The sequence below is a fragment of the Amphiura filiformis genome, chromosome 14 (genome assembly GCF_039555335.1).
Source record: "Amphiura filiformis chromosome 14, Afil_fr2py, whole genome shotgun sequence".
In the NCBI taxonomy this organism is placed as follows: Eukaryota; Metazoa; Echinodermata; class Ophiuroidea; order Amphilepidida; family Amphiuridae; genus Amphiura; species Amphiura filiformis.
Window position 1 is genome coordinate 18,968,670 of NC_092641.1, and position 72,089 is coordinate 19,040,758.

Sequence of the window (72,089 nt, forward strand, 5' to 3'; positions counted from 1 at the left end):
ATGTAAATTAAATGGAACAGCCATTTCAGAGGGAGTATGTAAATTAAACGGAACAGCCTATTTTGGGGCCATTTCAGAGGGAGTATGTAAATTGAATGGAACAGCCAATGGGTATGTAATTTAACTGGAACAGCCTTAACGCTTCACACTGGTATTTCCAATTACCATCATATATCTATTATAATACGGATCTGTTTAGTCCTACGTGTGTGTGGTGGTTGGGTGGATGTTAGTAACAATATAATTCTCAGGTGCTATCTGTGTACAAATTCGCCCAATTGGGCAGAAAATGTGTAAAAAGTGAAAGTCCAAGTCACAAGCTTTAATTAAAAGTAGGTTGCACTGTCGTAGCACTTAAAATAAAGAAATTGCAAGAAAGGTCGTCTCTCTTACTCTCCATAGCTGTTGTCAGTATCTCTTACTCACAGTGAGGCTATGCAATATGATTAGGGGAAACTATTCCAGAGGGAGTATGTTAATTAAATGGAACAGCCATTTCAGAGGGAGTATGTAAATTAAACGGAACAGCCTTTTTGGGGCCATTTCAGAGGGAGTATGTAAATTAAATGGAACAGCCAATGGGTAGGTAATTTAAATGGAACAGCCTTAACGCTTCACGCTGGTATTTCCTATTATGATATAATACGATCTGTCTGTTTAGTTCTACGTGTATGGGGTGGATGGCCCAGGGTGGATGGGTGTGTGGGTGTTAGTAACAATATACTTCTTATGGGAAAGCTATTCCAGAGGGAGCATGTAAATTAAATGGAACAACCATTTCAGAGGGAGTATGTAAATTAAATGGAACAGCCTATTTTGTGGCCATTTCAGAGGGAGTATGTAAATTAAATGGAACAGCCAATGGGTATGTAACTTAACGTTAATGTCATCTATATTATAATTACACTATTCTCTGTGGATCTGTTTAGTCCTACGTGTATGGGGTGGGTGTTAGTAACAATATAATTCTCAGGTGCAATCTGTGTACAAACTCTGAGCCCTGAAGCTGCTTTATTTGATGAGAAACAACCGGCCCTTTGTTTTAACATTTGGGACCCTGGTGGGGCCCATAGTATTTGATTTATGAGGCTCATGAACATATATTGAAGTATAATTCTCAGGTGCTCACAGTAGACTCAAGCTGGGCACTGTAGCTGGTTTATTTACTGAGTAATGGCCGGCCCTATATTTTAGCGTTTGGGGCCCTGGGGCCCATATTATGTGACATATGGGGCTCATATGTACATATAACAATATAACTCTGGGCTGCAATCTGTATACAAACTCTGAGCCCTGAAGCTGCTTTATTTGATGAGAAACGGCCGGCCCTTTGTTTTAACATTTGGGCCCTGGGGCCCATAATATTTGACTTATGGGGCTCATGTACATATGTTAAAGTATAATTTTCAAGTGCTATCAGTAAACTCAAGCTGGGCATCGTAGCTGCTTTATTCACTGAGTAACGGCCGGCCCTATGTTTTAGCGTTTGGGGCCCTGGGGCCCATATTATGTGACATATGAAGGTTATATATACATATGACAATATAATAATAAAGACCTATCTGTGTACCAAATCTGAACCCTGTAGCTACTTTATTTGCTGAGAAACGGCCGACAATTTGTTTTAACATTTGGGCCCCTGGGGCCCCTAGCCTTGTAAATCTGGGGCCAAAATGGGCAAAAGGCACATCTACAACTTAGGGCCCATACATATGCCATATATGAGCCCCAGTGATCTTGTACTTTTAGAGCTAGGCTTGTCAATCTGTTGCACCATATTTTAACATTTGGGCCCCTGGGGCCCATAATATATAACATATGGGGCTCTTGTATATTTGTAAATATAGAGTACCCCTAGGGCTATCACTGGACCAACTCAGGGCCCTGAGGCTGCTTCATTTGATGAGAAACGGCGTGCTTTGTATTTTCACATTTGGGCCCCTGGGGCCCGTGACCTTTGACCTCTGGGGCCAAGATGGGCAAAAGGCACTTCCACGGGGTAGGGCCCATAAGTGTACCACATATGGGCCCTGGGGCCCTTGTAGTTTTAGCGCTAGCCTTGACAGAATGATGTGTTTGATAGGAGAAGGAGGAGGAGGAGGAGGAGGAGGAGGAGATGAAACCACAGAATGGCAATATACCCGTTCATGCTTCGCATGCGGGTATAAAAACGGGCGGGTTGGGTGAAAGGTTTTTATTATAAGCCTACATTATGTTTTCAATGATTTTTTTTGTAATCAAGTATGTAAAAACGGAATAAAGTAAAATACAGGCATGAGACTGCACAAAAACTGAAAATGCGCGTGAAATTGAGAAAAAGTTCCAAAAGACAGGCTGAAATTAAATAAAGTTGCGCGCGGAAAGTTTGAAAAGTTTTAAAACTGAAAATTCTCATGCCATCACATCATTATGATGTACAAAAAGAACCTATTGCGGTCGGTAAACATGGTAAAGGTCTCACTCCAGGGGTCTATTTCACTAAACTAAAGTTACGAAGCTTCGTAAATACAGTACAAGTTACGAACTGTTCGTAAATTAAAATCAAACGTAGCTACGAATCGTTGTAAAATCCATTTCACTAAACCCTTCTTAACCACGAAGAGTTGCGGGCCAAAAACATACAATTCCGGCCGAATACAACACCCGGACTGAAAAGAAGAAGGTAAGAATCCCTGGTAAGAATGCTACTGTAGGGATCTAGGTCCCAATACAGGGGGTTTAATCGTCAGAATTTGAGCAAAATAAAGTCAAAGACGTTAAAAAAATCATGACGGTATCGGGTATGCATCATCATGATCATGTGCATTGTCATGGTATATGAATTATGATGTATACACAGCTAACTAACTACCAGTACTACTGGGCCAGTAATGATCCGCTTTATCGCTCGCCCAGTACTTGCACCAGTAGTACTGGGCTAGAAAAAGTCAGCGCTTGCACTGGGCAAGACAAAGTCGGCTAGTACTAGCTCGAGATACTCTAGCTAAAATACAGGTTTACATCAGGAGGGTGAAAGTGCATAGGAACAATGCCGGAAACTACGTCACGCTATTGTTCGACCTAGGCTACATCATTTTTAACCCCTTCCGTTTCCGTTAATACAGCTTTAGTCTCCTCCACCTTCGCAACACGGTACGTGGAATGTCTGGAATCACACTGACGGCGGAGGAGAATACTAGCTGGTCAGACAGTTTAATTTTATCAAGCATATACCTGAACAATCACCGTCATTTGATCGATTTACTACAGAATATAGTTGATTATTCAAAATATAATTTTAATATTGTAAACCTGTTAACTTGCATACTTGTGTACTAAAGTATAAGGACACGTGAATAAAATCATGTCGAAGACAAAATGGCCGCTAATCCGCCTATTGTCTAGACCTAGGATACATATTTCAACAGAGGGCAGCAGTCTAGGATGCCTATCCCTTTGTCTATTATTCCTGTTTACATTTACTATCTTACATTATCTTGCTGTATTTCAGCTAGAGCTCCAAACGACAAGCTTCCGGGTTTTTTTGGAGAACAATACTGTTACGTAAGATGAAGAAGAAACCCGCCTCGGAGCCCGCCCTACTCATTATTTCATTGTACTTATTGCAATTTGCCTCCACACATTACGTAATCAACACAAAGCTTTTGTGAGGATTAGTGAGTGGATAAGAAATTGACAGTGGAGGATACGAAGGACACGCCGATTGCTAGTTGTCAATCATGAATTGCCGCAACGTTTTAATATTTTACTGCATGGCATTCCGCTAGACCGAATAATCAGTCGATTATAGAGGCCTTGCATGTGACGTATCATCCCGTAAATATGGCGGACTACTCAAATGCATTCAACAAAAGCATGATTGCAATCTACCGTGACAGTTCACTCACACACATAACCCTGCACTACCATGACTACGATCAAATAGGTTGATGACAACATTTGATTGAATGGACTGCACTCCGCCATAACTACGGTGAAGGACACCGGCTCAAATCCTTTGTTTGGAGCCAATCGATAATTTCATGCAGGGCCTCTATACATTCTATAAAATCGACTGAACTGTTCCTCACTGAAAACATAATGTCGTAAGTTCTACTAAGTAAAAGTTAGTAAAAACGATGTCTCGTTCTACTAATCAATGATTTGTACGGCATGACAAGCGATGCTATATATTGGTTAGGCATGCTTAACTAACGTGCCTTACCAACGAAATGATTAGTACGGCATGGGTTTTACGAATTTCAAACCTGCCGTACTAACCTATAGGATCGTAAAACGATGTCTCATCCTACTAATATTGGTTAGTTGGACAGGCTCAACTAACTAATATTGGTTAGTTGGACAGGCTCAACAAAGATTAGAACTCGTTTGACTGGCGGAACGAATCAGTTGTACAAATGTGATGTACGATGGTTGTGAAGGTGGAAAAGTATGCATACAGGTAATATTTCAAGTTATTTCTCTCAAAATGAGCACTAGATATTGTATTGATGGTGTAAGCTTCTTTTCTGTATGATCAGAAATGCTGTGCACATGTACATTGTGGTCGTAGAGACTAAAAGTCATAACTGCGTCACATCGCATGTAAGCTTATACATGTAGCTTTAAGCTTACATGCGATGTGACACAGCATCGTGACTTTTAGTCTTTACGACCACAATGTACATGTGGCACAGCATTTCTGATCATACAGAAAAGAAGCTTACACCATCAATACAATATCTAGTGCTCATTTTGAAAGAAATACCTTCAAATATTACCTGTTAGCATAGTTTTTCACCTTCAAGTTTGTCGCTGCACAACCGCTACTCGGTCAGTCGTCTGCAAGCGTGGTCGAGTGCAGAACACATGATCGAAACAGCGGGAATGTTTAAAACATCGTAAAACCACCAGAGCTTTGTAAAACCAAATGGTACAACGAGTTCGTAAATGCTGCGATGACAGGGTTTACGAATTATCGATGCTGTACTAAATGTTGCATTGTCGTAGAACTTCCAAATCCAATTGGTAGGACCCACTCAACAACTATTATTCCTTCATTTACGAGTCTTGCATACGTCCGCTTAGTTACATATATCGTAAGACATTGTAAAAATTGGTAGAATGCGCTCAAGCAGTTTATTTTACTAATTTAAATTAGTAGAACACAACGAAAAACAAGTTTTTGTTTTCAGTGCTACCGCGTTTGGGGATGGTGTTATTGATGTCACTTTTGAGTTTAATTTGTCTCACCTGCATATATGAAGCACTCCAAATTGTTGCTTGTATACAATAGAAGGTTTGGGTGTACAATCGACGTAAAAAGTCGTTCTGCATTCGTTAAAAAAGACCAATTTGTAGTCACGTCTTGAGCACAATCTCGTCGTGTCCTGCCTGTTTATTTTGAAATGCAAAATGACTGGCCCTAAAGGTTAATTGATTGTGTTGACCTCATATTGATCATCCATTTCTCAAATAGGGGTGTTTTCTATCACATTGATGGACATGCTGACCATTTCATCTAAACAGTGAATAGCGCCATCTATAAACTCTCCTCAAGAAACAATGGAATAACCCATGTCATTTGCAGATGACACAGGTCATACCGGGTCAACCATGATCAATTTTGACAGAACAACGTGGGGATTGAGCTCTCCAACTGACTTGCAAGAAAGGGCCAAGAAATTTCACTTTTTTCAGTGCACATCGAGAAACCTGAAGTATTGCAATAGAGTGAGAAGTAAGTTGTTTTTTAGGTGTAGGTTCACAAAGTCTATTTTAGACAATCTTTAAAGGGTGAAAATAATGTGTAAAACAGAGGATGTAAATACCGACATCCTTGCCGAATCTAAAACACAGCATAATAGTACGGCACTAGCATTCCGCAAGCACCAAGACAAATTATGCCGTATTTTTCCCAAGATCATCTCATATGAAGTAAGCTGAATGCGATCTGTACTTTTGTAACATTCCGATCGCTTTTGATCACCTATTATCGGCGAATTTGCTTGAAAACACGTGAGTTCATGTTGTGTAAACATAATTAGCATAGACACAAATGAAATTACGATGCAATACAATGCAATTTGAATGCGCAGCAGATCTATAGAAATAACGTTGCCCGGTTTTATGCAGAATTAGACCCTGTCTACTGGGGCTGGGCAACTACTTGCGTGCCACGCATCGGGCTCGCAATTGTGCCGGATCAGTGGCAGTGCTAAATAAAATAATAGTTTCTCGATCATGAGAGTATGAATGTACTGCGTGCACTGCGTAATGTGGCAAGTTTAGTGGAATGACACAATTAATAGCGCAATCGATTGTGCACACACAGGAAATGCAGCGCTACCCAAAGCGTGTGGTAGGCGTTGTACGCTGACGCAATTGTCGTTGCGCATTGCATGCCTATTGAGCTCTCAATCTCTCATGGTCGAGAAAATATTATTTTAGCTATAGCCGAATTTGACTAGCCCAGTAATTATTTCACCAAATCTGGCCAAGCCCAAGTACATGTGGGTGATGCGCTCATACTAGCGAAACAGTTACCAATCAATTTATGTTTTGACACATGCCTTGTGTGTAGCCAAAATGCAATTTATTTGGATCAGCTTAGGCCTAATATTTTAACTGTTTCGATCAGTGTTCTTTTTCAGTGAAAAAGCTCAGTCAAGTGCAAGCATATACCTTCATGTGTTCAAAGGCCAATGGTGCAAGGCAATTTTAGAGCCATTATCCCTATTTGTAAATAAAAAAATCCATTTTAGGCTAGGCCATATATGTTAAAATATGCAAAATTCTTGCTTGCTGCACTTGCAAGATATTATCTAGACCAGTTAAGATTTTCAAATTAGCCCCCGCAGTTAATTAGGTTTCCAACACTTTTAGTAAAAAAGTTGTGTTTTAATTGAAAATGATGTCTTTTTTAATGAAAAGTAGCCCTTTTCTAAAACTAAAGTCTTCATAAAAAAGTTTTTCAAAAATGATGTGGGGTTTTAGACTGATGGGGCGCGGCATCTTTTTTTGATGAAAAGTAGCCTTTTTCTAAAAATTTGTCTTTATAAAAAAGTAACCTTTTTTTCTAAAATGCCATCTTTTTATTCGGACCGACATGGTTTCGGACTTTTGGGGTTCCGCCGAAAAGGAAGTCTCGTTTTTATAAAAAGTAGCCTTTTTCTTAAAAGCCATCTTTCTTAATAAGGGAGCGATCGTTATTTATGACAGAGGGGGGAATGGGAAAATGTAGGAGGGAACACAAAATTTTGTTTGGGTCTTTAGGGGGAACCTGAAATTTTAGTTGAACCAGGAGGGGATTGTTAAATTTTAAATGGAGAAAATTGGGAAAACAAGGGGAACGCGAAAATTTTGAGCGGACGCGAGGGGGGAACACGAAATTATTTGTCAATATTTTTTCAAAACACCCATTCCCCCCTGCCATAAATAATGATCGGTCCCTAAGTACTTTTTTTGTCTTAAAATAAAGTCGCCTTTTTCTAAAATGATGTCTTTATAAAAACTCGCCTTTCTGAAATGTCTTTAAAAAAAGTCGCCTTTTTCTGAAATGATCAATGTCTTTAAAAAAGTTGCCTTTTTCTGAAATGACGGCTTTGTAAAAAATATTTTTTCTGAAATGGCGGCTTTTAAAAAAAAAATAATAAAATGTAGATATTTATATAGCGCTTTATGCCGTAAACAGCTTCAAAGCGCTTTACATTTATTCCGCCGTTATTAGAATATGTCGGAACCACGTTTGCTGCCTACAAATGGCGCAGGGTTCATCAGTACAACGACTGTGACTACCCCTAACAGCTTCCCATTGCACCTGGGTGGGGTGAGGCAAGCGTGACAAAGCGCCTTGCCCAAGGGCGCAACACGATGGCCGGGGACTCGAACCCACGCACGTCAAGCAAGCTCTCAGATTATGAGTCCAAGGCCGTAACCACTGAGCCACCGTGCCCTTTAAAAAAGTTGCCTTTTCCTGAAATGAAGTCTTTAAAAAGTCACATTTTTCTGAAATGGCATCTTTATGAAAAGTCACCTTTCTGAAATGACATCTTTTAAAAAAGGTTGCTTTTTTCTGATATGACGTCAAAAAGTCGCTTTTTTTCTGAAATGACGTCTTTAAAAAGTCGCCTTTTTTGCTGAAATGACATCTTTAAAAAGTCACATTTTTCTAAAAGGGCGTCTTTTTTAAAGTCGCCTTGTTCTGAAATTTCTTTTTAAAAAAATCTCTTTCTGAAATAACTTCTTTTTAAAAAAGTTGCCTTTTTTCTGAAATGACGCCTTTTTAAAAAAAGTCACCTTTTTCTGAAATGATGTCTTTTTAAAAAAGTTTCTTTTTTTCTGAAATAAAAACTTTTTTAAAAAGTTGTCTTTTTTTTCTAAAAAAATAAAAAAAATTCTAATGCGCAAAATAAGCCATCCAAAAAGAAATATGCGTGCAGCGGCAGCGCTAAGGGAAACAAACTTGTTTTTCTTTTTGGCCTTGCATTGAAAAATGTTATGGTACCGGTACTCAAAATAAAGAGATGATTGAAGCAAAAATAAGATGCTTTGATTTTGGACATATGAAATATTTACACATAATATTTGATGATGATGATGATGATGATGATGATGATGATGATGATAATGATGATCCAGACAAATCTCTCTCAATCTCTTTATACAGACTTACTCTGGTCTACAATGGTACTCCAATGGAGAAATGGAGTGATGAAGAAACATGGTCTGAAAGTAGAAGTGGATTGAGGAACCACAGTAATAACACCAACAAGCAGACAGGTGATATATTATTGTTTTTTGTTTGCGCCTGGTTCCATCAGAACCCAAGCGGTAACGGTTCATCCAGTTCATTCATGCTCAGGCTCATTCACATTTCATGATGAACCGATGGTGACAGATGAACCAAAAATGAACTGGGGTGAACCATGAACTGAAGTGTACTGAGATGAACTGAGTCGAACCATTATGAACTGAAAATAAACAGCGATAAACTAAAATGAACTGCATTGAACCAAAATGAACTGGATCAGCTGAATATAGATGAATCGAAAATAAATGGATGGCGTACTGAGAGTGGAAAGAACCTGGATGAACCATGATGAACTGAGATGAACCTTAAATGATCCACAGATCCAGGATGAACCGAAAATGAACGGATGATCCGAAATGAACTGTGATAAACCGGGATATTCTTCTTGGTCTAAGTTTAGAAATGGGATCAATCTTTTCAGGATGTTGAAGGGGAGATTTCACCTACCTCCAGACCCCCCCCCGGGTAGGAGCGGTCACGGAATGCCACTGCATCTAGTTCATTTTGATTCATCCCAGTTCATTTTGGTTCATCCCATCAGTTCATAATGAACTGTAATTAACCGGGATGAACAGAAATGAAAAGGGATGAAGTGAGTTAAGTGGGTTATTGGCTTGATGTTGAGCTATTTCTATCTAATCAAGAAAGCAGCTTGAGGATCAAGCCACCATATCTCAATGTTGAGTCACTTTTTGTTTTGTTTTTGGAATTTAATGTTTCAAACACCTCCTGTTTTACACAATCAATTCTATTCTTGAAACATTGTTTTGTTTTTTATTGTTCATTTCAGGTTCACCTTGTCTACTTTAACATTTAAATGATCATCTTTGAAGTCACCAGTATCATCCTGGACTCCTGGTAGTGCTGGTACATGTATCTTGCAAATATTTAACAACAATTATGAACTTATATAAAACAATGGCACTGACCGTCTGTTAGTAGGAGCAATATGTTTTTATCATCTTCCATGTCGATGTCAACTATTTCACCTACTGACCACTGTGCACTTTGGTCTGAACTTCAAAACTCGCACATTGGTTGATCACATTTTACATATAACTCCAAATTTGTTGGGTTGTCAAAAACAATGAGGTTATTGGACCAGATAACTTTCACTGTATCTATGCATCCAGTTAATTATAGATGTTGGAATTTGTTGACAACACACAACAGAAACCAATGTATGTTATTTTGTGTGATCTATCATTTTTAGGTCGTGTGCATATTGCATTAATCGTGCTGGATGGTTAGTACTAAGCTTAATTTGTTAAAAGGATTTTGCAAAACATGTTAGAGCGGTTCTCGACTTCTTGCACCATAGCTGGATCATGGGGCTTATTGTTTCGGAATGAAAAAAGGGGATGTATATTATCATGGTGCACTTATGGGGGCCTTAAGAGCTAGTCTCCCTTATTATGTACGGATCTGAGATTTTTCTCTAAAAAATTATTTTGGTACATATTATTACCAACAACTCACATGTACAATATGAGCGTGCACAGGGCTCTCATTCAGCTTAAAAATATTCTTGAAATTTCAGCCTCTCTGGAGCCTTATTTACAAATGATAAACTTTGGAGGTGCATTAATTGTGTGCTATCATATCCCAACCTGCATTTTGGTTTTTTTTAAGTACCAAATGGTTACATCAATAAAACAAAGAATACAAATTGGGACCTTGATGGCACAAAAACAGCAAATCCAATGTTTTGATGAAAAGCACCCTCGTGCAAACTTCAAAGCATCATAACGTGATGCACCATTGAGATCCTAAGTCCGAACAAGTTTGAAATTAAAGACCTCCATTGCAAGTTCCATTTTCCAGCAAAAAGTTTTTTGGATTTTGATGGTGCACATAGTTAACAGAAGTCAAAGGTGATATATATTGAAAAAGGTGATATATATTGAATGTAAAATAAAAGCAATATTTAATACCAAATATGGTTGTACTAAAAAAAAATGAGTTTCTCAATAAAGACAAGTTTTAGCATATGATATTTTGTTTATTTTTGTGTTGTCTTGAATGTCAAAAGCATGTACTATTTTGGGATAATTATGATATGATAAGGGGGCTATCATTTTCGGAAGGGGGGTCTAAAATTTCCAGAAGTCGGTGCCAATAAAATTGTGACCCCTATTTCGGCAACAAAATGTTATACCCCCCCACCACCACCACCACCGATTATACCTTACACCCTAAACAGGCTAAAATTGTATTGAAATTAGTCTTTTTGAATAAAATAAACACACTATCTGTGGTCATCGTGTTACTGCCTACATTTTGGTCAACCAAAATTTTATGACTCCCTATTTTTCTTTCCAAAATTTATGACCCCCGTATATTTGGGACCCCTCCCTTCTGAAGAAAATGATAGCTCCCTAAAGAAACAAGAGAATGAATGTTGATACTCTTCGTGACATCAGGAATAAGAGGAATAGTTTATAGTGCCTGACTTCAGTGAAACCATCATACGTTGGAATTGAGAGAAGGAAACTTTTTAATGACTGTGATTGGATGAAAGTTTAGATGTTTGCGAATAGTCAAGAGAGGGTGCTTTGAATGTCTTCTTTTCTCAGGCGGTATTGGACACGCGTCATACATGTGCCTGTCAATGAGCCTAGACTCCATTATTGAGCTTACACCCAATGACCGCTTTTTTTCCAAATCTGCCACCGTACCCAATGACCCCCTTTTTTCATCAGCTTTACACCAAATGTGCAATTTTAAAAAAATTTTGTAGCCATTTAGCTGCAAAATTGCTTTGAAAATTTACTTTTTCACGGTCCATGACACCCAATTTTTAGCGTTTCACATCTGAATTACCCCCCCCCCCCTTGGAACCCCCGCTGAATGACCCCCTGTTTCGACAAAAAATCGCCACCTATACACATCTAGTTTTGTACTCCGGTAGGCACAGGTAGGCTACGTCACTTTCATATTCGCATGCCCCCCCCCGATTAAACCACGCTACTTTATTTGAATGAAACCGAGTGTGCCAGGTAAATTTTGCAATCATTGTAGGCCTATCTGGCTGGATCAGTAATTGTATCTATAGGCCTATGGCCATCCAATTGGAAAATTTGATTTATAGAGTCATTATTATACATGTTATAGGCCTAGCCTATAATATATCAAAGCTACAAAATACTCCATCTTCCCCGACAGATATTTTAAGAACTTTAAACTTTTACCCGTTGTATCCTTTTTAATGCAAGGCAAACAGTTGATCAGATAGGCCTACTGTCCCTATAGACCATTATGATGGTGTGAACCACTGGTATAAACCGATCCCGAACCATAACATTTCAAGGCAATAAAAACTTGAAGTTGAAGGCGTGGATCTATTATATCATGACCTCTTATTTATGTTTATTAAAACACGTAGGCCTGTTACATCGGCCCGTGTAAAGCGGTAGCGTTTTAACATTTTGTTGTCTTAAATATAAAATAAGCGGATTTGTCACGATCACGGAAAACTCTTTCCTTTTCAATTCAATGCACTCTCGTTTATGACACATTTTGATGTAGGCCTACCGGTATGTTATAATTGCGGCCGAAATGGTATGTTTTATATGCCTATTTGGATTTTGAAACATAAATTTGTGAGACAAATCGGGTTTTTTTACTAGATGTAGGCCTATAAATGAAGCAATCCCAAACCATAAAATCTCAAGGCGATAAACACTTGAAGGCGTATGACTTCTTAATATGTTCAACACGTAGGCCCGTTACATCATGCCGGCCCGTGTAAAGCGGTAGCATTTTGTTGTATAATAAAGGGATAATAAAATCAAGCGGATTTGTCATGATCACGGAAAACTCTTTCCTTTTCAATGCACTCGCGTTATGGCACATTTTGATGTACCGGTACGTTATAATTGCGGCCGAAATTCTATGTTTTATATGCCTATTTGGCGCGAAATTATACTTACCGTACTTACCATGCTGAGTTTACGAAGCTTCGTAGGACTTACGTCTAGTATAGGGTCTTCGTAACTTTTCTTAACTTACGAAGGGTATTTAAGAAGAGTCACCTTTCGTAAAAGTTTAGTGAAATGGAAGTTACGAAGCGTCGTAACTTTACGTCGGATTTTGCAAGTTACGAACGATTTCGGGACTTTAGTGAAATGTTTAGTGAAATGGACCCCAGAGCTGCAAACTGAAATGCGCATCATGATGCGCACAAATTTGTCCTTTTATCGTGATGTTTATTGGGGTTGGTACAATCATGTAAAGTAAATCTTGGTTTGAAACAGGCCCAATGGCAAAATGTATTCTTACATAAACACATTTTAGTCAATTTTGTCCCAGGCAGGACCTAACAGGGGAAAACTTACATCAAAGTGAAATTCAAAGCCGGATGATCACTATTCAATATTAGGCCTATGGTTAATCTTTCAGGTCCTATATATAGGGCCTAGTGAGAATAAAATGCGTTTCACATGCTAGCCCCGGAAACTTTGCATTGTGTAGGCCGTTATACCAGCCTGTACAAAGCCACCGTATTGGCTCGTATATTGCGAGCATGGCCTGATTTTGTGGCCATCTGATAAGCCTATGAGGCATTTTAAAGGTCAATTTTGGTACTTAAAGGCCGATATTGGAATGTCATCTTTCCCTGGGTAAGATCTGACACCAGGCCAGCCCATGGCCAGAGGGTAACATGAGTAGGTTTGTTTCACCTTGAAGGCAAGGATAGTCTTGCAAATATGGGCTAACTTTCCCCTAGGCCATCCAATATGCCATATACAGTAGCACTACAACTGGTATCTACTGGTCAGTTTATACTCCTATTTCCACATCTGTTATTTTAATATGCTCCTTTAAGGCCAATTTGGGGTTTCCCAAATTTTGTCCGCCAAAAAGAATAGGCCCTATTGTCCATGATAGTCCCTATAAGGCCTAATTTTACCTCAGTCATCATGTCAGTGGCTAAATTTGTGAATTGATTTCAAATTTAACACGGAATATCATTTGGGCCTGACGCATTAAATGCAGGTGTTCAAATTTTTGAAAATGGTTAGCGATGTGAGCTCATTAAAAAAAATAATAGGCCGATTTCAGACTATTATTATATAGGTGGAACACTACTCTAATTTCTATTCTTCATACTTATATTATCCTCCTCTTTATCTGATTTTCTCATTTCCTGTCATATATTTCTTCCTTCTCATTTCCTTTTCCAGGTTCCCGTTCCGCTTCCAATTATCTTTCCATAACTCGACGGATAAATTGCTCAAGCGCCTGCATGCATGACTAAGCCTACAGGAAGTTTTGGATGAGAAAACGGACATTTTGATGAGAAACGGCCAAAATGAAAAGAATGTAAATTTTCTCAGGTTTTTTTGGAAAAAAATATGTTTGTGGTTAGCTCAATTTACTGGGGATTAGCAAATCTCACTAGTTTCAATGAGAAAATAATGATGGACACACACTGACACTACGATGAGAAAAATAAAATCTCTCTACCAACAGCAATTTTTGTAAATCTTACCATTTTGGCCGTTTCTTCGTTTTAGGCTTAGGCCTACACAAATATGTTTCTGCTTTTATATAATGATTGGTTTTTTAAAAATAAAAATGCATATATGGCTTTTTATTGCTTTTACAGAGCATTAGGTATGTTAAATGGAGAAACAATATTTTTTTTATAATAGCGACAGCGGGCCTATAAATTTTTTGACGTCCAAAAAAACAAAATGGTTAGCGATGTGAGCTCATTAAAAAAAAATAATAGGCCGATTTCAGACTATTATTATATAGGTGGAACACTACTCTAATTTCTATTCTTCATACTTATATTATCCTCCTCTTTATCTGATTTTCTCATTTCCTGTTATATATTTCTTCCTTCTCATTTCCTTTTCCAGGTTCCCGTTCCGCTTCCAATTATCTTTCCATAACTCGACGGATAAATTGCTCAAGCGCCTGCATGCATGACTAAGCCTACAGGAAGTTTTGGATGAGAAAACGGACATTTTGATGAGAAACGGCCAAAATGAAAAGAATGTAAATTTTCTCAGGTTTTTTTGGAAAAAATTATGTTTGTGGTGAGCTCAATTTACTGGGGATTAGCAAATCTCACTAGTTTCAATGAGAAAATAATGATGGACACACACTGACACTACGATGAGAAAAATAAAATCTCTCTACCAACAGCAATTTTTGTAAATCTTACCATTTTGGCCGTTTCTTCGTTTTAGGCTTACACAAATATGTTTCTGCTTTTATATAATGATTGGTTTTTTAAAAATAAAAATGCATATATGGCTTTTTATTGCTTTTACAGAGCATTAGGTATGTTAAATGGAGAAACAATATTTTTTTTATAATAGCGACAGCGGGCCTATAATTTTCTTGACGTCCATAAAAAACGGAACTTTTAGGCAATAATGCAGGCTTATAGCCTTATATACCGCATTGCATGAGCCTAAAACTTCCTCATCGTTGTGACGGGGGGGGGGGGGGAGGAGGGCTAAAATCCAGTAGCATTTTTGATATATAGATTTTAGAAGTACAACTTAAGATGTAATATTCTGTATGGATAGGCCTGGGGGCCTATAAGAGGTACTCCTATTTGTATGCAACTTTCCCTCCCCTATCATGATATTTGCACACTTAATTGCCGTTATTTTAAAGAAAACATGGGTAAAATATAACGTTTAAACGTGTTTATTCAAAAAAAATTTAATTCCCACTGATTCATTCGTGGTAGACCTACCGGTATTACAATTTCTAACTTCTGTGAAACCTATGACCGCCACATCCACGTGATCCGTGGGTGACCATCTTAGCCTGTTATCTGAAAATTGAATGCACGCGCGCACGATGAAGTTTTTACATGCGTTTTTTAGTACAAGTTGAGAGGGCTGTAATTCGGATGACATAAATCTTGCACAAGTAATTTCAACGGAATAAATTATGTCAATCGGTATATATGTATTCTGTAATATTGAAGTTAACTATACATTTCACAATTTATTGAAAATAAATGAGTGTTTTGGCGCAATCGGGGGTATGTGCAGATTTGAGTAAAAATCGTTCTTGTTGTACTTGGCATTTGGAGTAGCCTTTACGCAAAATTATTCAAGCTAAAACGAATGAAAATATATTGTATGATGAATTTGTAATCTCCTTTTAGAGTTACTACCTTTAGTTTGTCTGTAACTGTAAAAAAAACGTGTTTTAAAAGAGTTTTTGTGTTAGTGTACTTAGCGCATCTGAGCGCCGACATTTACGATGCGATCTTTTACCTCTTAAACGACTGCGTAAAAAGACTACGCGCGATAAACTTAATTTCTACTTTCGCGTTGAAACGAACAGCCGTGGTTTGGGTAAAAAACATGCCACATGTTGCTGAAATTACTGTAATAATTAGATTCCAAACGTCACGCTTTTGTCATGACTACCACTTTAAGGGGATTAAGGGACCGATCGTTATTTACGGCAGGGGGGGAATGGGTGTTTTGGCAAAAATATCGACAAAAAATTTCGCGTTCCCCCCTCGCGTCCGCTCAAAATTTTCGCGTTCCCCTTGTTTTCCCAGTTTTCTCCATTTAAAATTTAACAATCCCCCCTCCTGGTTGAACTAAAAATTTCAGGTGCCCCCTCAAGACCACAAAAAAATTTCGTGTTACCCCCTAAATTTACCCATCCCCCCCCATAAATAACGATCGCTCCCGTAAAAATGGCCTGGTTTTCATACTTCTGGAAGAGTAAACCAGGTGCATAACATTTTTAAATATAACATGTGCCTGGTAAGAGAGGGGTGCAGAGGAGGAGAGAGGGTATTGCAAGTGGACAGGAGGTGCATTGACGGTAGCCAGAGGGGAGCTCCCCATGGGACATTTTGTCTTCCTTCTTGACTCTGCATGCCCTGTTGGATGGTGGCCGCCGTGATATTTTACGCTTTTAGGCCTTTTTCTGCCATATTTTGCCCATTTTTGTTAAACTGTTGAGGGGTCAAATTTGAGAGAGCGAGTACAGATAGAGGGGAAAGGAGGGGGAAATATGGAAATGGGAGGGGAAGGGGAGAGAGATTGAGAAGGAGGGGATCAAGCAAAATCAGTCGGAACTCGGAAATATTGATTTTGAGATATAGCCAAACAAAGGAAATATTTCCCTTTGTTTCTTCTTGTTTTGGAAACTCTTTAATTGCTCATATCTTTGGGACTGGTTGTTTTGGAAACTCTTTAATTGCTCATATCTTTGGAACTGGTTGTTCAATTTCAATGGGGGTTTCTGCAAAATCCAGCTTTGTAAATGCATTTTACTATCCTATAAGAAACTGAAAATGGGACTAATAACCACTTGACTAAACAAAAGAGATACCAAGCTCTTACACTTGTCCTTCTTTTGAACACACATTTATACACTTTTAAGCGACAAGACGCTGTTGGTGCAGTAACCAATCATACGTTCGCGTTGGAGTAAATTTGAGCAAGAAATCCAATCGATATTTTTTGAAGTTGCCGTTCCAGTTGAAGTAAAGTTTCAAACTTCATTTCGCAAACTCTCTATTCTATCAAATAAAATCGGCAAGTAAAGTGGCACCAAAAAAGCAAGCATCTTTCGTCAAGAAACCTGCAGAACGTAAACACACAAGACAATATGACGACTTTGTAGAGTGTGCAATACGCCAAAAAATCCACGAGGATTTTTTACTTCAAAAACGAAGCCCCGCAATTCCCCAATACTATATGAGCCCAACAAAGCTAATTTAGAAATGTCTTTGGTCATGTGTTGGATTACCTTATTTTTACAACAACAAAAATACTTACCAAAATCCTCTCATCATCTTCACAGCTACTTTTCCCCAGATGACATGTCTCGCTACACACACAGTACCAAAAGCTCCATTTCCAATTACGTTGCCAATGGTGATGTCCTTGCCACTAATAAGAGTCAAACCAGGTTCAGCTGAAGATGCATATGCCATTTCGTTTGTTCTGGTTTAGATGAGATATAATATATAATTTGTTCGTTTGTTTGTTAGTACCAAACACTTAAGGTTGTACTACACCCCCTGATAATTTTGTGACTATATTTTGCATTTTTCACAAAAAAAAATAACTACACACTGGTAACCAAAGTTATGTATTATTATAGTGGCAAGGAATCCAATTACTTCACTGAAATTTCAGTGATTCAAGACAGGTGGTTCATTATAATGAAATGAGGTACATTCTAGCGGTACCTCTTTTCTTATCATAAATAATGTACCGCTTGTCTTGAGTTACTGAAATTCCATTATAGTACAGCGTGTCCCAAAAGTAACTTAACATTGTGAATTTGCCATATCTCAAATATTTCCTACTTCATACCAAAATGGAGAACATATTCACATAGATTGATCTTTTAGAATTATTCTGATACCAAAAACAGCATTATTGATGACTCCTTGACCTTACTGTGCGACTGTACATATGTGTGTATCAAACCCACAAAAGCAAGCTCATATGATCTTTGTTCAAGCACATGAATGATGTGCTTCCCTGAACAATAAAGTTGGTTCACTCACTGCACACGTTACATTTATGTAAGAACATTCATGAATTACATGGCCTAGCGTAAGCGTGACTGCTGTTTTAGATTATAATTAGGATGTATTGACAATATTAAACTTTACTTTGAAACAGTTGAAGTGAAGATGAATTTCCTATAGATCAAAGGATTCAGATCGTATGGTTCTTTGCCGAGACAAAGTCAGACAAAGTCGGACAAACTCACTCAAGCAAAGTTTAAGGAACATTTTAATGTAAATTATGCACCCAGTCGAAATACAATCCAGCAACTAGTGCAGAAATTCCTATCAGCTTGATCTGTTCATGATCTATCTCGGGCATGACGTGGAAGAACAGGAAGATCGGCTACAAACATCGATGTCATACGAAGAGCGGTGGCGAAAAGCCCAAGACGATACGTCGACTTTCAATGGAGAACGTACCGTGTACAACTGTTCATCAAATCCTCAGAAAAGATCTTTAAAAGCAGTTTCCATATAAAATCCAGATAAAAAGAAAATGAAGATTACGGATTGAAAACAAACAATCAAACAAACAGAGCAAAATTAAACAAAACATATTTTAAAACGATAACACGTTATATCGTGTTATCACGTCTCAAACACTGTCAAATGACGAGACTTATTTTGCGTTTATAAAAGTAGGTTTTACGGTACGGCAGATATCAGTTAATTTTATGCCAAAGGGTCATGACCACATAGGCATGTTTGGTATCATAACATTTCTAAAAGAATTATCTACATACTGTGCAATTTTTGTAATAACACTATTAACCCAATGCAAGTTATGGCAAATTCACAATGTGAAGTTTCTGCCTCTATAATATACATAACTTTGTTACCAGTGTGTTATTTTTTGTTGAGAAAAATGCAAAAATAGTCACAAATTTATCAAGGGGTGTATTACCACCTTAAATCTAATTGTTGGCAAAAACATTAATGATCTAGAATAGCGCTACAAAATCAGAATCAGAATTTTATTGACAACCACCCAAACAAAATATGTATACGTCAAACACGTCAAAAGACATAAATTTATATTAAATGAAATACAAGATATATGCCTAACATGTATAGAGAATTTTTAAAACATATTATTGATATGATAAGTTAACCATCAGTAAACAGGTTTGAAGAACGTTTTTTGAAAGCATAATGAATATATAATTAGCAAGAACACCGATGACGTCGTTATCATTAATGCTCATATTGAATATAACCGTACATAATCATGTGCCCTTGTTTGTATTGTCCAAACAGTGTACCAAGGATAATAGAATCAGGATGTGACAATCACTCATTAGCATGTGTACAATTCTTATGTAAATAGCGTATTGTTAATAAAAATGACGTCGTGACCTTGCTACAGGGCGTTAGTAATATCCACAGACAGAGCTTGACTCTAAATCTAAATTTCGGGTTAAATTCGCAATTAAATAGCTGTTAAATGATTGGCTTTCCATAGTATATCATTTCGCTATAAAATAAAATAATGTAACTGTTCAATTTATGTAAACTTTGAGTTTGTACGTGAATCTTTAGCATATTAAGTGCTGAGATCGGTCGAAATCCGTCGAAATGTAGCTAAATCTTGTAGTGTCAAATTCTGCTGCATCGCCCTGTCCGGATGATAGAATTCTATTAAAAACACTAAATTCTAACAAATAGATGTGCAATAAACACGATTTATTAGCACCTAAAAGAGATGTTAACTCACCAAGATAAACAATCGAGTATACACATGGCAATTAACTATAATGTAAACCAGCCGCCAATCTTAAACTACTGCAAGCTGGCCCACGTACTTTTCAATCCCAGACATGTCACTGCAACCTCAGTGTGTTACGAGTCGTACTTGCCTCAAGGCCAAAATCACCTTTTACCCGAACTCACACGAATGCACAACACAAATACACTGTTTGATTAAGATAACAAAATCTAAGTCTTTAATTGAAAGCACGTTATGATTGGTATAATACATGATGCACTTATGGTCCATGGCAAGCCCGATTCGACCTTTGTGGCATTAAACCCAGTTATCAGGAAATTAATCCAGTAAATCGATTCAGTAAAGCAAATAAGCTCATGCATTCGATCACTAACGGCAACCAGCTTCGGTCGATTACCCCAGCTGCAGCGTGTGTAAACTCTAATTTGCATAGAGGCTCTACGTGAAATTATTGATTGGCTCCAAGCAAAGGATTTGAACCGGTACACGTAATCATGGCGCAGTGCAGTCCATTCAATCAAATGTTGTCATCAACCTATTTGATCGCAGTGCATTGTTATGTGTGTGAGACGAACTGTCGCGGTTGATTGCAATCAAACAAACGATGTCTTATGTATTACTTTGTTCCGTGATGAAAATTGTGATGTTTTATTTAATCACTCTCGAAAAATGTATTTCTTTTGTAGGCCTATTACTTTGTTTTGTGATGAAAATCGTGATGTTTTATTTCATCACGCTTTAAAACAAACGATTTCTCATGTATTACTTTGTTTCGTGATGACAATTTTGATGTTTTATTTCATCACTCACGAAAAATTGATTTCTTATGTATTACCACAGAGAACCTATTCTTGAGAGGGCACTCTATTCACGTGGTTTCTTTTCAACGCTAAAAGATCACGAATTTTGGTGGTTTGCAAATGAAAAGTGTCCACACTATCGATTGATTACGTAACTGTTATGAATAATTTATTAGGTTTTTCAATGCAATCGCCTCGACCCATTAATACATATTATCTGTATTATCAAAGTACTTGGAATAGCAATCCGGTGAGTTCACTGAACTACGCCCTAATACTGATGGAGTTTTAATGGCGTTAATCCTCTCCATACACAGTTGAACAAATACAATAGATGAAGGTCAACACGTATGACCTCCTATGTGACATGTTATATGTGATGTACAAAAACCTGAATATCATAAAGATCAGTATTCGTTTGTGCATATGAACTGCACATTTACGTTGCTAAATATTATTCATTGTATATTATGACAAATATTGGTATTATGACAATACGGTATATACATTGTATATAAAACGACTAATAGATCCTGCTATCATGGCGTCAGGTCAATGTTCATCATATCCCGTATGTTTCTTAAAATTCACTCATATTTGAGACAAATTGCTGTGCCCATTTTATAGGTGCACAGGTAGATCCGTGTTGTTTTTTATTTTCATTTCTTTTTAATGAAAGAATTAAGGTTTTCCACTGCACGGGGGCCACAACTAGTTTTAATGCTATATTTTCAAAACGAATACGTGTTCCCGGTTGGCTCTATAGCGATTTCACAGAAAAGGTATTTCTAGTACAATGCAGCGTCGGACTCTAGCTGAGAGCGTAGCCTAAGTCATTATAGACTCCAATATCGGCTCTCCATACACAAATGAACAAACACAAGGAGGGTAGTCTCCTCCATGGCCAGCTTGATTTCGATGGAGCGAAACCAAATTGGCTGCGGAGGAGACGGTAATTATGCCATGCAAATGAGCTGAGTGTCGTAGCCCTGGTATTACTTTGTTTCGTGATGAAAACCGTGATCTTTTATTTCATCATCACGCTCTAAAACAAACGATTTCTTATGCATTATATTTGTTTTGTGATGAAAATCGTGATGTTTTATTTCATCACGCTCTAAACAATAATTATAGTTACATGCATTTCAAGAAAAAAATCTTATTAAAACGGTAGGCCCTATGTTGTTTAGAAAGTGATGATGATGATGATGTCGATGATGATGATGATGATGATGATGATGATGATGATGATGATGATGATGATGATGATGATGATGATGATGTCTCCAAAAGTGTCCCGGTTTGTTTTTCTTGCCCTAAATCGTGCGTATCTATTAATAAGGCACTTCAATAATCAATAATCAGTCCCGTGACGGCCTCCACTAACTAGCTACTAACTTGGGTTTATGGGCGCTGATATTTATTTATATTTATCAGAAAAGTGCGACCCTTTGTCAATCACCTACAGTACCCAATTTCGGCATACTATATAAGAAACTCATCATAATGATTGCCAGAGAATAGTTTAAATGTAGCTTGTACCGTTTTTTTGTGGCATCCTTCAGAAGTGAGCGGTCCGATACCAATATTTTCGGTCAAATCTCCATTCAATTAACACGGGGAGTTGGCTAGCTATGCCTTGGCCTCACTCATATTTTACAAAAGTGCGACTATTTCTGAACATCTAACCTAGCTGTTATTTTAGGTCATGTTAGAGAAATATATTTGCTAGAAGTTTGGAGAATAAATTAAATATTGGCTGGTTATTTTTCACACAGTGATGTTAACTAGGCAAGTGCCCATTCTTCCAACATACATCATTTGTAGAGGTCACACGTCAATGGTGAGAGCACTGATTAAAGGGAGACACTGCTGCAGTGTCGGGGAGCTGAAAATTACCTTTGCCAACACCTGCAACCCCGGTTGCAAAGAATCAGTGATGTTTCTGGTGTTGGATTTCCCTATGGGTGCTCCCAGGAGGCTACATGTTTAGTGCTGAATATTGTATAAAGAGTATAGGAGGTTTTTCATGGCTTTGATAGGTTAGGGTTAATACTGGTCTCTCAAGAGCACCTTGTGAGTTAGGTGCCGGCTGGACTTGTTCCTTAAACTGCTGGAGAACAGTGCGGTTAGACCATGTGTTGTATTCTGGTAGGTTTAGTCTTAGTTCCAAGGTGTTCTGCCATGTCTCACTTTACTATAGCCTTTATCCATTCAGTGTCCACTCAGTATCCTTCATCTAATCCAGCTATGGTTCAAATAGTTTGGAACCACCTACCTTCAAACCACTTGTAGTATCCACCTACAATGTGCGTACACTACACCAACAAGGAAAAACCCATCAACTATTTACGGGTTGTAGCGATGCAGGCGTCGACATTGTCAGTGTGCAAGAACACCGTCTTATTACATCATCCCCCACTGACGAGTTATGGTCAGACGACAAGAACTGGGTACTTATTTACAGTTCTGCCACAGACCAGAGGCAGGGAGGTGTTGGACTTCTAATGTCAAGGCACATCCATAGGTGTCTTCAGAGCGTGCAGACCATCAATCAAAGAATACTAACAGCTTCATTTAATGGGAACCCCCAGCTCACGGTTACAATTATTTATGCCCCAACTGAATCAGCAACCTCAGGAGAAAAGGACATTTTCTATAATCCACTAGAAGACCATCTTGAAAAGGTGAAGAGGCACAACATCCACCTCGTCATTGGTGATTTCAATGCCAGAATTGGCCAAGATAACCATGTATCTCATCCAGCTGTGGTTGGTCCTCATTGTTTTTACGACACAACAAATGACAATGGAGAGAGACTAGTGAATTTATGCCAGGAATTCAAGCTCCGTCCTTCACAATCAAGATTTCCCCAACCCAAAAGTCGTCTCTGGACATGGATGCACCCAACGGGCTCAAAACATCAACTGGACCACATCCTTGTCAACAGCAAGTGGGTTAATTCCCTGCGCAATTGCAGAGCTTATAACTCTGTAGAGCTGGATTCAGACCATCGAATACTCAGCATACGACTGCACACCAGTCTCCGAACCACCAAAGGTAAACCTTGTAAGAGGCCTAAGTACAACTGGAAGAAGCTGCTTCATGCTCCTACTAAGAACCGTTTCCAGATTGAACTCTCAAACAGATTCCAGGTCCTCCAGTGTGACGACAACGACCAGTCACCAATTTCTGAGAGGTATGAAATGTTTGAGAAAGTAGTCGAAGAAGTCGCGGAAGAGGTTGTTGGAAAATGTAGCCCTTGTGGAATGCCAAGCTGGGTGACAGACAAGACCCTCAAGTTAAGATCAGAAAGAGATGCAGCCAAGAAGACATATCTACTTGTTAGAACTCACCATGCCAGAGAAGTGTGGAGAAAGCTTAACACCCAGCTCAACGAGTCATATAGGGCTGATGAACTTGCCTCTATACACAGGCAGATGGAAGACCTGCAAGTAGCAAATGAAAATGGCAATTACAACACCACATGGAAAATAATCCATGACATCTCGGGGAAGAAGAAGAGATCAAATCCCAAAGTGAAGAAGAGAGATGGGACAATCCCCTCAAGCGACAAAGAACTACTTGCTGAGTGGAAGGACTACTTCTGTGCCTTGATGAACAATGACAATGGACCACCAACATCTGATCTCCCACCACCCGCCGACCAGGACTTGCCTATTTGTGCTGATCCCCCTACCCTGGAAGAGACAAGAAAAGCCATTCAAGCAACGAAAACAAACAAAGCTGTTGGACTGGACTGTGCGATTACCACTGAGGCACTCCAGGGTGGTGGTGAAGCTATGGTAGACATCATCCATAGATTCTGCGTAGAAGTTTTTACAAAGCTTACGCCACCAGAACAGTGGATTACCAATGTTATTGTTCCCCTTCCAAAGAAAGGAGACCTCAGCCTCATGAACAACTATAGAGGAATCACACTGATGTCAGTTGCAGCTAAGGTGTACAATAGGATCCTACTGAATAGAATTAGGGACCATGTTGATCCTGTAATAAGAAGTAACCAGGCCGGATTTAGACCAGGCAGAAGCTGTGCACAGCAAACGCATATCCTCTGTAGAATCATGGAGGCTTTCCATAGTTACCAACTTCCACTAACTATAACATTCATTGACTTCAAGAAAGCCTTTGATTCAATCAACAGGAAGATGATGTTTTCTGTTTTGTGGCACTATGGTATCCCTGAGAGCATCATTAAGGCAATACGTGTACTGTATACTAATTCGCAAAGTGCCGTATTGGTAGATGGCAACATCTCGGATCCCTTCCTAGTGACTACTGGAGTATTGCAGGGGGATGTCCTAGCCCCATTCCTATTCATTGTTCTCATCGACTATTTGATGACGATGGCTACCGAGGGGAATAACAGCGGTGTTGAAACACACCCGCGTCGCTCCAGGCGTTATCCTGCCAAGGTTTTGAACGACTTGGATTTCGCTGATGATATTGCCTTTCTTGAATCTTCCATCCCGCGGGCACAGGCACAGCTGACTAGAACAGCGGCTGCAGCAGAAAGCCTGGGTCTCATCATCAGTGTTCCCAAAACTGAGTACATGACCATCAACTGCAATCCTCAGCCACCACTCCATACGGAGAACCCATCAAGTATGTCACTGATTTTAAATATCTTGGTTCCATGATGGGCTCTAGCACCAGTGACCTCTCCCGACGGAAGGCGCTTGCCTGGTATGCATTTTGGAAACTGGAGCATCTGTGGAGAAGTCCAACAATTACTGTTGCAACAAAAGTCAAGCTGTTTTACACCACTTGTGTTACAGTATTGCTCTATGGCTGTGAGTCCTGGGTGATATCTACTGATATGGAAAATAAGATCAACGCTTTTGGTACATCATGTTACAGGATAATGCTGAACATCAAGCGCACCGACCATGTTAGTAATGAAAGGGTCTATACCATCACCAACACTGTGCCTCTTATCAACTCTGTCAGATCACGACAACTACGATTCCTGGGACATATCCTGAGGATGCAGGAAGATGAACCATGCAGAAGATATGCTCTCTACACCCCATTACATGGTAAAAGAAGACCTGGAAGGCAAAGAACATCCTACTTGTCTTATGTGCAAAAACTGTTGAGGGATGTCGACCACTTTCTACTGCCAGATGCCATTGCCACTTTGGCTTCAGATCGTAGTACATGGAGAAACTTTGTAGTCGCCTGCTTCGCAGCCGAATGAAATGAACTGTGTATTGTGTATAGGAAAACGGACAGTAGCTGCAGTATGATATGACAACAAATGCACATACATAATAATCAAATATAATCGCTCTTTATCTATTTAGGACTTAGCCAGCATTCTTCTTCTTGGTGATCATAAAGTTCTTGCAATGTTCTGGACGACTGATGTAATATATCCTTATTCACTTGTCCTGCGAAAATCAGCGAAGTCTAGTGAACACTTGCGTATATATCCTTGCGTATGAAATCCTCACACGAAAATGATGCTGCTTTCTCCTATTACATATCTTCTTGCGCTGCTTTCTCCTAAATATATCTCCTTGCGCTGCTTTCTCCAAAAATGGTGTTTCTTTCACCAATCACTCTTTTTCCAGGGAACAGGTTTCTTTAACACAGCTCCGCTGTTTTTTTGACAGATGCGTGGCCTTTACAAACCCAGCAAACTCCAGCAATTCGACAGAAGAACTTTAATCCTTTGATGAGGAAGAGCACACTTGCATGCTCGCAATCTCCTTCATTGCTGTATTAAAATAGCTCAATTCTTGGCTATATAAACTGGTTAAAATGTACTTCTTTTTTGAAGCACGAAGACCAACACACACATGTGGAGCCCGGAGGGGGCACTCACATGTAAATGGGGTATGGGTATGTGCGGCGGTCAAGGGTTACTTTTTCAGGCTCCCCGGCAGTTCCTTAAGACCCATATTTGGATCATGCTCCAGTTCTTTGAGCCTCAAACTCTGGCAATTGTAGCTCTTTATTGGATTTTTTTAGCTCCAAAGCCTATAATTTGGCCCAATTTTAGTTCACAAAACACACCAAAAATGTTGAAATTTCAGTTCATCAAGCCCCTATTTTTCCCAAAATCAGTTCTTAGTTCCCTAAGTTCGGCGCTCCGTGCCGCACACCTCTACCAAAATTTCAGTTGAGTGTCCCCCCCGGGATGTGGAGTTCTACAATCTCCCATGATATTCTGCAAAGTCCAAACAAAAGCCTAGAGCTTTTATACCAGTACTCATGCAAAACCCATCATCTATTAATAAACCATTACTTCAATCACATTTTCACAACAGATTGCTGCAATCTTGGGATTTCCCAAGATTAATTATACACATTAACCTTTCACATTACATCACTTCCTGGAGGGTTTTCCTGATGGTGTAATAATGAACTGGGGATTTCCAAGCTCCAAACATAGATCTGACTGTGTTCACAATAATTTGGGGGGAATTCCAAAATGACTTTCCACGTCACTATCTTGCACGTACAAGGGAGTTTCCCATCTCATGACATACCCTCAGATTGTAAACAAAGTTAAATAATCAAATTAAATTACTCAGGGCACATCACAAGTGTGACCTCATGAATGCGAACCACTGACCTCTATACATGGATAGCGGACGGCAACAGAAAAAGTGAAACCATTTGGCCGCACTCGGTATATTGGTGAGGACAAAAAAAATATCACCTCACTGATGAATAAAAAAAAATCCCCACCCAACCCTGTATAAAGGTTTACATTAAAATTACGCGGTACAGAGGAATGCGGTTCCTTTTACCATTTGTCCTCCCATGTTAATCCAGATAACAAAATGTTAATTGAAAGTCTCATTGCAAATGAATTTTATCTGAAATTAAGGATAATCAGAAACATGTTCATCATTGAAAGTCGATCGATACATGTTAAAATCAGCACAATTCAGAGATACACCTTTTTGCTATGAAATTTATTTTCTCGGTCAAATATAAAGCAATATTTTTCTTTCTTCAGTAATGTCAGTTAAAAGCATAGTGCTTGGATATACATTTTTGTTAAATCCTGGTGTTAAAATTCAAGCATCATATTTGTCTTTTAGTGTGATATTTTTGATTTTTATAGGCCTTTAGCTCACCCGCGAGCTTTTTACGGAATTCATTTTTAGCGTCTCAAACTAATATAGTTTGCTAAAGAAAGATATTTCCCACCTCTGTAAGGCACATCGTGTGGGTCTATATATTATAGTTTTGTCAGAATTTCCCTTTTATTTTACCCTTTTTCCCTTCATGCTCCGAAAATGTCAAACTCAGTACTTTATCTCGAGAGTAACCAGCAGAAATAATCGATATTTCAATTGTTGTCAACCAGATCCCTTTTCCATTGAAAACCAGGATTGTCTGACCAGCGATTTGGTAGCCCAAATCCCCAATTGGATGTTCTGGTAAATGGGGTGAATTTTGGAAATTTGCTCCCGTGATAGCCTGCAATTTCAATTTATAGGGGCTATGGATTCCATGATTATGAAAACCATTTTGTCTGTTTGTTTGTTTGTTTGTTTGTTTTGTTTATTTACCTAGGATGAGGTCCATGGGAAAATCCACTGTCCAAACCTAAAAAAATTCGCGTGTTATTATAGGGGATTTTAATTTTCTGTCCCTCCTATCTCCAGGTGAATTTTGAATGACCCCCCCCATCGCGGCTTGGCATTTTCATTACACCCTTCAGACTTGCGTTCGGGTTTGTGTAGGCCTATTTGTCATAATTTAGCGATATAGGACCTACTTTCTAAATGTAATATTATGTAGGCCTATGGGGGTGGGGTGGGTGCAGAGGTGTGTGATGTGGGTAGTGGGGTGTATGTAGGGATGGTAGGGTGGTACTCAACACATTTTAACCATGACTTACAATGCAAGGCTCATTGTTGCCATAAATGATTTTTCCTTTAGGTCATTATAATAGGTTGTTATAAACTTCCATGTTTAACGTTGTTTTGGCTGCTTCATTATGACTTTCGGTGGGTTTAAGCAATTTCAAACAAACACAAACAATAGGCACTATACCCAGTCACCTTCATGACAATTGAAACACTAGGTAATTTCTTTGCTATATTGAAGTTCTGGTAACACTGTAGCCAGGCCGGGCACCCAGAGATATCGATCCACAATGCTAGTATTAGCCTAAGATTTCACGCATGGATTTGAAAAATTTTCAGCTGGTAGTAAAAAATTATGGAATCAAAACGGAAATTCTGACAAAACTATGATATATCGCTCACGGTGATGTGCGTTAGAAAGTTGGGAAAAATCCTTCTTTAGCGAACTATATTACTTTGAAAAGCTAAAAGGTTGATCCAAAAAAGGCTCGCGGGCAGAGTTGAAGCCTATCAAAATCGAAAATCTTACACTAAATGACTGAATTTCACGCCTAAGTTTAACACTAGGATTTGAAGAAAAAAAAATACAGTATCAAGCATTGCAGTTTTTCCTGACATTTACTGAAAAAATTAAAATTATTACTTTTCATTTGGCCGAGAAAATTAAAATTTTGCTCATTTCAACACCAAATTCGATCGTTTGTATTGCCTCATTAAATGACTGAGTGAGCCTTGCATAGCAAAAGAATTGGTTGTCCTGCGTATAGACTGTAGCCTATGGTCTGTACTATAATATCTTCAGTTCTGAGTTTTATTAAGAATAAATACCACCACATTACTAGCTAGGTCAATGATTAAATATGTATAATGGTCCATGTTCTCATAAACAAGAATCACAGCATTGATCACGCTGAGCGAATTGTGTATGTTCTTGACCTCGAGAAATAACTTAATTACTAATCAGTGCCACTACATAGGATTCTGCTGAAGTGTTGGCATTGAAATGATCACTGCATGATATTGTGATACATTTTACTTATATCCTACAGGAGTGTTACTTTTTATCGAGTTTCGAGTATCGAGTTTCGAGTTACAATTTTCGAGTTTCGAGTTTTGAGTTTTGAGTTTTGAGTTTTGAGTTTCGAGTTCGAGTTTCGAGTTCGAGTTTCGAGTTCCGAGTTTCGAGTTCGAGTTCGAGTTTCGAGTTTCGAGTTCGTTTCGAGTTCGAGTTTCGAGTTCGAGTTTCGAGTTTCAAGTTCGAGTTCGAGTTTCAAGTTCGAGTTCGAGTTTCAAGTTCGAGTTTCGAGTTCGAGTTTCGAGTTCGAGTTTCGAGTTTCAAGTTTGAGTTTCGAGTTCGAGTTTCAAGTTCGAGTTCGAGTTTCAACTCGAAACTCAAACTCGAAACTCGAACTCGAACTCGAAACTCGAACTCGAAACTCGAAACTCGAAAATTGTAACTCGAAACTCGATACTCGAAACTCGATAAAAAGTAACACTCTTTGGATACATTAGTACTAGACTACGTGTAGGTGTACGGCAGTCACATGTCAAAAGCAACATGAAACTTTTGAATAATCAGCATGTTGTACATATAGTCTATACGTTTTCAGACGTGTAGATGTCGCGATGTCATGCATATTGACTGGTATACATATCGTACACACTTATCACTTTAGGTTGCTGAACTGCTTTAACATACCACCTGAGGTGGTGTTTTACTCTAAGTTGATCACTCAAGTGGTTACGGTGTACGAAGTAAATTCAGCAACTTGACGCATACATGTCGCTTAGATGTGTAAATGTCGTGCATATTGACGAATAAATGTCGTACGCATTTACCACTTCCGGTTGTTAAACTGATTTAACATACCACCTGAAGTGATGTTTTACTATAAGTAGATCACTCTAAGTTGTGTATGAAGTGAATTTAAGCAACTTGAGAATATATACATGGGATACACATTGATGTTAAATTTAAATGGCCCCAGCTAACACACTACGTATTCACGACGTTCGCTTACGTTGGACTTAGGTTGTCATTTACGTAAATCTGTGAACTCGTATTCGTGTAGTGATAACGTTATTTTCGACGTTGATTTTTGGACGTTGTTTCGACGTTGATGCAATGTTTGACCAGACAACGTTTGAATAATACGTTCAGAAAACGTTACACAAATACGTATCTGAAAAATAGTTTAGATATTGACACCGTGGAATGTAAATTCTTCCATTCCAAGGAGATTGTTGTCCAGCCAAAATGTCTCCATCGTGTCGTTTGACGATCGCCTTTAGGCGTGAAACTCAAAGTAACGACTTCTATTCCTGAAGATCTAAACTTTGAATTTTTATACGCTCTACCTTTTTGGGATTGAGCATCATTGTTGCCGGATCTTAATATAATGTCATAATCACGTTGTCTCGACGTATAAAGCACGTGGTTAAAACGTGGTTTAAAAGTCATGAACTGACCCAGATACAACGTCATCTACGGACGTCGTTAGTACGCAAATTTATGACGTTGTTTCGACGTATAAAGCACGTTATTACAACGCCGTATCAATGTCATGGTCTGACCCCGATACAACGTAATCTACGGACGTCTTAATTACGTTAATTTGTGAACTCGTATTCGTGTTATGGTTTTCGGATAGTGACGTTGTTTCAACGTTCACAACTTGACGTCGAAACAACGTCATAATGATGTTACATTAACGTTCGGGAATAACGTTGTCACAACACGAATACGAGTTCACAGATGTACGTACTTACAACGTCCATATATTACGTTTGTACCACTTTATATAACTTTTAGACAACGTTGTAACAACGAAAAATTGTTAGCTTGGGCATTGGCATTTATTGTTCCTAGTCATATTAACCATAGTATTAACTTACTACCCAAATGTACGATATCGTACGTGTTCTAATGCAGACAGATCGGTACAACAACACACGGTCCCGGACACACAGTATCCCCGGTAAGTGGCGCTGATCATCAGTAATTTGTCGTGGTCGACAACTAGCTCGTTCACGTAGCGATTTCGTTGTATAGGCGCATTCCGGGGCAGCTCCGCAGGTTTTTATGTGCACAACCGATTTATTCGAAACCTCATGCTCACCTCATGCTCACCTCCTGCCTTGCTCCAGTAGTTGTTTCATATATTTTTTTATAAGTCATCCATGGCCTTTAAAGAAAGTAATTCCTCTTAGAAGCAGAAATTTAAGTTATATTAGCTCGGTTATATCTTGCACTGTCACGTACGATCAATTTTGTGAAGTCATTTCCTGGTTTTGAGTTTAGGGTTGGGCGATATCGCAAAAAGATCGTACATGTTTGTTTGTTTTTTTGGGTTTTTTTCTTCGTTTTTTTTAGCTGATTAAATTGAAATAGCAGTGTTATACAAATGTAGTAATGTAAATGAATTATTTCTTGGGATAGGTATTCACATTTTATCATGTATAAATATTTACTGTTTTCTTCTTATTATTATTACTATTATTATTATTATTATCATCATCATCATCATCATATCTTTATTTAGGCCTATACTAAGTATTTACTTTTAATTATGTGAATATTTGTGCATTTTCTTTTCTTCTTATTTTGTTTTCCCATTTTATAAATCTATTTATGAGGAAGCAGTGTTTTTATTACTATGATTTAATAACTGTTATTGATTTATGTTTATGTGTTAATTTATTTTGGATTAAGTAAATTAGACCAAGTAAAATAAAAAACAAATAATTATGAGCCCCCCGGGGTAAAATTTCCAAACGGCCCGCCAAAAATCCCCCCCCCCATCTCGGCCTGCCAAAAATCGCTTGCCTCCCCTCCCCCCCGGGCCTGCCAAAAAATCGTTGCTCCCCCCTCTCGGAACTTGACAAATTTTTTGGATCCCAATTTGCAAACCTTAAATGGTCTAGAATTATGTTGCGAGTGTAGCGAGCAGGAACATTTGCATATTAAAGCGTTTCCGTACTGTTTTCCCCAACTATTTTTCCCCACAACTGTCAGACCTCCCCAGGGCTCATAATTGTTGCACAGCCCCTTATTTTGTTATTTTGACAGTTAGATCCCCTCATCAGGCCCGTAAGCAGGATTTCATTTGGGGGGTGCTGATTTTGAAAAAGTGGATTTTTTTCCAAGGCGGGGGTGGGGCGATTTTGTACAGAGTACATGTACAATAGATGACATTAAACAAATTATGGGTAATGTGCTATCTCCAACTTGAGAGGGGGAACCAGTGGTGTACGATGCCGGGGGCAGGGGGGAATTGCCCCTTGGCAAAAAATTGCCTATTTGGTACCCCTCCCCTATGCAAGGAAAAAGAGAAAAAGGGAGGGAGAGAGAGAGAGAGAGAGAAAGAGAGAGAGAGAGAGAGAGAGAGAGAGAGAGAGAGAGAGGGAGAGGAGGGAAAGAGAGGTGGGAAATCCATATGATATGCAGTACCATACGATATTATCAATAAGCCTGGCAAAAATTGATTTTTCATCAAATTTACCCCAACTTTTCATGCATAATCGAGGACAAAATTTTGCCACAAACAACCACTTTTTTGTGGTTTTCAATGACAAGAATTTCAAACACCCCTTTTCAATGACACTTAATATTGACATAAACTTATCGCATTTTCCCAAGTACCCCTTTTATCCAAATTTCGCGGACAGTGCAAATTATACCCCCTATTTTGATGATATCACGATCAAAACAGTTAATGACTTGAACGTGAAATCCATAAGTGTAAATCAAACCAATTTTTTAAGTTTTCAAATCTCGACAGAGGATTCATGCCAATACAACATTTTAATAATTTGACCTCAGATGACCCCTGGTGACCCCCACATGACCTTACCAAAATATGATTCTAAATGGTGACTGTATCCACCAAGTTTCATGCCCATATGACAGTTTTTACTAATTTGACCTCAGATGACCTCTGTCGACCCCGAAATTACCTTCAAAAAATTTGGCTCTAAATGTTGACTGTACCCACCATGTTTCATGCCCATGACCTCTGGTGATCCCGAAATGACCTTCAAAAAATTTGGCTCTAAATGTTGACTGTACTAACCAAGTCTCATGCCAATATTGTGGGATAGGCTTTTACGACGGGAATTCATAACAATTTACAACTTACAAATTCAGCAGATAGGCGAGATCTGCTTGTTTCTGTAGACAAGGGGCAGTCTTCAGCAAACGGCTCTTTTCAGAGCCACCAAAACCTTTATATTAGCAGATAGGCGAGATCTGCTAGTTCTCTGTAGACAAGGGGCAGTCTTCAGTGAACGGCTCTTTTCAGAGCCACCAAACCCCCCCCCCACTTTTATATTAGCAGATAGGCGAGATCTGCTTGTTCTCTGTTGACAAGGGGGAGTCTTCAGTGAACGACTCTTTTCAGAGTCATCAGTAGACAAGGGGCGGTCTACATGTCTCATTCTTAGGTACTTTGTCCTGAAGAAGTCAGAGCTACTCCTGACGAAAGCTTGACAGTTCTAAACTTGTCCGACGGCGAACCCGCTAAAAACCCACTAATTCTCATGCCCATATGACAGTTTTTACTAATTTGACCTCAGATGACCAAAATTTTTTGGCCAAATAATAATTGTCCTTGTTAAACAAACTGGGACATCCCCATACCCCACCCCCATTTAACATGTGCTTAATATCTGTATCGTCCAAGCATCCTCATCTTCAATGCAACGTTCACTATTTATCACATTGGAATTATATTGCATGTTGAAAAATGTAGGCCTAGGGTTGATTTTCTTGACGGCATAACATGCAGGCCTGGACGAGCGCGGCATGAGAAATGATATCACCTGCGGTGGGAAGTTGTATGAGCATATCCATCTCTGCATATAGCTATATATAAGTAAGCGGTTCTCGAACCACGCGATCCCCCTGGCCGGGCGGTCATTATTCTTGTACCTCAGATGACCCCTGGTGACCCCGAAATGACCTTCCAAAAATTAAGCTTTAAACGTAGACTGTACCTACCAAGTTTCATGCCCACCGGACAGTTTTTAATCATTTGACCTCAGATGACCCCTGGTGACCTCGAAATGACCTTTCAAAAAATTGGCTTTAAATGTTGACTGTACCCACCAAGTCTCATGCACATACAACAGTTTTTACGCATTTGACCTCAGATGACCCTGGTGACCCCGAAATGACCTTCCAAAAACTTGGCTTTAAATGTTGACTGTACCCACCACAAGAGTCGCATTAGTGAACATGTTCACGTAACCGCCTCAACTCATTTGCATAATTTTGGAGGTGGGCTGATCGTATTTTGATTCGTCGAACACCTATAATTTGCATAGTTTTGGAGGTTTCCATATTTGGGTTTACCTAATTAATTATTTATACCTCTATGTTGTTTACATAGTGACGTCATTAGAACTGGTCACTTCATCAAAAATCCGACGAACGAACGTTTACAGTTTTCTTTTTATTACTGTTATATCGTGAAATACCATATAGCTGACGTGTTAGTCCAATATGATAGGAAAATATTTCTGGCGATGACCCCATGTTCACATTGGCTAAATAAGCTGTATTTTCGCTGGAAAGGGACCGGGACTTGTCGGCCATTTTGTTTGCAAAAGGCGTGTTCTTCTCCCGCGTTACCCGGAAGTGGCAGCACCAGAACAAATGACGTCATTTCTGGATTTCAGCCGGAACGGTTACGTTCACTGCCGTGCATCAGTATACGCATCAGCGTATCTAGGTTTTACTAAAGTTAAACATCTTTGGTACCCACCAAGTTTCATGCCCATCCGACAGTTTTTACTAATTTGACCTTAGATGAGATGACCCCTGGTGATCTCGAAATGACCTTCCAAAAATTTGGCTCTAAATGTTGACTGTACCCACCAAGTTTCATGCCTATACAACAGTTTCTACTAATTTGACCTCAGATGACCCCTGGATGACCTCAGTGACCTTGACCCACTAACCAATATAACCCGGTTCTAGTCTCCGAGAAAATAGGCGGAGGGCAAAACCTAAACAAAATGGAACACATACCCCCCCCCCCCCACACACACACCCTTCCATACACATACATACAGAAGGAATACACTATCGCAATATCCCCTCATGGCTAAAGCCAGGGGGATAAAACCAGGTACTCTGGTAAACTGTTCCAATTGTTTATGGTGTTTGGAAAGAAAAGCTGTAATAGTTGGTACTGCCACTTAGTTTCTTGAAGGATTTACTATGGTTGAGCCGGGATGAGCTGCGTGTCTTGACCGGCTGCAAGAATGTTCGCGCCAGAATGGTCACCTGACTGCTGTTGATTTTATGTAGCATGGTGAGCCTACAATCCAGGAAAAAAATAGTTGGCACACTTGCACTAAACAATGGGAATGCGTGCCCTATCAAAATTGGAGAGGCGAGTGAAACATGCATGCAATATATGTAAAGTACAGACTCCCCCCTATATCCCACGTTTCCCCACTCCCCATCTTTCAATGTTTGAGGGTCTCGTGGACCTGTTGACAACATGGCTCGGTCCAACATTGAATTGGGAGAGCGGAAAGAGATATAGAAAAGACAGGCAAAGTGTGCCAACCTTTTTTTCCTGGATTGTCTACTCAATAACTCTGGAACGGAAAGTTGTATTAACTTCATATGTCACACAAAAACATGTAAAAGATTGGGCTTTGCGATAAGTAAAAAAATAGAAAAATGTATTTGTTTATTTAGGGAGTGGTCATTAAAACATCGCTAATGCCTGGTTTTGCGTCATGGCTTGGGTCTGAAATTACGTGAGAACTTTTTGGCAAAAAAGAAAGAATGATTTTTAAATGCAGTATTACACCGAAGTAAAAAGACTTGAATGAGCAGCTCAATGTAATTGCACCCGTATCATAGATAGGGCAATGTTACGTATGTCTAGATAAACGCGGCAATTATGGTGATGTTTGTACAGTGCCGTAAAATAAAGGTAAAAATAGAGAAAAAAGACGCACATTAGCAAAGATTAATAGAATGACAAATATAATATGATGAAGGATATTGTAATATGATAATAATCAAGAAAAGAAAAAGAAATATAAATATATTCATGGGCTCGAACCCGGGCACCTGGGCCTGTGTCAGATGCCCTAACCATTGCGCCACAGACCTCAAGATGCATATATATATGAGTTCGGGACAAAATCGAACGGTATACACGTCTTTGAAGAGTAAAGAATTGTAATATAATATTACTTTCTTTTCTTTTATAGACGTGTATATCGTTCGTTTTTGTCCCGAAGTCATTTATCCCGGCCAAAAACTGAACGAAATGTGGAGCACAATGTCAGCCAACACCTGCTATATGATAAATATACAGTTAATGAAACAAATGCCGTAAAAGTGTGATTTTTGACTGTATATCGTCTGTTGAGCGTATATTTATATACATGCATCTTGAATAGCATTATATCATAGTTTAATATTATTAATATGAATTTTATATATTGATATGAATGTGAGCATTACTCCCTAAAATTTTGGTGGCCATACCTGTTATGGTTTTTATTTTATAAGCCATAATACGAATTTAGATGCATAATTTTGGACGAATTATAATAGCTTTAAACTACGGAAATAATCGGCAATCATATAATATTCTTTTGACTTATCCCTTATTTCACAATATTTTTTATTAATATGAATTTTATATATTGTTATGAATGTGAGGAATATTCCCTGAAAATTTGGTGGCCATACCTTTTATGGTTTACATTTTAAAAGCCAAAATATGAAATTAGGTGGATATTTTTGGAATTGATTCAGGCAATCCAGGACAAAAAATAATTGGCACACTTGCACTAAACAATGGGAATGCGTACCCTATCAAAATTGGAGAGGCGAGTGAAACATGCATGCAATATATGTAAAGTACAGACTCCCCCCTATATCTCACGTTTCCCCACTCCCCATCTTTTAATGTAGGAGGGTCTGATGGACCTGTTTATACTCTGTTCTGTTTCGTTGCTGCAAATAATCAGTCTAATTGATATCGATATCGATTTATCACATGACCGTAATCCTGTACTTAAAACCTTAATGTGTCAGTCAAAGGAAGGATATCATCATATGCTTTGCACTGATTTGAACAAATCGGAATATGGATCGATTGGCGCGAGGTCCGTATTGGTGCGTGTACACAAAATATGTATCTTGTAATATAGTATTTGTATTCGATTCAAACATCGCTTATCAGTATAGTAAACACTACCCCGTAGTCCACTTGCCCATTGTGCATACTCTGGATATTGTATTTAAGCTTAAAACTCTGATTTAATTAATGTGTGCACAATTGATAGATTTTCACATCTGTTCTTTTCAGTCACCCTACTCCCTCTGTTTGTTAGCTTCCCAAGTTTTTAAAATGGAATTTCGCGATTAATAAACTGGCAGATTCTAAAATCAGAATTGTTCAGTATTGAAGTGCCAATACAATTATGACATTATGATATGTTGCATTCAATAATATAAGCCTACGTACACTTTACTTTTACTGTCACTAATATAATTATATAAACTTTTTCATTACAATTTTTACTAGTATTTTGATGTAATTAATATCAGTATAATTTCGAGTTCATCATGATTAACATCAAAAATAGACTATGGCATAGTCTAAGTAAACACATGATAAGCTCACAGTGAAACTATATTCTCTTTCTACAATGTGTGACTTTAACCTTTGTTTTGCGTGTGCTAATACCTAAACCAAACAGAACTATGAATTTTGACTATTGACCGCTTCATTCTTGAATTATGATAATTTGAAAATCACAATTCAATATTTATACATTCCATAAGTTAAATATAAACTGTATATTGAGCAATCATGACCAGCTATCTTCGACTATATTTATAAATACGTAATTAAAAATACGCACGTGATCCATGGGCACGACATACCAAGATCTGCAAGTGTGACCAAATGCTCATGCCACAGGAAAGGATAGGAACTATTTAGATATATATCATCAAATTTAAGTATTATTTGAATAACAAATTTTTAACACATAAGGGGATTCCGAATTTGTAATGTGGTATCAAAAAAAACATTTTGAAAGTATTTGCCGATGGAAAAATATTTATCGACGGAAATGTTTACAATAATATCACAAAGTTGAACAAAATAGACAACTTTGCTGCATAATCTGGTGTCTTTTACCGCCTTTGCATTCCAATGTACTGGAAGACCACCCGCTGTGACGAAGGTCACTTCCTGAAGTCCTGTCTACAAGCTGTTATGGCAGCGTATTTATAAATACGTATTTATAAATAAAGTCGAAGCTTACTGATGACAATAGACGCTTCATGCACAATACTTGGTCAGCTTGATATTTGAATCTGTGGAACGGATTGAAAATTGGGAGTGTGGGTTTTTTTTTAGTTTTGTTTTTTGCTTTTTTGTTTTGTTGTTGTTGTTTTGTTTTTGTTTTTTTGTTTGTTTGTTTGTTTGTTTGTTTGTTTGTTTGTTTGTTTGTTTGTTTGTTTGTTTGTTTGTTTGTTTGTTTGTTTGTTTTTGTTTTTGTTTTTTGGGGTTTTGTTTAATTTATTTCTTATATTTCTAGAACAAAACGATCAATTTTCGAAATTGATTGATGCATAAGGTGTTTGGTCATGTTTCATTCGGGCATCAAAATGCCCAAAAAAATAAGATTCCGACGGTATAGCATCTAGGTTTTTATACATTACTGGAACCAATGTTTTTGGAATCCTTACACCTCAAAGGCTAAAACTAGATTTGGTTCCATTTTTGTAAGTGCCTCCTATGCTTCCCATGAGGTATCGAAGGTGTAATATAATATGGCCAACATTTAATATTTTGTAATATACCTCATTGTTCCTCTCGGTGAAAAAAAGTCAATTCTCGCGATTCCAAATACAGCGCGCCACCAACGACGGCAGCGATGTGGGTATTTCCCGTGTCTGGGGTCGACATCCCTTTTCCACCGCTCTTCATTTCCGCCACCAATGGCAACGAGGTTACGCGCAAGAGCTTGACAACGGCCGTTTAGCCACGAACTTTTAAACTGCGATCGAGCGATTTTGCCCCATATCACCTCATTAAAAGGTACATTGTTCAAATGTGCGGCATCAGGAAATTACAAATAAGTAATAACAATGATAGTGGTTCATTTTATCAGGTAATTGTGTGTTTTTTTTCATTAAATAAGAATAATCAGGTGAAATAATTGTCTGTTTAATTTTGCATAATAATAATAATAATAATAATAATAATAATAATAATGATAATAATAATAATAATATAATAATAATAATAATAATAATAATAATAATAATAATATTTATTTGAATTATTTGCAAAATAACAAAATAACAGTACATGTACATTTACACACTTTACATTTGTTACACATGACAAAAGCAAATAATTCAGGATGAGTGAATGGGCTGAAAGTCCAAACACAGAAGTGCCCACTCATCCTGCACATGAATGAATACATAGTTAATTAGTAAATAAATTTTTAAATCATTAAGAAAATCATGAAACAATGCATGAAATTCAAGCATTTAAAAATACATAAGCCAAAGCATGTAATACCACAAAATCATTTAAGCATATTCAAGTAAAAAGATTTACATTCAGACTTAAATACAAAAAGGCTATAAAACATAGTGCAGTTCAGAGGGAATTCCATTCCAAAGACGTCGAAGTGAGACAAACATAGAATTAAAGAAAGAAGAAGATTTGGCAGTTTGGTGCAATAGCCTAGAATTATCCAAAATACTTCTTTGAACCAGAGAACCAAAAGAAGCAGGCCCAACTTCATTGATTATATTAAATCCAAAGATTAATCTTTGACACTTGAAAACATCCTCAACTTTAATTGGCTCTAGCTCCTTCATTATTTGACCGATTATAAACAAACTTGGGCAAAAGCTCCACTATCCCAGCCTTTACATTTGGGGTCAAACGTCACGCATGAGTAATTTTGACTGAAAATGCGATTTTTACCCCAAATGCTTCTACTTCTACAGATTACATGGTAGCGTAACTTCGACTATAGTTGGTGTCTATGGAGTAAACAGATTTGGGGTCAAAGGTCATTAAGGGAATTTTTTGGGCACATAACCAAATACATTCAAAATGCTTCTATTCCTACAGATTACATAGTATAGAGATGGGATTGACACACATGCACTGTCATTAGCTGGTGTCTATAGGGTAAACACGGATTTTAAGTTCAAGGTCATGCAGGGGTCAAATAGGGTTGATTACTGAAAATCACCTTAACATTCACTTTTTCCTGCATATTAAGTGCTGTGATCATCGGAATAATGCCACAATGACTATAGTATTGGGTGCATATAGGGCTATAATCAGATTTGGCTTGAACATGGGGAGGGTCTGTTTGGGGTCAAAAGGGGTACAATTCTAAAATTTGTCCAATTCGAATGAAAATTAGTATATGTGATCTCGATATCATTCAAAATATGATGGAGGCCATTTCAAGGTCACCAGAGGTCAACCAAAGGTCAAAAGGGGTAGAATTCCAAAATTCGTCCAGATCTGGACCTAGCCGGGGCCGGAAATGCCAGTCTTAAAGTTTGACCTTTGACGGCTAAACTTTGACCTTTGGGGTCATAAATATTTTCAACATGTTTAGAATGTCGTAAGAATCATTCCTGGACCAATTTTAAAATTTGACTTTTGACCTTAAACTTTGACCTTTAGGGTGATAAATATTTTTAACATGTTTAGAATGTCGTAAGAATCATTCCTGTTGAATTTTAGCTCAATTGGACCAATTTTAAAATTTGACATTTGATCCCTAAACTTTTACTTTTTGGGGTCATTAATATTTTTAACATGTTTAGAATGCCGTAAGGATCATTCCCGTTTAATTTGAGCTCAATTGGACTAATTTTAAAATTTGACATTTGACCCCTAAACTTTGACCTTTGGGGTCACACATATTTTTAATATGTTCAGGATGTCATAAGGATAATTTCTGTGCAAGTGGCATCAGCATACTATGTTACATGTAGCAGATATGAATTTTTGAAGATTTTTAGATTTTAACCGGAAATGACCCCTTAAAGACCTTTCACCCAAAATCGGAGAATAACTTTTGTGTACCTGTTAAGGTCAATGCATGTGTGTAAGTATCAACTCTGTACTACTTAATTTGTGCGAGAAATAGCATTTTGAAGGTATTTCGTAAATGACCGGAAGTGACCCCTAAATGACTTTTTTAAATCTCAAATCGGAGAGCAACTTTTGTGTACCTACGAAGGGCAATGCATGTGTGCAAGTCCCAACTCTGAGGCAGAAATTTGTGGAAGGAGTAGCATTTTAAGCGGAAATCACCTTTTTGACCCCTGTGAACTTTGCGTGACCTTTGACCCGGAACTGGTTATGTATCATGTTACATCTTGGACAGTGATGCTTGTGACCAAGTTTTGTCAAAATTGGCCTCAGCATAAAGGAGCAGTGGACCTGTTACCAGAAAGAAGATGAAAGAAACAGTTAGATTTCAAGACCTACCCGGTGTCCCGGCTAGGTAAATATTTGATAAGATTTGGCTTGAACATGGGGAGGGATCTGTTTTGGGGTCAAAAGGGGTAAAATTTTGACATTTGTCCAATTCGAATGAAAATTAGTATATGATCGAAGGTCAAAATGGGTCAAATTCCAAAATTCGTCCAATTTAAATCTAAATTAGAATAATTTGTATGTAATATTGATATGATTTAAAACAAAATGGAGGTCATTTCAAGGTCATCATAGGTCAACAAAGGTCAAATTATTTTATTAGCTAGATTGTTATTAAATTTAATGCCAACATTTATCACAAAAAGACAATTGTGTTCCAAATCTTTTCAAGGTCATCAGAGTTCGTAGCCTTATGAGGCTGCAATATATTTAGTTCTTCTTTCTTCTGGCAACATAATACATTTTTTTGCTCTAGCTCAGACATGCTTTGACCGATTGTGACCTTACTTGGTCACAACCATCATTGAACATGACCATACATGTCACATGACACTTAAGGGGTCAAAGGTCACAGAGTGGTCAAAAAGACTAAAAATGTGATTTCAGCTAAAAATGCTTCTCCTCTTACATATTACATCCTACAATGACGTCACTTGCACATATGCATCAGCTATAGGGTGCACAACTTATAAGTTCCCCCTAATACTTTTTGAAAGAAATCGACAATTATTTAACAAAATGTAAAATTTTAAAAAGATATGAGTAACCTTATTTGTTTTACAAATCTGGACCAATTTGTAGTGTCACACATGATTGCGTTCGGTCACAATAATCCATTATGTAAAAAAGAGGCAGTTTTAAAAGTTGCACCTGAGTCCATAGGAGTCAAATGTCAGGCCTGTTCATGAGTTTGTAATGGAAATAAAACTTAACGTCAAAGAAGTTAGTAGGGAATGTGTCCTCCTACACTGTTAAAAAGTGCATTACAACGTCGGCGCATGCTGTTTACGAAAGTCCGGATCTGTTGCTGGTTTCAGCCAGATTTACTATTGACATCTTCTGACGAACAGACGAGGTGCTCTCGGCTGATTTTTCACTTCTCCTGTCACCTGAAATGTTGTTTTCAATTTTCGAATTGCATTTCTTTAACAAACACATGACTATTTCAGGCCTACTGTATTGTTTGAGAGTTGACTCCTATAGACTCAGATGCAACTTTTAACACTGTTAAAAACGGTCTTTTCATTTACATAATAACCCATTGTGACTGAACGCAATGACGTGTGACGCTATAATTTAGTCCAAATGTGTAAAACTAATAATGCTACCCATACCTTTTTACACGTTTGCATTTCGTCAAGTATTTTTCGATTTATTCTAAAAAGTATGTAGGGGGAACTTATAAGTTGTGGACCCTATATATCAAGTGTCTATAGGATGTTCACAGATTTGAGGTCAAAGGTCATTATGGGGTCATTTCCGGTATAAAGCCAAATATCTTCAAAATGCTTCTTCTGCCACAAATTACATAGTACGATGAAGTCACTTGCACATATGCATCGGCTATATCAAGTGCCTATATGGTGTTCACAGAATTGGGGTCAAAGGTCATTTAGGAGTCATTTCCGGTTAAAATCTAAAAATCTTCAAAAATTCCTATCTGCTACATGTAACATAGTATGTTGATGCAACTTGCACAGTAATGATCATTATTATATCCTAAACATGTTAAAAATATTCATGACCCCAAAGGCCAAAGTTTAGAGGTCAAAGGTCAAATGTTAAAATTAGTCTGATCGAGCTCAAAATCAACAGGAATGATCCTTACAGCATTCGAAACATGTTAAAAATATTTATGACCCTAAAGGTCAAAGTTTAGGGGTCATTTCGTCAAAGGTCATTTAGGGGTCACTTCTGCCTAAAAGCTACGGCTAGGTTTAGATCTATAGCTATATCTAGTTCTTTCTTTCTTCTTCTGCCAACAAACTTTGAAATTCTTCTCCACCTACATGTTACGCCCTACAATTACGTAACTTGCACACATGTATCGGCCATATCCAGTGCCCAATGGATATAAACGAAATTGTCATTAAAGGGGCATTTCGGGTATATAACCAAATACCTTCAAAATGCTTCTTCTGCCACATATTATATAGTACAATGATATTATTTGCATATATGCATCCTCTATACCACACGCCTATAACTTGCATACAGAATTGGGGTCAAATGTCATTAAGGGGGTAATATCTTACAATTGCATTATCTGGACATCTGTAAGGGGTATGGGCTCAAACTCGGTGACAACACATCTCATGACCAGGGGAACATTATACAGGGGTCAGGTCAAAGGTCATGCAGAGGTCAAATTTTAGAAATGCATTTCCTGGACATCTGTAAGGGGTATGGGGCTCAAATTTGGTGACAACAAACTTACTGATCAGGGGAACATTTTGGAACACATTGCAGCGGTCGGGTCAAAGGTTATCTAGAGTCTTATAATTTCATTTCCTGGATATCAAACTCAGTGACAACAAAATCTCATGACCAGGGGAACATTTTACAGGGGTCAGGGCAAAGGTCAGACAGAGGTCAAGTCTTAGAAATAAATTTTCTGGACATCTGTAAGGGTACGGTGCTCAAACTCGGTGACAACAAACTTGATGACCAGGGGAACATTTTTGGAACATTTTGCAGGGGTCAGATACCTCCACAACACCAACACGCCCCAGCTAGGTGTGTGGTCTATGACCACCATTTGCCACTAGTTCTTATTTTATTTGTGTTATGATTAACAAGGTCAGATGTGTCAAATCTGTCTTCTTTAGGGGTAGGGCCAAAAAATTCTGGAAGCGCCATAGCCAGCTGGGTCATGTGTCACAAAACTTCGGGCAATATCAATCTTTTGTCACAGTTCCAAAACAGGGATTTAAGAGTGAAGCGAAGCAGCAGGCACAGTTCGTTATGAGGCTATTATACTAACATGTGTTAGTTTCTAATATTCTAATATAGTTCGGTTATTCCTTCATGTAATTTTACACAATTTAGGTTTAGGATAAATAAGGGTTCGGGTTAGGATTAAGGGTTATGATTAGGCTAAGGGTTATTGTTTGGTTCGGATTAGCTTAGATGAAATAATTTACACGGATGATCGACCAAGATTTTTTTTCCTTTTCTTTGCTTTTATTTATCTTATTAGGCATATATTAAGATTTTAAAATGATTTTGAAGAAAATTTATTTTCCGGTCCTAATTTTTTCTTGAGAAAAAGGCAATTTTGTGATTTCTCTTCCATAGATAGCAATGTTAATTTTTTTTTTATTCGTTTGTCAAAATGGAAACTCGGATGGCTTTCAAAATAGAGTATCACGTGTCCACGGATATGATGATTAATATAAACTAGTTCAATATTGACAATCAAAATCCCTGAAATTGCCATTATATACTAGAGAGATTTTTAAATTCAGAACCAAATTTTACGAAAAATGTGAATTTTAAGCTGTTGAAATCCAAAATGGAAACAAACTTTGTTTATTCAGGCTGCATGGGATATGTGCATAGAATGGTAAAAAATTTTGCCTTTCTAGCACTTTGGAGAAATTCATAGGCCTATTTTCAAATTAATGCAGATATCCAGTTTTGTCGGTTTTTGTAGGCCTAAAAAATTTTAAACATTGAATATTGATAAATGATTGACTAATAATCTATATAATATTTGAAAATTGATTATTGCGATTGAACATGATAGTCTGTGATTATCATTTGCGTATTAGGTTTTAGAATCTAATCGGTTATCGACTATCTTTTATTCTACCCCCCCCCCCCCCACACACACACACCCACACACCCCTACATACCAATCAAACACTACTTAACTACTTGCGTGCTGTGAAAAGCTTGTGCATGTTGGGATGGGCTATTCCAGAAATTAACGGCACCTACACTAAAGAAGACGAAAATGGAATTGTCCTATGTCTTCTTTAGGGTTAATCGTCCTTAGCAATTGCGAGCACCAACATGCTATATACAGCACCCTGCACTCTTTTAAGTCCGTGATCACTATTTTTGTGTCAGTTCCTGCAGAACTGACACCTTTAGTACAGGTTTGACGATCACGTGACAATTCGAATCATCATATCGAAATATCACTTGCTCTGTAAAAATATCAATATCGATATCGATACTATTCGTCAATTCAGCCCCAAACCAAATCGCCCACATGCCAATTCGAACCCTGTATATTGATGTACAAAAAAAGTTGGTCAAATTTAACTATTTCGTGATTTTCTCCATAACCGTTGTTTTTACACCAAATCTGTATTATTTAGATGAATTGATGTCTTGCATTCGGTCACAAACCAATTCGTTGTACTTTGTGCAATAACACTCTATCTTTTAAACCAAATATCCTAAAGAGTCGTGCGATATGTCGAACTTTTCCTCTGGTCATAAAGAACAAAACAAGTCAGCGTTCGCGTATCTGTACGTAGCCGCAGTTTGTGGCCCTCACAACACGGGCTTCCGGTCCTAGGAAATGGAATATTACTGATAAATATATAAAGATGGCAAAACCAGTAAACCAGTTTAAGTTACAAATAAAGAAAAGTCTAATAAAAAATTACATCTAATATTTAGGGATTATTTAATGACCTCACCCATCCCCCACCCCCATCTCCACTCCAACTATCAATTTCTTGTGTGGACTGTGGAATGTCTATATGAAATGTTATAAATATTTATATTGGAGTCTTTCTTTGCATGTTCTTCTCCTCTTTCTTTTTTCTTTTATTTGTTAACTTTGTGTAATTGTATGTTGTAACTTAAGGCAGTGTAAGGGGGTGCTCGCTTCAGGCCTCTGGGCCTTTTGAGCAGCTCCTCATTCAAATGTTGTGTCTTTTATATTTTGTATGTTGATTTGAATGAAAATAAAATGATGATGTATTATGATGATTATGTACATCATTTCCTACAGAGTCGTGAGATATGTCAAACTATTCCCTTGGTCATAAGGAACCAAAAACGTCAGTGGTCGCATATCTGTAGGATCATTGGTAAATAAGATATACTCACTTTTTTTTATTTTTAACCAAATATCCTAGAGAGTCGTGCCATATGTCAATTTTTTCCTCTGGTCATAGGAACAGAAAAGTCAGTGGTCGCATATCTGTAGGATCATTGGTTAATGAGATATAGTCACCTTTTTTTTTAATTTTGTGCACTTAACCCTCTATCTTTTTAACCAAATATCCTCGAGTCGTGCCATATGTCGAATTTTTCCTCTGGTCAATAAGGGAAAAAAAAGTCAGTGGTCGCATATCTGTAGGATCATCGGTTAATGAGATATAGTCACTTTTTTGTACGTTGTGCACTTAACCCTCTTTTTTTTTACTTCTGGATATCGTTTGGAGTCAAATGATTTTTCATTTTAAAGCTTATGATATATTTTCTAAACACGAAATAAAACAAAATTGACCGCGAGCCGACTTTACAGCTGTTTCGAGATGGACGGTCACATATATTCATTAACATATTAAATCGTTTATCCCTTTTGGTCAATATCGAATTGGTTTGTGGCTGACTTAGCTTGGGGCCAAATGCATGAATTGGCATATGGCCAAGTCAACTGTGGACGAATTGATTTGGCCGAATCGGCCTGATACCAGGAAGTGCCGAAAAATTACGTACTTTTACAAGGCAAAAAGCAACTTTTCTAGGCATTGTTGACATGGTGCCTTCGCCCAAAAAGGTTTCCTACTATAAAGACCTAACTTTTGAAATGGTTTGTATGTTTGAAGGTGCAAAATTAACAATAAGCTTAAAATCATGGCCCGGTTTACCGCCGAGTTTTGCAAGTCATCATCAACGCAACGACTTTGACAGATGACGTCAGAGGACAGCTTTCAAACATAAGTCTTGATAGTAATACGCTGTTTTACTTAGCCTATATCTGGTGGCAGCAGCATTTTTCTACAGTCACGTGATAATGGCGCTGGCGGATAATACACGGGGGGAACTGACGGTGTCCACATCTTTTTCTTTTTTTCTTTCTTTCTTTCTTTCTTTCTTTCTTTCTTTCTTTCTTTTTCAGTTTTTTGTATTTTATCAGTACTTGGAGCTGGTGGGGGAGAGAAAGCATTAAAATACATTCAGGAAAAATACAACTCGAACCAAAGATGAAGGCTCCATTTCAACATCAAAATTACACAAAAAAAAAAAAAAAAAAAACACCAGACAATGAGCAGGTTCAAAGACCCACAGAAGGAAGATGACAAAACAGAGTCCTGACCCTATCCGAATCCTATTTTGACCTTTACACAAATAAACCACCAGCCCTCTTCTTCATCACATACAATATTTTTTTATAAAAACATCCAGCATGTCCAGTGTTAATTAAACAAAAATCTTTTTGTATTGCGCTGGTATAGGAGTTGCAAGGGCCTGATACTTTGCTGATATCGAATGATGAAATTCGCCATCTTCCTCCTGTGAAAAAATTTGAAGAATAGAAGGCTGACGTTGCACCAACACACGCAGGCCTATGTAAATGTATAATTAGGCCTATTTAATGATAAAATGAACTACCACTAAATGTTCTTGTCAGTGCTGCAGTGCAAAACTTCTCTTTAACATTACATTAAAATAATAGTTACATTGTAAATTGGAACTGACACCAATTTTTTTCAGGAATACTTGTTAGAATACAATTGATAGCTCCTTGATCACTGATTATTGATTACCAACTATTGATGATCAATTGATAGCTGATTGATCACTGATTATTGATTATCGACTATCGATTATCCCCAACATTCGTGAGCTTGACATTTTAAGCTGAATTTGGTCAATAATAGCTGGCCACTTTACAAAGTTCCCTTTTAAAGGGCAACATTTCAGCAACTAAATCAGCTACGACCTCCTTATTACATAGAATGTATAACCAGCCAGTCATAAAAAATAAAATTGGATATTACATTTACTTTCAATGTCAGAGGGGGTCAATGTCAGACCCCGTGCTGTTGAAAAAAAAAAGTCTTCCCTTTTTCACGAACTTATGATAATATATCCATGATATTTTACGGGTCTTTTAATGCTCAAAATATGTTAACTACCTGCCAAAGTCTAATCTGCGATTCAGTCAAAAAAACTAAACATCTGCAGCCCCCTCCTGCATAATGCCAGACCCCCCCCCCTTAAAAAAGCTTTTACAAACATCGTATAATATGGTGAAAATGATGAGGATGCCACTGAACGCAGAGCGTGTTGTTGTGGCACCCTTTACAAAAAAATTAGTATTAAATAATATATGATAAACAAAATTATAGACAAATAATAAATACAATTGCAAGATATATGCCTTGTGGGTATAAAAAAATTAAAAAATAAACATGTTTCATGATTCCTAGTCTAGTCTCCTACACAGCCAGTTTGTGTCGGTCCTAACGCTCGTCGTTCCTAGTACGTTCGTGACAGCCGCATACAGTCTGCCCCGAGACTACATCTAACCGCAATTGCAATAAGCTTATGGTGGCGCTATGCCCGGGCGCTATGCTGAGACAAATATATGAAAAGATCCATTCCCTCATTTCAAATCCTAAGTTTTGGTTTCTCTTTTGTTCAGAAACCAAAAATCAAGGGATTAAAAAGTGGAGATGAACTGTGCTGCAATCATAACACTATTGTGATGGGAGGACACAAGAGAGTATATAATCATAAGTATATAATGGCCTATAAACATAAGTATAATGGCCTATTGTGCTAACATTATCGGATATCTATCAACGCGGGCGACAGTTGATTCACTCTGTCGTAGCTGGCATACTTTCATCTAATTACACCCCGAGTTCTACGAGCCCTTGGCATAGGCTATATATTGAGGGGATGGGGTGGGGGGCTTTGTTTATTTGTATGAAGTATAAACGATTCATGATGATGGAGATGATTTAATTATGAATTAGTTTATTCCTGGAAAGCATAATACATACCTCTTACCTAGGCGGCCATCCCCCTCCCTCACCTATATAACCCCGTCTCCCCACACTACTATTCAAATTCCACTCTTGAGCTCCCCCCACATTTCCCGAGGTCGCACACAGTTATATAACAAACTCAAATAAAAACTGAAACGGCTTGGTACAAATTATTGGTTTCTAATAATGGGTACAAACAAAGAAATGGGTAATGACATCACTCAAGTGCTTAGGCAGGATAATAGGAAAACACGTGACCAAAACCAAAACTAAAACTCAATATTTGAAATGAGGCATTGATTCACCTTGGGTGCATCGAACCAGAGGTGGTGAGAATAGATTCTCATCTTCTCTCACGACTGGCTGTATCTATTGCTCTAAGCATTCAGTCCAGATTAACCATATTTGAGTTATTCGGGCTATTGGAAAATGAGTAGGCCTATTAATAATGATCACACGTGTATGCTATTTGTCTAAATAGCCTAAACAGAGTTTGGTGTTTTGTTTGCCTTGGAAATCGCCATGGTGTATATTATTCGAATAACAAGAAACAAACACCATTATCATATAAATAGTACCCTGTTTACTTTTTAAATCAAAATGAAAATAGATAATTTAATATGCCTAGTTCGATTACTACCCAGCAAACACAAATATATTACAGAAAACGTTAAATGTCGGGTTAAAGGATATGTGAGGGTCAAGGGTATAAAAGGTTTTTTTAAAACCTTTTATACATTCTAATATAATAGACTTAAGTACACAAAATGTTTTCCAAGTGATATTTGACTATAGTATTTCGAATTTTGGTTTGAAATGTTGTTGTATTATTTTTTTCAGTATAACACGTTTTAAAAAAGAGTTTTCATGATTTTTAAAAACCGACATTGATATGTTATCAAAATGTTTTAACTAAATCCAAAAACACATGCATTACCATGTTTTAAAAACATTTTGGTGTTTGCTGAAAAGTATACATAAGCAAAACACTTTGACAGCTGTTTAACGCAACGAAATAGCAATGGCGAGAAATGATGCTGCACAAACTTCTGTTGCTCGTCCAAAACAGACAATTCAATCGCATTATGCCGTAAGACGACACGATCTTTTCGCAAGATGATTTTTGTACGGCATTTTCCACACATAAGTGAATAAGCAATCTGCCCGTTCGAATTCGGGTTGAAAAAATATAGATTTATTAACTTCTTCTTGTCTATACTAGGTCAAATTGTAACCCCTTCAAAATGGATTTTATAACATGTCGGACTCTACTTGTTCTATTTGGATTTTGATTCGCTTCAAAACAGGACAAACATAACATTTTTTTTTGTCATTTTGGTACGTTATTTTTGCTACCAACCGCAACGTAACCGCCTTCCACGATTGACTAATTCACAATGAATTTCACCCTCTAGATGACATTCTTACTAATGTTCGACTTATGTAGCATGCTTTTGGCGTCCCCGTATCACATTTCACGTACATTTTGCAATCTCTCTATTATTAGCAAGGGAAAAATTTGGGGTTTTTTTAAATTACATTACAACATGGACAAAAATATTGACAAAATCATGCGTTAGAGATTAGGGGAATTAGATAAAGCAATTTTAAAGCCATACTATAATAAAAGTTAGAAAAACATTCTACCATTTTCAATATATAAACTTCAAAATACACTCTTTCAGCTGAGAAAGAATATATTTTGTGTACCTTATGTTAACCGGTGATGTCCGTCAAAGTTTGTGAAATGTATGTGACTTCTGTTGATGGCCCAAATAGCGGGGTTTGTCATTTTATGTATTTAACACATTTTGAGCATTTAAAGACCCTTAAGTAGCGTGGAAATATTATCAATGGTCCGTGAAAAAGGAAAACATTTTTGTCACTACTGCAACTTCTAAATATTACTTTAGATATTGAATAGGACCAAATCAGAAAAGACAATATAAACTCAACCCAGAAAGCATCGAAACGATTATAGATAGCAAAGAAATATATAGCAAAAACTTATTTAATGTATATAAAGCGCAGCTTTCTCCTGCGCATTTTGATACCTTTGATTGCTCTACGATATCATTTGGTCGAGTTATGGGCGCTTGAGTGGCTTCAAGTCGGATTTTGAAAGTTCCACCATCTATAATCGGTTCGATACTTTCTGGGTTGAGTTTAGAAGTTTTATGCGATCTACATCTGACAATGGTGAACCAGAAAGCAATAAATTTTCTTACAGATTTTGGATATATGCTAATTACTAGAGTTACTATAATGGTCAAATAAATTTTTCCATTAGTTCAGCGCCATGCAAAATACCACTAATTAATTTTGGTTACTAGAAGTTGAATATCGGTTTTAAAATGTTCTTTCAATTGATTTTGTGCTGGAATGCGCGCGAAAATGTTGACTTTCATCGGTAAGAGGGGCACAGAATCAATGCTGAATTGGTCAATTTGGCATCCCCTTAAGGGTGGCGCCGGGCATGTTGCCCCTCCTGCCCCCCTCCCGTAGTTACGTCATTTTCCGCCATATTATGCTTTTACTGTGGGTTGATCTTAGAGTTCGAAAGCCTAAAAAGTTTCAAACTTATAACATTATGTTCGTGCGAATATTGATGAAAGCCGTATAATTTTAGACGTACTGGCCCAATTAATGGTAATTGAACATTTGGACTTATTTCCAACACTGATTATAGGGACGTAATTATACTTACAATGAGGTTGAAGTCCAAGAGATGCGTCCATATGGTTATTCTTGACTCTATACTCCTTTACCTATTTTTAGGTAAAAGAGGCACATTCATCATATTCACAGTATTAAAGATCCTTCAATATGTTACCGTTTTGCAGCAAATCATTTATATCACCTGCTCTTGTTACTTTTTCCTTTGACGGTGCAAACACCTGCTTTAGTAACCACAAAGGGGTGTGTACCGCCGCTGTGTTAACATCACGAGTCTAATACATGTTCATATTTATATTAGTACAAAGTACAATGAAATAATGAGTGCACGGTATCTTGATTGCAGAAACAAATCGCCGGCACTCATAGCTATCTGGGCTTTGTCACCTTTGGTGGCGCTATACACACAATATCAATAAATTAAACAAACTAAAAATCCTCTCGTGTAAATGTTGACAAGGTGTGTTTATGGCACGGTAAAAACCAATCTGAGAGTTGTATGATGTTTGCGATGGTTTTGAATAAAATTACATTGATATTTAAACTTATTCGGAAAATTCTTGCTGCATTTCTTACTTTTTTTTTCATTTTAAGGGATAGGGTATGAACGTTTGGACGGTATTTATTGTGGGACATTAGAGCACATCAGACATATCGAATTGCTTTCTGAATACGAAGAATGTACTTCTGATATCAAATAAGTTTGATGTTTTGAAATTCGCAATGTAATACAAATTTTATGGCAAATGATTACAAATTGATATTTATGATATTTAACAGTACTCGAAGTAAACTTTATAAATCTGATTATTTATACTTAAAGTGAATGTAGGTGAGATGAAAAGCCGACGATCAATTGACATTTTTGACCTTTCGTATTGAATATATGGATTTTTTCCCAAAACACCAAAAAAAATAGGTCTTTTGGGGGGGGAAAATCCATATCTTCAATATGAAAGGTCAAAATTTCAATTGATCGTCGGCTTTTCCTCCCAGCTACATACACTTTAAGAATATATCATTAGATTTATAAAATTTACTTCGAGGACTGTTATATATCAAAAATGCGAAAATTTTGATATCAGAAAGACATTCTTCGTATTCAGAATGCAATTCGATATGTCTGATGTGCTAGCTCTCATGTCCCACAAAAATACTGTCGAAACGCTCAAAACGCTCATTCCAGATCCCTTAAGCTTGTAAGAAAATGTACCCTTCGATGTCGTATGTGATTAAATTCCGTGGTGTCGTATGTTCTTCAAGGCTTTAAAAGTCCACCGAGTCATTCATTCATTAATGTCCTATACTTGTCCTATATACTTTTACCTTTCGATAAACGTGGAAATCATTATATTCCATGAGGTTCGACAGAGGTGGAGCTAAAACCCACGCCGCTATCATGGATACAGTATACTTCCAGCACCTTAGACTGCTCGCCTACCTGAGTTATTGGTAGCCATCTTGAAATTTGAACATATAATGGCAACTTCAACATACCACGTGACAAGCAAAGACAGAAAACGTACCATATTTTGGAATGTTATCTGCTTAAGGCCTGGGGTATGGGCAAACGTAAAGTACAGGTAAGTGAGGATTGGAAGCGACGAGTTACCCCCAAATTACAGCGGCAGGTAGTGACTGGGCTGCCGAGTGCGAATATGTATTTATTTTGGAAGGTTCATGTTTGTTTTAAATTTTGGGACGTTTTTTCTTAATTTTGATATTTTTGGTGATATTTCAACAAAAAGCGACATGCCAAAGACAAATCTTTGGGCACATACTTTGTTATTGTCAATACAGCTCTTTTTACATACGTTACCATTCGCTTTGGTGATTTACTTATACTATACATTTTGTGACTGCAATTTATCGTTTTCAGTGCGTTTTAAGCTTACAATGAAATTAACGCTGATATCTGGAAATGCTCCTTTTAGAATTTCAGTCTGGTCGTCGACTTTTGCAAGCAACAGAATGCGGATTGGCTCACGACGAATGTTATATTCCTCTAGGTGGGTCTTTCTACGATATAATTACTTTGAATTCATTGTAACAAGATTATAATTTATCTCTGTATACAGGGTTCGTAGCTGCATTTGGAAAAGCTGTAGTCTTTGGCGCCGTATCAATATCTCAAAAAAGGGCACAACTAGCGAGAGCGTCTTCATATTTCCCGTATGAAATCATGCGTCTACGCCAATATACTATACTATTAGGCTGAGTTCACATAGAAGTATACGGTATACGGTATTCGCTATACGAAATACGAAATACGCTCATTCGATCAGGCTGAGTTCATATAGGAGTATACTATGTGAACTCAGCCTGATCGAATGAGCGTATTTCATATAGCGAATAGCGAGTCTAGGCATGATAGGTCAGTTTACCAATTTTCTTCGTCTAATCAAATGCTTGTAAGTTTACTTCTTGAGGTCACATTGCATTCAATGAGGTGTCATAATGTGCAGAATTAGATAGTGCATCTATTTATAAAAAAAATGAATTTACCCACATATGGTTTAGTTTTAAAATTAGGACGGTATACGCTGCACTAAAATCGAACACGCACGATTCCCACTTATTCCCACTATACTACTATACGCAGGTATACGGCCTTTTCGAATAGTGCCCTCTTATGTGACCCGGTACTATGAAATTACCTTGCTCGATTTAAGCTATACGCGTACACCTGCAAAACGTGCACCGTATACCCGAATAGTATACTTCTATGTGATCGTAGCCTTATACCCGGTACTATGAAATTGTCTTGCTCGATTTAAGCTATACGCGTGCACCTGCAAAACGTGCACCGTATACCCGAATAGTATACTTCTATGTGAACGCAGCCTTATGGATACGTTGGTCGGTCATTATCAAACATGTGCTGTAATTGGCACCTGCTTGAGGTATCTCTTTGTATAATATAACCTATCAGCAAGCCGGGCAATGACTGACCTTGTTATAGACTTGATTGGACACTCTTAATCTGTTATAAAGCATACATATAAAAGACTGAATGGTTTAGCAGCTAGTCAATACATAATCCGATAGGGCACACAGTAGTTTGACTATGGAGTTAAATACCCATTATTGATTAGTCGCGGATATTAAAAGCAGAGTTCCTTTGCGTGTATAGCAGAAAATTATAAATAATAGAATATTTGGAATTTTGTAACTAAAATACTAACTGCATTCTGCATTTATTTATTTATGCCTATTTATTTATTTGTTTATTTACTTATTTATTTATTTATTTGGAAGATTAGTGAGTAATTAGTATATAATATTCCATGATTCATCGGTTTATTATTGATTGTTGATAACTTGAAAACTTTTCCTTAAAAAGCTCTGCCTACTTTTTTTCAAGGCTGGGAAAAATTTCTGAACTGCTAACTTATTTGGCGCGCGATCTGAGCTAGTCCTTTTCTGATAGCTGTGTCTCTTACAGGCACACTCCCTCTGGAATCCAAACCGGGTGGCACAATACATTATCGATTTTGACTCCCCGGACTACTGCTTTCTCTATTTGGGATAAAAGGTAGCTCTAAAAAGGGCAATTTGGTTTGTCTTTGGTTCTTCTGAAGTGAGTTTACTGTGCTGCTCTGCCCTCTACCTGGTTGTCTCCTTGACGATTACAGGTTTCAGCCCTAGTCCAATTGCGTTGCGTACTTTTCTTGTGCGCCGGAACCTCGCTTATAGTGAATGTGTTCCAAAACCTTATGATATTTTCTTTCCATGTCATTAACCGTGTGTTTCATTTTAATCTTTGATGCAACCAAAGCTCATCGGTGGAATTTTTCTCGGGGGAATTGAGTGCCCACGACATACATGACATATTGTATTTGATTATTTACTCCTGGTCTTACTAGTTCTCACTCTCATGATATAGCTAGTCACACAAGCTGTAACTTCTTTTTACAAAATACCATTGATTGTATTCAATTTTCACCAATTTACACTGTATTATCTGTCAATTAACAAAGTGAATGCAAGAATGATCCAATACTGGTTTCAGGTTGTCACTAGTGATGAGTCCAAGCTCACTAATGTTATTTATAATGTTATGTACAAGTTGAATCAACAAAATTGTGTTGACTGTAAATGGTTACAACATATTGAGTCGGTTTTAAACAATCTTGGATTAGGATTTGTATGGTTATTCCAGGGAAAAATGTTAGTAAATTGTGGCTTAAACATTTTGTTACTAAAATTCAAACTGACCAATTTAAACAAAAATGGAGTTCTGAAGTTTTTAGCTCCAGCAAATGTTCTAATTACAAATGCTTTAAAATTGATCCTACTTTTGAAAATTATCTCAATGATTTACCATGTAATCTTCGTATTATATTTACAAAATTTAGATGTAGAAATTTTAATATTCCAGTAGAGAAAGGTAGTTATTTTAACATTCAATTAGATTCTAGAACTTGTAATCTATGTAATTCCAATGATATAGGTGATGAGTTTCACTATTTGTTTACATGTAATTATTTTAGTAATGAAAGAAAAAAAAGAATTAAGGAATATTACTATAGTAATCCATCTACCCACAAATTGTTTGATTTGTTCAACTCAAAAGGAAAAGATCTTGTTAATCTAGTTAGATTTTTGATTCATGTGAAAAAGAATATATAATCTTTCTTCCCAATATTACTCAATTTGCTCATGTGATATGTTAATTATATGCCAGTTGTTATTTGATATACCATGTTGTACTTCTTATAATTTTCATGTTTATGTACATGTACCTTTTTGAAGGTTTTTCGTACAATAAAACAAACTTGAAACTTGAAACTTGTCAACTTGAAGCCGTCTCTAAACGCCTCTAAACATCTTTTGATCTTCTTTCAATAACCTACTCATTAAAAAGGGTCATATTTTCATTTTTTATTACTTAACCATCACTTTTATATTGGAAAGTTTTGAAATAATGTCTCAAAATAATTGTCGAATCAACTCGAACCATTCAAAATTTATTAAAATGATATTTTACTAAAATAATGATCCATTGAATATCTCCTCTACGTAAACGTTTTTGGTTTATACCCAGTTATCAAGAAATCCCGTAGGTTTCAATGAACAATATTTAATTACGTACGTTCAAATTAAAAAATCATGTTTTTACATAGTGACGGATGCTGGGGATACGCCACACAATATTTAGTTGTTTTTCCGAGTAAACGGCGTTTTACATAGTGATCTTAGATACGTCACTATGTAAAACGTCGGGTAATGTCATATATCAACATCCGTCAATTGCATAATTAAAGGCTTAATGTACGATTTCCTTCAAATTTTAAATTTGTCATTATATACTCAAAATGCTGAAATAATACTAGTAATAATGATCGGGAATGGTTTCTGTCCACTTTGAGCTGAAATAACGAGGTAACGTGAAAGAAACACTTCTTGTTATTTTGGCCGTTTAACATGCAGTTCTATGGGCGGACATAAAGTCATAATTTCTTGAATTATGACTTTATGTCGAACTTTGCTCTGTTTACCTACAAACACAACAAATTAGGCTGATTCCATTTAGGTGCAAGTTGTGACATGTGTAAACATTACAAATATGCCAGAAAATCAGGTTTGAAAAAAATTAACCAAATTCATATTATAAGATCGTACATTATGACTTTAATTAACTAATTAATTATGCAAACTTGAGCTTCAAATCTTGGTAATATTATATATTGGCCAATTTTCATAAAAATGACAAAAATCGACATCCGTCACTATGTAATGCACCCGACGAAGTATACAAGTATACAGGAATGTGATCTATAAGGACAAGGTCACTTACCAGTAGACCAGGCCAACGATTGTGGACCTTTAAGAACTCATATGACCTTGCGGAGGAATTATGTGGTGTATTGATTGAGGAAAATGAGCAATTCATTTCGCACGACGTAGTCTCGCTATTCACCAATGTTCCCATAGACGAGTACCTCGACATAATCCGCAATAGGTTAGAGGAAGAACAAGATCAGCAAATTCCTTTCTTAAACAAACTCATGGGTTATAGGAAGGAACCCCACACAGACCAGTACTTGTCCTTTACATCCCATCATCCACTTCGTCAAAAAATGGGTGTCGTCAGGACTTTACTCGACAGAAAAGACATAATTGTTACAGAAGAGCAGGATAAGATCAAAGAGGAAGAGCAGACAGGCTCTAGCCAAGTCTGGATATCCCAAATGGACTATTGACAAAGTTATGAAACAAATGGAAGATAAGCGCCAAGGAAAGACAAAGAAAAATAAGATCACAACTTCTGAGCATAAAAGCAAAAGCCTGGTGGTTATCCCATATGTAGCCGGAGTCTCTGAAAGAATCAGCCGAACCCTAAAGAAACATGACATCGCAACCGCTATGAGACTACACACTACAATAAGAAAAATGGTGGTCCACCCCAAAGACAAGCCAGAACCGGTCAAAACTCCTAATTGTGTTTACGAAGTTGCGGCTTAACTTACGTAGGCGAAACAAGAAGAACTTTTGGCACGCGGTTAGACGAGCACCGAAGGGAGGCGGAAAAGCGAGTCAACAAAAATCCCGGACAAAAAAAACACCCGGTCAAAACGAAAAGAATCCGATATCAATTTTAAGAACTCAGCTATTAGTGACCATGTAGCCAGGGCTAATCATATCGTTATGAATACGGCAGAGTGACGAATCCGCAAAATCGCTGTTCTGAGTAAACGGCGTTTGAAAATATTGGTACCATTCCATCGGCCCTTCTAAAATATGAGAACATTCGTGAGTACTCATTTGAAATGTATATTATAGAAGTGAATGTGCACTAATAATATTATTTGCAATACTTGCATGTTCTGAAACAATCGATATATCCATCAAAACAGGTATTTACAGCTATTCGGCTTTATGCTAAATCCAAAAAGTGTCAACCGTTGCACACAGAGTTACATACGGGGACGAATCCGCATTCAACTTACGTGTAAACTATAGCACTCATCGTTGATTTGGGGATTTTATGTAAAAATTGCTGGTTGTCCTAAGGCTATAGATTCTAAACTTGGTATATAAGTTATAATTAGTCATCCCCGTAATATTTAGTGAAAACTGCGGTTGAAATCAATTTTAGAGTACGTATAACAATATTGGCCTATATTTTGTGTATAATTTTCTGTGATTTCCCAATTTTGCGACGGCGCTCTGACATAATTACGCCATAGTGATATCGTGTGGGGAATGTTTGTACTTATTTTGGCATCAATGGATAGAAGATACCTATAGCTACCTATTGGTATCAAAAATAACAGTATATGACATGTAATATAGAAAATGCGGAGTTTCCAGCGATACTATACAATTTATCAACCTGATTTGTACAGGTAAGTATACGATTCGTCTTTTGGTCAAATTTATTAATCGCACTTAGGCGCGACTCGTCCCAATCACAATTTCAATATCCACGTCGGGAAGTAAGATTTATCATTAATTTTTGGTGGAAATGAAAGATCGCCTGAAACATAATCGCAAGCATACAGTAACTCAATTTGCTCAAAATACTAGATCTGCCGAATTCATAACGATATAGACTGAATATTAGAGAGACCAGGTTGGCCTATATATACCAAGTCATAGAGTGGCATTTTCTGCACGGATTACTCCATGTGCCTAATTAACATATACATACGGTGATACGGCATACACCCGTGTGCAAAGAAAATAGCACCTTTGATGACAAAATAGCCCGTTTTGGACGTACGCTATTCTACACACAATGCCCATACACGGATTTTTAGCGTAACACTACGCATCCATAATTGGTGTTATCTTGTTGTATTTATTTCTTCTGAATTCAAAACGATAAATTCATTTATACTTTACTTCAACAATTTATATAATATCCTATATGTCTGCATAGTTGCATAATTACGCATATCGTGTTATTAGCCGTTACCCACTTGCAACTTTCATATACGGAATTAATGCATACCTATGCATGTAGGCCTAAACGGGTTTACAACTTATACTCCTAGTATACCTCTTGAATTATTATTATTATCTGCCAACATATCCCACAGCTGATGAGTCCCCAATATCAGAGGGACGAAACCGGTCCTGTTATTTAAGTTAACATGCTTAAGTGACCCATTTTGAGGTATAACATTTGGATTCTGGATATACCATGCCTACAATTAGATAGGCCTACTACTATCATTATAACATTAGTCAGTATGATGAATGCTAATATGGCGTGTCCCCATGTCGTTTTGGGCCATCCCCCCTATTCATTTTGATTATTTACCCCGGCTTAAAATTTATTTTTGAGTCGGGGAGATGGCTACGCGGAGATCTGGCAACGGATCCGTGGGGTGACGTCTCACCCTACCACGGTACTGACTAGTGCTATTCATCGGTAATCTGATACCAGTACATCCTTTATCTTCTTGCTATATTATATGGCATTTATTACTACCATTTGTATGTTGACCGTATCGTACACACCATTCCGAGTTTTGCTAATGTACCTATACTACCATTGTTTTACCACAATTATATCACATACACGATCGAATGTAGGGATATCGCCTACAACACCCATAATATCTATCTGTCGTGTGTTTCTGATATTATTTTATATTGAAAAAATATACAAATTATTATATTATCATCGTACATTTACAATACTCCGAAAACATATTATTATGATTATGATTAACCCATCATGCATTGCGTGCAATCATCATGCACAGCGCCCGCTAGCTGAACTATACTTGTTACTGTTGCGTGCTTTCCTCCACATCCGTGTGTTACCTCTCACGTCCGCAATAACGGCATAATAAGGGCGCCGCGACGGTAATTGCTTCATTTGCTCATTGAGCTCAGTACCGTACGCATCGTTTACTTAAACATGTCTAATCGAGAAGCACCACCAACCTTCAAGAAGTTCAAGCAGCCAGAGACGGTGAAGAAGACAGACGGCAGTAAAGAACGCTCGACTCCGCAGTTAGCCAAGATCAACGTCATCATACCTACTAGCAGCTCGGCTGATATCCCTTCAGTCGCACCCATTGGTAAACGAACCAACAAAAAAACAACCAAAAGAGAGGGTAATCTACGCTAATTTCACAACCTTAAGGGAGGTATAATGAGCGTGAACCTGGTTTGGATGCAGAGGGAGTGTGCCTGTAACAGACACAGCCACCAGAAAAGGACCAGCTCAGATCGCGCGCCAAATAAGTTTGCAGTCCAGAAATTTCATTTTTTTCTCAGCCTTGCAAAAAATAGGCAGAGGTGGGAATCGAACCCGGGACCTCCGTGTTGAAAAACCTACTGCGTTACCACTGAGCCAACTGACAATTAGCTATGAGAAGTTTGATAGTAATCCTTGATATTGCTGAATAGAATAAATCAATACTGATAGGTCTATTTATCTAATGTACGATGCTATTCAAATTGGCCTATAAACTAGGAATATAATGTGAAATGACTATCAATCGATCAATCAATCAAGTTGTCAAGTTATCAACAATCAATAATAAACCGACGTAGGCCTATCATGGAATATTACTAACTAATATACCAAATAAATAAAATAAATAAATAAGTCAGTAAATAAATAAATAGGCATAGGCCTAAATAAATAAATAAATAAATAATGCAGAATGCAGTTAGTATTTTAGTTGCAAAATTCCAAACATTCTATTCACACATTCTATTATAATTTTCTGCTATACACGCAAAGGACCTGTGCCTTTAATATGTCCGCGCCTAATCAATAATGAGTCTTTCACCATGCTCACACACCATGTTAAACTATTGTATCCCTGTATAGTATTATCTACTGACCAAGTCCTAACAACTCAATGAAATGGATGCTATAACGTACCCAATCAAGCGAACATATCAAGGTCATATCAGGGCGTTATACAAAGAATGGTCAAAGGTCAACGTTTCCAAAGAAGTATAGTAATAGATGTAGACACAAGCTTTCGTGCGGGAAACATAAACACATAGTCGTCAGTCGTGTGGTTTTTATGAGATTTGATACGGCGCTGAAGTCTATGGCTGTCCCAAAATCAGTACCAGACCCGGTTACCAGACGGCAATGTGTGTGTTGTTACAAGGAATACAAACTCATTTTATCAATAAGTGAACCACATAGAGGAATACGACATCTATCGTGAGCCGATCTGCATTCTGTTGCCTGCAAAAGCCGACGATCAGGTAAAAATTCTAAAAGCAGCGTGACTAGATATTTGCGTTAATTTCATGATACGTGTAAAACGCATTGAAAACGCCAAATTGCAGTCATAAAATATATAATATTAGTAAATCACCCAATCGAATGTTAACGAAGGTATGTGGAAAAGAACTGCAATAACAATAACAAACTATGTGCCCAAAGAGTTGTCTTTGGCATGTCGCTTTTTGAAATATCACCAAAAATATCAAATTTTGGAAAAACGCCCCAAAATTTAAAACAAACACGAACCTTCCAAAATAAATATATATTAGCACTCGGCGGCCCAGTCACTACCTGCCGCTGTAATTTGGGGTAACTCATTGCTTCCCCTCTCCAGATACCGGTACTTCAAGGTCGCTCATACCCCAGCCCTTAACCAAATCCATAAATAACCTAGACTCGCTATATCGTCGTCGTGAATCTATTACCAAGAACCACGATTCGATCGTATCAGCGATAAATAGCGGTGGGTCACCCGGTGTTACACGCATCCCTCAACCTAGACCACCACATGGTTTTGATTTTTCCTCGGACTTTTCCTCCGAATTTAAAGGATTCAACTAGCAGTATTGCTCCTACCTGAATACCAAAACCTAGTAACCAAGTTGACCTCGGACATTGACTTCAAGGTTCACGAAGGCGAAGAGACGGAAGAGTCTATGGTGATCATCGCAGACGAAGCTGAAAGGGCTAAGGCTATTAAGCTGTACGGTATCAAACGCAAGAAAGTCGAGGAAAAGTACTCCGAAGAATCACGCCGTTCTACCAAAAGAAAGTTCAACCAGTGCTGCTAAACTCTAACTAAAACCCAACGGCTCTTTTCAGAGCCACCAAAACTTCTAAAAGAGATATTGAACCTTGTGTGTCATTAGGCCCTAATTGGTTGTTGCTAATATCAATAAATTATCATACCAACAACCCATTTACCGACATCCCTTATCATATAAATATGTTAAAGTAATTACTTATCCTCATATATCTCAATAATTAGAATAATGGGTCATCCTAAAAGTAAGCGCTCTCGGGCTAAAAATAAATCTAACTGCTCTCAACGCAATGCATCCCGCTCTAATAGAGTAAATGTCAAAAAGACAGCTAAATCTAATCATATATCTAAAGCAAAGGCGAATATCAAAGCCAAAGCTGACCTGTGCAAACGGTTCATCTACAACTATTCAGAATATCAGTTATCTGACATGCAAATCATTGCATTATCAAAAGGCTTTAAGTTCATACCATTGGGCAAAAGACCGCCTCGTTCTCAAATTTTGCAAGACTTTCACCTACTTGCACGTAAAATGAGAATGAAATATATCATGCAGTCTAAGTCTAAAAATAAAATACCACTATTCAAACTACCATCAACATGGGACCCACGGACCTCCTACAGTATCACATTGGAGGAATATCTTGACGAAACTATGCTTGAACTCTCGAATATCAAACGTATCAAACCTGAAAACAACATGTCTAAAGCTGAAATAGCTGCACTTAACCAACTCAAGAATAACAAATATATTGCCATCAAACCGCTCGATAAGGGCAAAGCATGTGCTGTAGTCTCACGTGATCAATACATCAAGGAAGCGCACAGACAACTGTCCGCGTTTCAATACCAAAAAATTGATCATGACATGACCGTACATACCGCCAAAATGGCGGACCAAATTGTCGACGATTTATTTGTTGAGAAATTTATAGATAAACACACAAGGGAATACTTGTTATCTGATAATAATACCATCAAGGTACCTAGCCTATATATGTTGGTCAAAGCACACAAACCGAAACCTATCGATAGTGATTTCTGTGGTAGACCAATTATATCTGCCGATTATCTGGATGTTGCTCACCATCTAAAGTGTTATCAGAATACTTAGAATATTTCCTATTACCACTAGTGCAAGAACAAGACACGTATCTCAAAGACTCTCCTGAACTTATCAAAATCCTAGCAAACTTAAAACTTCCGCATGATATTACTCTAGTAACCGCGGATGTAACTAGTTTGTATACCAATATACCACAGGACCAATGTCTTGATATCGTTGTTGATAGATTGGAAAAATCTAACATCAGATACCAAATCCCAAAACCTCCGCCTCACCTAGTACGTAGAATTCTCGAGCTTATCCTCAAACGCAATTGTTTTGAATTTAATGATGAATTCTACCTTCAAGTTGTAGGCGCGGCACAGGGAAATATCCTGTCACCTGAAATATCCGATTTGGCTATGTATGTGATTGAATAAAAATTCCCTTTAAAAGGGAAGGCCAGCCTCAATGCAGAAGAGGTCTTGTAAATAGTTTGGGTCACCGTGAAAGGCATTTTTTTAGGATCACGCTTACATCCATGTTACATGACAGTTCACCAAACCATCAATGGTGAGAACATGCACACTGAAACAGCAAAAAACATTAACTCCTATAACTCCTGTCAACTCCAAATTGTTCTGTATTTTTGTCTTTACTGCTTTTTACCCATGCTTATTATTAAAATCAAGAAATACACTGCAGTTGTTAGTTAATTCGCTAAGTTAACTCAACTTACATGCACATTTTATTTTAAAATAATTTTATATTATTTCGCAATGTATAGTTTACTATAAAGTAGATAGTGGCAAGCACATGATAAAGAACTGATCATTCACTACAATCTTCACTTTTAAACTGTATTTTTTGAATGTGTTGATTGTTAGTCCGAAACTCCTGCAAAGCTATGGACATGGCATCTAACCTACTCCATTCTGTAATAGTCTGCATTGTGTGTTTTCTCAGTCTTCAATCATTTTGTTGAATGTAATTTTATGAATCAAATAAAAAAGATAGAAATTGGCCTCACTTTAGTTATGTGTCATTTTACAGTATTTATAATTTATAAAGTAAGACAATAATTTATTTATTTTCTATAAGTGCATGTCAAAATATGGGATATATTGTTCAATATTATAGCTAGCCCCTAGATACTTAATTTTCAATCGGATTTTTCCCGTTGAAAAGACAAAACTGATGTTAAAGATAGCAATAATATCATCAATAACATTTTGAGTCAATTTTATCCATAAAACGATACAGGATAGGATAGATAATTACTTTGACTTCAATGTGGTCCATATAATGAAGATTTTGATTCTACAACATTATTAGATCTGTTATCAACATATCAATTATGCACTCACAGGCAACCAAACATCATGCTATGCTCAGTAGTCCACTGATATGACCTCGTGATCATTCCCCCGCTTTGACCATGTCATTTGTTTTACATGCTGATTGCTGAACAAGTTTATGTTTATGTGTAGGCCTAACCTATGATAACTTTTTAAGTCATAATTAATTCAAACATAACTTTGGCAATACTCAATCGTTTTCGTTCGTTGAAACGGCAAAACATACTTTCTTTTCCTTGCAAATCGAATTAGCAGACATCAAAAACATTTCCACCACGAGAAGTAAAAAAAATAATTCATACCAATAGAAGAAGGCTATAATCTTAGCTAATCTTTAGTGTACACAAACCCCATCTCAGAAATAGGTACCAGCCCTATGGGCTGGCGAAAAGAGTTCATTTTAACAGACCCGAAAATAGTTTTCTATCGCAGATACCGTGATGACATATTGCTATTTTATCGGAGTGATTGTAGTGAGTTACAGAACCTTAAAACACGCATGAACGATGCTCATCCCACCCTGAAATTTACCTTTGAGACATCTGACGAAATCGTCACTTATTTAGATCTTCAAATTTTTAAAGGACCACGTTTTCTGGAACAAGGCCTACTTGATAACAAGATCAACATGAAAAAACAGAAACGCATCAGTGGCTGAGCCCCGACTCGGCACATTGCCCATCTGTTTTTTCAGCGCTAGTTCTTGGAGAAACGATCCGCTACTGTCGTGGACACACATCAGAAACAAATTTCATTAACAAGGTCAACTTTTTCACAGACAAACTGGTAGAAAGAGGATATGATCGAACCAAAGTTAATGAAATTACTAACAAAGTTAAATTTGAAGATCGGGACAATTATCTCAAAGGTTCAAAGAATGGGCCTACAATTAAGAATAAGAAAAATATCCCTCTGGTTCTTGTAACTACATACACTCCCTACACCAAAACCCATGATCTTAAGACAGCTTTACTCAAATACTGGGGTAAAATCGAGCAAAATCCTACTTTACATGCTCTATTCCCAAACCCACCAATTCTTGCTTTCAAACGGGCCAAAAACTTGGCTGATATCTTGGTAAACTCAAAGTTACACAGGGTCGCAGGTCGGCATGAGATCAATCAATCGACGCCTCATGACGCATCCTTTGAGGAATTGCCGCCTATTGACCCAAATCCATCAAGTGATGGGATAAGCAAGTCAGCGTGGGATGATATTGATCGAGCAAACTTAAGCTGCCTCTTAGATCTTCTCAATGAATAGTGTGCCTACCACTCGAAACCGGCCTATACCATGATACCGGTCTGTTCACATAAAGCCGATATTACAAATATTTTTACACAAAATTCAGCAAAACATTTAATATTATTTAATAACTTATTATATCCTATCTGTAATGCATCATTGCAATATTATACTATTATTACTATTATACCCAATTGCAATGCCCATACACGGATTTTTAGCGTAACACTACGCATCCATAATTGCTGTTATCTTGTTGTATTTATTTCTTCTGAATTCAAAACGATAAATTCATGTATACTTTACTTCAACAATTTATATAATAACCTATATGTCTGCATAGTTGCATAATTACGCATATCGTGTTATTAGCCGTTACCCACTTGCAACTTTCATATACGGAATTAATGCATACCTATGCATGTAGGCCTAAACGGGTTTACAACTTATACTCCTAGTGTACCTCTTGAATTATTATTATTATCTGCCAACATATCCCACAGCTGATGAGTCCCCAATATCAGAGGGACGAAACCGGTCCTGTTATTTAAGTTAACATGCTTAAGTGACCCATTTTGAGGTATAACATTTGGATTCTGGATATACCATGCCTACAATTAGATAGGCCTACTACTATCATTATAACATTAGTCAGTATGATGAATGCTAATATATGGCGTGTCCCCATGTCGTTTTGGGCCATCCCCCCTATTCATGCGGGCCTATTTTTTTCGATAATCATAAAAATGCGTCTTTTTTAATGATTCATATTCATGCATAGGCTTTCAATTAAGCTATAATTCGCTACTCTCTCTGATTATTTGTCCAAAGAGCAGCCCAATAATACCTCAAAACCTGTTTGCATTTTACCGGAACTCAGTAGGGTTGCACAAATGGCGAATTGATTTAGTGGTGTGCTCCCATCAAGGATGTTCATAAAATTTAATTCGTACGCCCAAATTGCTTCAAATCTCATTTTCTCACAATTATTTACAATTTCTTGAAGTTTGAAGGCCTCTAAGGTAATAATCTTAGCATTGCATTAATCTGAAACGCATTAAATATATTAACTAACATAAAAACTATCTATTCAAATCGAAAAAAAATACAATTTAATCAGTGCCCTGCCCTCACTGTTTTGACATGCTACTGCAAACCTGTTCCTGTCCACTGTTTAATGCGCGGACTTATTTTTTCGATGATTATAAAATAAGCTTTACACTTGTATTTAAGCTATAGTTTGCTACTCTCTCTCTCTCTCTCTCTCTCTCTCTCTCTCTCTCTCTCTCTCTCTCTCTCTCTCTCTCTCTCTCTCTCTCTCTCTCTCTCTCTCTCTCTCTCTCTCTCTCTCTCTCTCTCTCTCTCTCTAATTATAGTCTAAAGGACAAAATACCCCAAAAAGTTTTTGTATTTCACCGGAACTCGTCCCCCAGTATAGACAGTCTACTCCAAGTGGGATCCTAATAAAAGGGCCCCGCAGGGCAGGAAAGCAAGAGTAACCTTAATGAATCCCATAGTTCAGCTATGGTGGGGGAACCGCTCTAGACCAACAGATGGGGTTATGATATAGACTGAATATTAGAGAGACCAGGTTGGCCTATGTATACCAAGTCATAGAGTGGCATTTTCTGCACGGATTACTCCATGTGCCTAATTAACATATACATACGGTGATACGGCATACACCCGTGTGCAAAGAAAATAGCACCTTCGATGAAAAAATAGCCCGTTTTGGACGTACGCTATTTTACACACAGCAGTAACATGCATATATTTAAATGTTTTATATATTATTTTGTCATGTGTACTCATATGTGCATAGGATGGAGGGGAGTTCCTAGGGACCCAAACTAAAGGGACGAAATATTATACCTTAAGCTGTCTAAAAATGCTGAACTATTATAGCACATACATTTTGTATACCCCAAAATCATAGAGTTCTGTGAGCATGGTCAGTGTCAGGAGCGGATCCAGGAATTTTCAATAGGGAGCGCTATATGCTTTTGTGGGCGCCGAGCCACCGCCGCAGCCGCAGCTCGGCGCCCACACAAAGTCAGGTACCACTCTGCAAAAATAGGGGCCGCGAGTGTTACAACCTTAACATCTTCAATTATATTCCGACACCAATGGCAAATTTAACTTTCACTCTAGGTCATACTTAAGGGATCTAAAATGAGCGTTTATTGCGTTTCGACAGTATTTTTTGTAGGACATGAGAGCACCTCAGACCTATCGAATTGCATTCTGAATACAAAACATGTCTTTCTGATATCAAATAATTTTCATTTTTTGAAAATCACAATATAATACAAATTTTATGACAAATTATAAAAATTTGATATTTTTCAAATTTTTGATATATAACAGTCCTCTAAGTAAATTATATAAATCTAATGATATATTCTTAAAGTGTATGTAGCAGGGATGAAAAGCCGACGGTCAATTGAAAATTTTGCCCTTTCATATTGAAGATATGGATTTTTTTCCCAAAAAGACCTTTGTTTTTTTGGTGTTTTGGGAAAAAATCCATATCTTCAATACGAAAGGTCAAAATTTTCAATTGATCGTCGGCTTTTCATCCCACCTACATACACTTTAAGTATAAATCATCAGATTTATAAAGTTTACTTCAAGTACTGTTAAATATCAAAAATATAAATTTTAATGATTTGCCATAAAATGTGTATTAAATTGCGAATTTCAAAAATCAAAATTATTTGATATCAGAATGACATTCTTCGTATTCAGAATGCAATTCGATATGTCTGATGTGCTCTGATGTCCCAAAATAAATACTGTCCAAACGTTCATACCACAGCCCTTAAAAAAAGAGAGTATTTTACAACTTATTTACGCTCTAGTTAACGTTAGGTCACGTGTACTGACACAAGAGAACTTCTGGGTTAATTTTCTGTCAAACGGTAACGAAATACAAATATGCTAATTTATGCATGAAAAAATGCAACGAACTTTTACATGTTTTATAACAAAACATTATTTTGTCCAGAAATTAGAAACAGTCTCGATCACTTTCTGAACAATTGCATTATTTAAATATTATAAAGCTTCACTTTCACCCTCCACATTCCCTTCATGTTGACCCTCATCTTTTCTAACGTCTTCAACTTCTCTTCCATGTTCTGGTTTGTCTTCGAGTCCCTCTTCTTTATCACCTTCCTTTTCATCTGCCTCTTCACTAGCATTTTCTACCAGAATCTCCCAGGCAACGACAGCTGAGTGAAAGCGATAAAGAACCATAAACGGATAAAGACACAACCGTATTATTCGCGCGCCTTGATCGCTGAAGAAAGTATTCATGATGGGGGTGTTAGCCGATTTACCTCCATCTCGATCAAACCCAAGAGCAATACCTGTCTGTAACCATTCAGCGAAGTTCATCATGATGATGTACAAGAGTACCGTCTTGACAAAATCTGGTATCTTCTTGTGACGTTGTGCTTCAATGAGGAGCTGACTTTGAGTCCACACTTGTGCAATGATGAAGAACGGATAGGTTAACATGACGCCATCCATTGCTAACACCTCCGTGGGCGTTATATCTGGGATTTTAAGCGCGTGTTTTTTAAGAGTAACACTTCGGTAGGTCACTAAGAACTCCTCTCCGGCTACTGTGGAATCATTGATATTAATATTTCGATATTTGATCTCGTCGTAATGCAAATCATACGCAGCAGCGAAAATACGTAGAATATAGAAAACAAACATGACAATGGCGGTGATTATCAGGAGATACTGCCCTAGACTTGTAGCAGAAGATTTAGCGTCAGAGGTTAATAGCCGTAGAGCCTTTACTGTGATGAAAAGAAGTCCAAACCCGTATAACAGGAATAGAAAGCCTCTGTAAATCATGAGTCTTATGAACACGACGAGCTCATTCTCTGCACAACGCGAGCAATGAGCTAATAGAATCAACGAAGATACGGAAACATACAGTATCAATAGTAACACTGAAAATACCTTGTGTTTTTTAGGTAACGATAAAGAAGGATGGGCGTGCTCTTTGTCATGATCGTTCTTATCTGGATGGGCATGCTCTTTCTTATGATCTTTCTTATCTGGAACAAGGTTCCAGAGTTCGTATAATAATCCAATGGAGATAGTGGAAAATTCGATATGGAATGGCTCCAAAAAGTGTTCCAGTCCTTCAGTGAATTCGTTGTTATCCGCATCATTCTTGTTGCTTGCAGGATCTCCGTCTATTGTCCACAGTGGTTCAGTGGTATCTGATATCCAAAGAGATACTTCTGCTCCAATCATTAAGGCAATAAACCCATAGTACCCACCAGGTAGAACCCTAGGTCGATCATATAGAAACCACGAATAGAATACCATCTGAGAAAATAACGACAATATACGACTGGTATCTTGTATGATAAAGACGGGCATGTACACGTGATCATTCTTGGAATGGTTATAGATATCCAGCGCACAGGTCGCAACGCTACCAATAGCAAAGACTAATATCTGTATAAGAGCCGGGCATCGGTAAACTACGAAACCGCCGAAGTTTTTTATTCTCATCCAAAACGCTTCACCACACGACACTGCCCAGCAAACACAAAAACGTTTTAAAAACGTTTTAGATAAGTTATATTTTGGCTTTTGGTTTAGGTAAAAACGTTTT

The 72,089-nt window shown here is 37.5% G+C and overlaps 1 protein-coding gene and 1 long non-coding RNA gene across 2 annotated transcripts; both read left to right on the plus strand.

Annotated features, from left to right (window-relative positions):
- The first annotated feature begins 8,643 nt into the window (after positions 1–8,643).
- LOC140168960 (uncharacterized) lies at positions 8,644–10,785 on the plus strand. The gene is made up of 2 exons (XR_011861296.1): positions 8,644–8,760; positions 9,582–10,785. It is a non-coding gene; the product is annotated as an uncharacterized lncRNA (long non-coding RNA).
- A 6,882-nt stretch (positions 10,786–17,667) lies between these two features.
- On the plus strand, positions 17,668–59,023 carry LOC140169256 (uncharacterized). The gene is made up of 3 exons (XM_072192512.1): positions 17,668–17,732; positions 23,092–24,721; positions 58,652–59,023. Exons 1-3 carry the CDS (start codon positions 17,668–17,670, stop codon positions 59,021–59,023), a joined length of 2,067 nt encoding a protein of 688 aa, XP_072048613.1.
- The last annotated feature ends 13,066 nt before the right edge of the window (positions 59,024–72,089 follow it).

Excerpts from the sequence above, each read along its gene's own strand:
- LOC140169256 (XM_072192512.1), top strand. The coding sequence starts at position 17,668 with ATGGTGATGTCCTTGCCACTAATAAGAGTCAAACCAGGTTCAGCTGAA. Across the intron at positions 17,733-23,091 it reads GAAGATGCATATGCCATTTC|CTATGGTTCAAATAGTTTGG; the intron begins GTTTGTTCTGGT and ends CATCTAATCCAG. Across the intron at positions 24,722-58,651 it reads CAGAACAGTGGATTACCAAT|AACTCATATGACCTTGCGGA; the intron begins GTTATTGTTCCC and ends TGGACCTTTAAG.